At 50.9% G+C, this 55,118-nt stretch overlaps 5 protein-coding genes across 5 annotated transcripts; 3 read left to right on the forward strand and 2 right to left on the reverse strand.

The window, feature by feature from the left end:
• Positions 1 to 1,801: 1,801 nt before the first annotated feature.
• Positions 1,802 to 11,358, forward strand: SIAH2 (siah E3 ubiquitin protein ligase 2). The gene is made up of 2 exons (XM_074834450.1): positions 1,802 to 2,221; positions 10,142 to 11,358. Exons 1-2 carry the CDS (start codon positions 1,820 to 1,822, stop codon positions 10,697 to 10,699), a joined length of 960 nt encoding a protein of 319 aa, XP_074690551.1. The 5' UTR covers positions 1,802 to 1,819; the 3' UTR covers positions 10,700 to 11,358.
• A 2,839-nt stretch (positions 11,359 to 14,197) lies between these two features.
• Positions 14,198 to 22,645, forward strand: ERICH6 (glutamate rich 6). The gene is given in 11 exon segments (XM_074833280.1): positions 14,198 to 14,517; positions 14,663 to 14,778; positions 16,497 to 16,543; positions 16,649 to 16,765; positions 17,967 to 18,074; positions 18,077 to 18,294; positions 19,270 to 19,337; positions 20,121 to 20,278; positions 20,393 to 20,478; positions 21,197 to 21,349; positions 21,587 to 22,645. Coding segments are annotated over 11 exon segments (2,067 nt in total). The 3' UTR covers positions 22,263 to 22,645.
• On the reverse strand, positions 22,370 to 30,742 carry SELENOT (selenoprotein T). Its single transcript, XM_074834451.1, has 6 exons — positions 30,523 to 30,742; positions 29,128 to 29,238; positions 27,898 to 28,024; positions 26,343 to 26,430; positions 24,743 to 24,894; positions 22,370 to 23,102 (listed from the first exon to the last, which is right to left on the reverse strand). Exons 1-5 carry the CDS (start codon positions 30,678 to 30,680, stop codon positions 24,770 to 24,772), a joined length of 609 nt encoding a protein of 202 aa, XP_074690552.1. The 5' UTR covers positions 30,681 to 30,742; the 3' UTR covers positions 22,370 to 23,102; positions 24,743 to 24,769.
• Positions 30,743 to 31,947: 1,205 nt separating this feature from the next.
• EIF2A (eukaryotic translation initiation factor 2A) lies at positions 31,948 to 46,699 on the reverse strand. Its single transcript, XM_074834456.1, has 14 exons — positions 46,595 to 46,699; positions 43,824 to 43,893; positions 43,413 to 43,487; positions 41,832 to 41,950; positions 40,559 to 40,658; positions 40,073 to 40,155; positions 39,645 to 39,718; positions 39,358 to 39,502; positions 38,690 to 38,806; positions 35,903 to 36,474; positions 34,485 to 34,601; positions 33,480 to 33,608; positions 32,519 to 32,584; positions 31,948 to 32,432 (listed from the first exon to the last, which is right to left on the reverse strand). Exons 1-14 carry the CDS (start codon positions 46,620 to 46,622, stop codon positions 32,367 to 32,369), a joined length of 1,761 nt encoding a protein of 586 aa, XP_074690557.1. The 5' UTR covers positions 46,623 to 46,699; the 3' UTR covers positions 31,948 to 32,366.
• A 105-nt stretch (positions 46,700 to 46,804) lies between these two features.
• Positions 46,805 to 47,589, forward strand: SERP1 (stress associated endoplasmic reticulum protein 1). The gene is made up of 3 exons (XM_074834458.1): positions 46,805 to 46,983; positions 47,073 to 47,148; positions 47,309 to 47,589. The coding sequence occupies exons 1-3, from the start codon at positions 46,900 to 46,902 to the stop codon at positions 47,347 to 47,349; spliced, it is 201 nt and encodes a 66-aa protein (XP_074690559.1). The 5' UTR covers positions 46,805 to 46,899; the 3' UTR covers positions 47,350 to 47,589.
• Positions 47,590 to 55,118: the final 7,529 nt, after the last annotated feature.

Below are 55,118 nucleotides of genomic sequence, written 5' to 3' on the forward strand. Positions count from 1 at the left end.
GTCTGGTCCTCACATGTGAAACCAAAATTAAGAAAACATGTCATTCTAAATAATATTTTAAACCAGCCCGAAACATCTTTTATTGTTCTTTTTCACATTTTCACAACTACAGCCCCCCGTGAGCACCGCATCGGCCTGCGCCCAGCTCTCCTAACACTCACTTGCCTTTGCAGGAGTCACCTCGGGTACCCCGTCCAGTCCCAGCGGTGGTTCCATGCTCAGGATGGCGGGTGACAGCCCCCGCGGCCGTGACCCACGTGTGAAGAAGTCAAGTGCAGCCCACAAGGGGAGACGCTCCTCACACCTTCCCCACCACTCTCGCAGGGCGCGGACCGGTCACCATCACCAGCATCTTCCTTTTGCTAAAAGGGTTTGGGTATGGAATGATACGTGTTTAATTATTGCTGACAATGATACGTGCTTAATTACTGCCAACAATGACCTGTGCTTAATTACTGCCAACCACCATCACAGAATCATGGAATGGTTTGGGTGGGAAGAGACCTCAAAGCCCATCCAGTCCCACCCCCCCACCATGGGCACGGACACCTTCCACTAGCCCAGGTTGCCCAAAGCCCCGTCCAACCTGGCCTTGAACCCTTCCAGGGAGGGGGCAGCCACAGCTTCTCTGGGCAACCTGTGCCAGGGCCTCACCCCTCTCACAGGGGAGAATTTCTTCCTTAGATCTCATCTAAATCTCCCCTCTGTCAGTTTAAAACCGCTCCCCCTTATCCTATCCCCACACCCCCTAATCAAGAGTCCCTTCCCCCTTTCCTGTAGCCCCTTTCAGTCCTGGGAGGCCGCTCTAAGGTCTCCCCGGAGCCTTCTCTTCTCCAGCTGAACCCCCCCAACTCTCTCAGCCTGTCCTCACAGGGGGGTGCTCCAGCCCCCCGAGCATCTTTGTAGCCTCCTCTGGCCCCGCTCAAGCAGGTCCGTGTCCTTCTGCTGTTGGTGCCCCCAGAGCTGGACCCAGCACTGCAGGGGGGTTTCCTGAGAGCGGAGCAGAGGGGGAGAATCCCCCCCCTCGCCCTGCTGCCCACACTGCTCTGGGTGCAGCCCAGCACACGGGTGGCTTTCTGGGCTGCCAGTGCACGTTGCTGGCTCACAGTCAGTTTTCCATCCACTAACACCCCCACATCCTTCTCCTTGGGGCTGCTCTCAATCCACTCCTCACCCAGCCTGGATTTATGCTGGGGATTCCCCAACCCATGGGCAGGACCTTCCACTTGCCCTTGTTGAACTCCATGATGTTCAAGGCCAGGTTGGATGGGGCTTTGGCAATCTGGGCTAGTGGACTGCCTGTGGCACGGGGGGTGGGACTGGATGATCTTTAAGGTCCCTTCCAACCCAAACCATTCCATGATGATGATGATGATGGAGATGATGATGATGGGGGGTGTAGAACTGGATGAGCTTTAAGGTCCTTTCCAACCCAAATAATTCCATCATGATGTTGATGATGATGATGAAGATGGGGGGGGGGGGGGGCGGTAGAACTGGATGATCTTTAAGGTCCCTTCCAACCCAAACTATTCCATCATGATGATGATGACAATACGTCCATAATTACTACGGCCAGCGCCGGGTGTCGAATTACCGCGGACAGCTCCGTTTCCCAGGGTAACCCCCCCCCCCCTCGCTCCACCCCCCCGCCGCTCCCGCCGCCCGCCCGCCCGGAGCATGCCGGGACCGGGGCGGAGGCCGCGCGCAGCCGCCGCTGGCGTCAGCACCGCCCCCCCCCCCCTTCCTCCTCCTCCTCCTCCTCCTCCTCCTCTTCCCCGTCCCTCCGGCGGCCCGATGGTGGCGGCGGCGCGGCGCGATGAGCCGCCCGTCCTCCGCCGGCCCCGGCGCTAACAAGCCCTGCGGCAAACAGCCGCACGCCCCGGCCCCCGCCGTGCCCGCCGCCGTCCTCCCGGGGCCCGGCGGGGCGTCTCCGCCGCCGCCCCCCCCTCCTCCTCCTCCTCCACCTCCTCCTCCTCCTCCTCCTCCTCAGCAGCCGCCGCCGCAGCAGCAGCATCACGAACTGACCTCGCTCTTCGAGTGCCCCGTCTGCTTCGACTATGTGCTGCCGCCCATCCTCCAGTGCCAGGCCGGGCACCTGGTCTGCAACCAATGCCGGCAGAAGCTGAGCCTCTGCCCCACGTGTCGGGGCTCCCTCACCCCCAGCATCCGGAATCTGGCCATGGAGAAGGTGGCCTCGGCCGTGCTCTTCCCCTGCAAGGTAAGGGGTTGGCAGGGGGACGGGCATGGCGGGGAGGCCCCCCCCGCCATCCCTGTCCCCCTGCCCTCCGTCTTCATGCTTTCCCAAAGCCCCTCTCTGAGAAAAGCGGGGCACCTCTCTCAAAAAACAGAGAAAAACTTTCCCTCTCCCTAAAACACTCAGCCTCCTCGGGGACACTGTTGTCGTGTTTGCGCGCCGATGCGGAATTTCCCCGGTGGGTTTATGTCTCGCCTTCGTCAGTGGTTTGGTACAGAAATATTGGCGTTGATGGGAAGGCTTGAAGGAGCTGTCTAAGGTTGGTCCAATGTAGAGCAGGTTCACTTGGGAGTTTGCAGAAAGTGGCGATTTCTCGGCATTTACAGTCATGCCTGTGCCGAAGATACCCGAGGAGTCCCGTGGGACTCGTCCAGAGCCACTGCAGGCAGCAAAGCTGGAGCTCTGCAGCTTCGTTTCCTGCCGGCCCATGTTTTGGTCTTTTGGTCCCTTTACTTCTTCCTCATCACAAGCACAGGAGGCACTTGCCAGCCCCCAGTAGCCTCTCTCATGGTTCTGCAGGTTTCTAAAGCGAAATAGGGTGACAGGACTAATGATCCTTTCTGATTCACTGAAAATCCCGCTCTAAATTTTGTCCCGGTATTTGGCATAACCACTAGATACAAAGGCAGAACCTTTTTTTTTTCCCCTCCTAGTTATTTTAGCCTGTGCCGATGCTCAGTCTCAAAATAGTGTTTTATGGAGGTAACAGAAATTCTGTCCGTGTCTCTCGTCAGTTCTCCGCAGCCCACCTTCAGAAGGGCAGGGGCTGGTAAGCTGTCAGGTCAGTCGTGGCATCTGAACTACGCTTTTTTCAAGTCTGTTCTGTCTCAGCACTATTTCAGGTATTCAGATTAAACATTTAAGTCTTTTTTCAAGGGAGTTTTCTACCTAAAGGAACTAGGTGAACTGCTCCAAAGTGCACATCCTTCCTAACTGACGGTCACCAGGCGGGCAGTTACGTACGTGCAGGCGATGCTGAGTGGGTCTTTTTTACATCTTCCTGGAGCCCCTGGACGCTCGTACCTCCATGATATCGAAAGCACTTTAAAACCACAGGCTGAAGTGGTGGAGGGACAGATACAGGAACTGCTGGAGCTGTCGCTGATGTGAAATATGGGAAGAAAGTTTTAAAATACAGAGCTGTCCGTGTGAGGGGCAGAGCCATGGTCGGGCTGGCGGTGGGACCGTGGAGCCGGAGCGGGCGCTGCCGGGCTCCAGAGTGGACACGGTGAGCTTCCCGGAAAGAGCTGTGAGCAGGCGCTCGCTGCCTCTCCTGGAAAAGCCCGTCCTGAGCAGTGGCTTTCCCCGGCCAGCCCGCGGGAGCGTCGCTGAGGACATGCAGGGAGAAACGGCTCCTCCGGAGTGAGTCCTCCGTGGCGGTTCCCGCAGCACGGCGCGGTCGGTGGCCAGAGCCCCGGGGGCTGCGGGGTGACAGGGTGGGGCGGCTGTCGGTGTCTCGCGGAGCTTTTGGTAGCGTAGGGCCGTTTCACCGCTCACCCTCAAACGGGAGTTACCCTCGCGGGGGCAGTAACGGACACGGGTCCTCTCTGGTGAAGGCGGCAGGAAGCCGCCCGCCCAGCCGTGACCCAGCCCGAGCCCGGGGGAGTACAGCCAGCCAGGGCGCGTTTTTCACTGAAACGCTGGCCTACTTCTCCTTTTCTGAAGTGTCTCGTCAGGCTCGTTGTGACAGTTGGCATTCCCTGCTTGTCTGAAACAGAGCATCCAGGCTGGAGCGGCTCCCTGGAGCCCTTCACTGCACCGGGCGCAGCTCTGCTCCCCACTGCTCATCCCTACACCTTGCGGGTAAACAAAGCCTAGAGGGAAGGAAAATCCTACAGACCCTTCCCCATAAAGAGGAGATGGTAAGATGTTCCTAACTTTACAAAGTTAGGAACTTTACAGACAAAGTGTGGGAGAAGGAAGAAAAAGCCTACAGACCCTTTCCTGTAAGGAGGAGAAGACAAGAAGTTCCTGACTTTACCTGTCAGACGTTCCTTTACTCACTTGCTAACAGAAAGATTTCCTAAGCCCGTAATTGATGGGACTGGCTCCTTCACCCCTTGAGGTTTCCTTTCTCCGTGGGTGGACAAGTAAACACGAACAAAGAGAAGTATCTCGAAGAACACCCCCCACCCCGTGCACCCCCAGGAGAACCGAGATCCCTGCGTCGGTCGGGCCAGTTCTGGTTCAGGTGTAGCAGCTGTAAACGCTTCTCAGTTGGGTGTTCTCTAAATAATACGGCGGCTAGCACATGTCAACCAGTTAAGAAAATGGCATTTCCAAAACTTCCTCCAAGTATCACTCCCATGGTTGACATCATGCTCTCCAAAGCCGTGCCCTGGAGGAGGAGGGATGCTGGTGAGGTTTGCAGTGGCTGAAGCAAGCACTGGGCGTCGGGCAGCTCAACGTCTTGGCTGTGGGTCGGGGAGAGCTTCTCTGTGACTGGCGGCGTTCGGTGCTCTCTGCAGTAACCCAGTAGGTGTGGGGCTGTGCTGTCGCCGTGTCAGAGGCCATGGACTGGGCTCCTGCCACCTCAGGGCTGGGTCTGGCTTCTTGGTACGGTGCCTGCAAGCCAGTTCAGAGCTGGGGGAGCTGGCGGGTGCCTCCGAACCAGCTGCACCTCGCAGCTGCTCTGTCCAAAGCCGGCGCCGCCAGGAGCCCAGGGCTGCAGCGCGTGGGGGACGACAGCCCCTGGCCCCGGCTGCAGGCAGGGAGCCAGGCAGTGCTGACAGCGGGATGTCAAGTGCCCCCGCGCCACGCTGCCGCAGTCACACATCCCATGGACCCGAAAACACGGTGCTCATGGAGCCCCGTGTCCCAGAGTGTGCCACGGTGTGACCCATGTGTCCTCCCTGCGTCCTCCCTGCGCACCCACCTCCACTCGTCGGGCAGCCAGAGGCTCCTCACCGAGGTCTAAGTCAGTCCCTGTTCCTCTTCCCTCGCGCACCCTCTAAGTGGATTTTTCCTGCCGTGAGCAGTTCCTGCTCTGCTGCTTTCACCGTTCCCAAGAGCTACACAGTGAAATTAGCACCTTAACACTTCCCACTCATGCTCCTTGGACCCAGAAACAGCCACAGGCCATCAGGGCTGTAGTTCTCAGCCAGCGTTAGGACAGTCAGTGGCACGCAGCAGGGAGGTGACCCGCCGTGCCCCTCAGCGTCCCCCGGGTTCTGCGGCTGCTCACCCCATGCCAGGGCCTGGCCCTGGTCTGACTCGCCCGAGGTGTTCACCGCATTAAGGGAACCTGATGTCAGGGTCTGGGGCGGGAGAGAAAGTCAGAGCTCTAGAAAATGTGAAGGAACAAACGGAGACAGTGGTCAGTGCGGAGAAAGTCCCGCACGTCTAGAGAGAGCGGGGCACGGTACTTGAAATAAATAGGACTGAGACACAACGGAGCTGACAGAAAATGGATTTGGTGTTGCCCGTGGCTATGGCTGCTTTGAAGGTTCTTCTTCTTAAAATGCTTTAAAAATACAGTTATTGCATCTCTGCGCTTTATGGGGCTTCTGGAAAAAAATCTATGGGAGGATTTAGATCTTAAAGTTACTGAAAATATAAAATGCCTTTTCGTGCTCTAAGCAATCTGCAGAAGATAAAATGCACGTCATAAATGCACTCAAACTCCTAATTAATGAGTGCCAAAAGGAATTAGTTGTTTTCTTTCATCTTTTCAATAAGTGCAAGTGGAAAATAATATAAAGGTGCTCTCTAGTTGTGAAGCTGACTTAATTTGGGTATAAGTTCTTCCGTAACTTTGGGGTTTTGTATGTTTAGTATGAAAGAAAATGAATGTTAGGATTTATTTCCTTTATATAGCCAAAGGCTAGGAAAGAAAATAAATCTTAGGAACTGGGAGCTTCCCAAACAGACACCGGAATCCATTTTCACAGCCAGTTGCATGAGGCACGCTGTGGCCCTTAGCCGCTGAGCTCGGACCGGTGCCCTGGCTAACTGAGCGCGTAGGGTGGGAGGGGTGTTTCTCGATTTACCCGCTTCACCCCAAGTCTACGAGGAGTTGCAAGTGTTCTCTGTTGTCAGTGGCAGAACCGCAGTCCCCGTCGACCGCGAGCGTTAGCGGCGCCCTGTGCCCTGCCATGCTCCGCTGGCCTTTTGTGGTGGGACTTGACAAACAAAGATGTTTGTGCTTGAGCGATCTTGGCGTGGCCGTGGAAGGGCCGTGGGACCAGCACTCCCCATCTGCCCTCTGTAAAACTCTAGGCAGCTCCTGCTTGCGTTTCAGTTTGTAATAGAATTTACCTCCAACCTACACGGGCAAAAACAAACCCAGCACTGAGGGAAGAACATCCAATAGCAAAGCCAGTGTTTGTGTACACGCTGGGAGCAGCCCGGCTGGGCAGCTCTGGGGAGAGCCTTTAGCAGTGTATGGCAGGGAAAAGAAGGAAAAAACCAAACCCCAAAATAATCCCTCCCCAAAACTCCTTGCATAGGTATACCAGTGAATTAATCACTGCTGTGATTAATTTAACTGAGCAGTAAGTTCTACTTATAATAAAGGAAATTACTTTTCTAGTTATTACAGGCATTAAAAAAATCTAAGTACACAGGGCTTGATTTTTCAGGGGATTGAACCCCTTTCTTACCAGCCTTCCTAGGAGTGGTGGTGCTCTGCAGCTGGGAAGCCAGGACAGCCACCTCACGTGACAAGAGTCTCCCAAGATCCTTGAATGCAGCCATCCGTAGCTGGAGATGCTGCCATGTTTCTGAGCCTCCAGATGGTTCTGGTCCTTTTGAAGAAAAGTGAATCCCATAAATTCATTGTAGCGCACTCTTACGCTTTGCTTTGTGGAAAAATCTTTCTGCACCTCACAACCAACACTTTGTATTCAAAAAGTGGTAGGCAGAGTGAGACTGTATACAAACTACTAAACAATACCAGACTAGTCACTTTAGGTTTCTTCAGGCGGGTGGTAGGAGGTTGGCAGAACCACTGTGTCCTGAGACCACTGCTGCTACGCCATCAGCTCAAGGAAAGCCTGGCAGGTTTCCCACGTAAGCAAACAACTTAAAAACAAAAACTGCACATTCATGTTATTATTGTATACAAACTTACTGCTGTATATTGCCCAGTGCTGCCTCTACAGAGCTTTTCTTTAATTTAAAAAAAAAAAAAAAGTCATTTTAAAGATTTGAAGTAAATATACTAAACCTAAATAAGGTCATACTTGCTATTTGCAAGACACAGTAGACTAATAAAGCGGTGGGGTTTTCTTCTGATAAAACCGCAGTTTATTTTGTTTTTAACTGAACAGACATCCCTCGCACGCAGGGGTCTGCTTACATCACCCTGCCTGCACATGTGCCCAGCGCTCGCGTGCTCCATAGGCGCAGCGGCGTTGGCTGGTCCTCGCCCCAGTGAGCGGTGGCGGCAGAGGCAGAGCCGCTGGCAGAGCAGGGTCCGTACGCGCGCTCCAGGCTCCTCACCGCCGCGAGGCTCGGGGAAGCACAGGGGCTCGCTGTTTTCTGGGCTGGACCTCGCTGTGCGTCCCGGGAGAGCTGCCTAGGATCGCTGCTGGACTGGGCTGAAACATTCAGCCAATGCTTCGGAAGGCTGGGGGGACCTTAAAAGCAGGGACAGACGTTTCAGAAAGCAGTGAAGGAGGGAGAAGCACGAGAGGGCCTCAGGTCCCTGAGCACTGCTGACACAGGAGCAGGCAGGCCTCTTCTTCCCAGAAGCATTATTTGTATCTCAAGCTGGAGGGAGAGTCTGCCAGCTAGAGCGGGAGGGACTGGGACCTGGTGGTCTATTCCCAGCTCTGCCACTGATTTCCCATCCGGCTTCAGACAAGTTACTTTAATCCTGTGTCCCTGCCTGCCTTGGTTTACAGGGTCGGTAATACTGGCCTGTCTCTGCTGAGCACTTTCAAGCTTAACCGATGTTTTCCAAACGCTTTAGGACACTCGGAAAGCTTTCCCATCAAAGTGAGGTACAGGGCAGCAGACGCAGAGCGACCGATGTGGCAGAAATGTGGTGTGCAAAGTCATGTGTATGGGGATGAGCCCCACGCTGACCGTTTCCTCTTAGGAAGGAGAATACAGTGCTAAACAAACGACTGTGAAAACAAGTACATGATACTTTCCAGCGTGGAGTACTAGAAATGGCGGGAAGGGCAACGCAAAAGCAGAAAGAGTGAGGCCAGCCGAGGCGTTAGCGGCACGCCCACACTGTTAACGTGTGCGCAGCCCTGGCTGCCCATCTTGGGGACAAGGTGCACGGGCCGAGCAGCTCAAGGCTGCACCCCAACTGGTACACAGGGAGAGACGGGGCAGGTCCGAGGGCTGTGATCAATAGAGATCACTGACACATGCCAAGCAGCACGAGGACAGCAGGTCAGGTTTTGCTGTTGAGCGTCTCCCACCGTTGGGAGGGCTCCGCACCAAGCGAAACCCGCAGTGAGGGGTTCAGGAGCACACAAACCAGCACTTCTCACAGCGAAGGGCAGAGCCACCACCGTTTGCTCCTCTTGCTTTTACGCTCTCACTTCTGCAGCCACCACTGGTCATCGCCACGCAGACGGCTGGTTTCGCCCCCTCAGCAGCTTGTGTTATCGTATCTATTTTTGTTAATGAGGGTAGACCGGGAGTGGCTCTTCAACACCTTGCATGATTGAACGTTAACGGGGGTAGGAATGTGGGAAATGCCAGCGGGCTGGTGGGGCTGGAAGCCGACACATACCTGGGGCGCTGTGCTATGCGGCGGGGCAGCAGGCACGGCACGGCACACGGCGCGTTTGCCACGCTGGGGCTTCAGCCTTTGGCTGGAGGACGCCTCCTTCCACTGCAACGTCCGACAGAGTAAAGCCCTTAGCAGAGGATTAAGCAGCAGGGGCAGACACATAAAGGAAGGCTCATGTTAACTCCATATGGCTTATAAAACAAGCTGCTCCAGAAGCGCAAGGTCAAGTTTCTGTCCCAGGGTTCCTCACGCCATGTTCGCAGCGTGGGTGATTTGCATCTTGGGCATTTAACCCTCTGAGCTGAAACTTCTTGCGCACATATTAGCCCAGAAATAGTCATTTATACCTCGGTTATATCTGTCCTCAAGGAAGCATCATAGCATCCGTGAGCAGCCACACACGCACGTTGTGACAGCATCAGCGGTGTTGATGTGGCTACAGGTACCTACAGACTGGGAGCTGTGCTCTTGGCAGGGACAGGAGGGACTTGTTCTCTCTCTGGGGGTAGTGTGAAAGCAATAACCCAGTCAGTCGGGCAACTGAACTGACTGCAGGAAAAGCATCCCCACTTGTTTGAAGCAAATTAACCTCCGAGTTGCCCAATGACACTAAGAGAAGTTCGATGGCGCTTATTTGTGTGCTAGCGTTATGCTCAGTGAAAAACCACCCTCTCTCTTTCCACTTCTCACAACTGCAGTGCTGAAACTTTCCCCAAAAAAGCTGGGGGGAGCCTGCCTTTGAATTTAATGGGAGTGCTTTTGCTCTGTGACAGTACTAAGGTACATCTACTAAAAACACTTCACTCTAGTAGCTGTTTGCTGAAACTAGAATCCTTTGTTCTTTTTAAAGAAAAGAAAAGTCCAAACCAGGACCACTTCAGCTGATCTGGACTGATCAGATCTAACTACAACAGCAAATCTAACTACAACTCAGCCTTACAATCCATTTTCTCTAAGTGCTTGCGTTAGAAAAAAAACACCACAAAAGACAAGAAGAATCCATTTTTAAGTGGAAACAAACATAAGTAAAGCTCAGCTCTGAATCCAGGGCTGAATAGAAGTATCTAATGTAAAATTTGCAATGAGAGCAAGAGTTGTGGTTGGTCACCAGTGTTTCCAGTTGACAGGTGGGAGCAGCTAACGCTAGTGCTGGTGCCTTTCCTGACAGCTTGTATTTGGTCTTTTTCCAGTATGCCACAACAGGCTGCTCTCTGACACTGCACCACACAGAAAAGCCAGAGCATGAAGACATCTGCGAGTACCGGCCCTACTCCTGCCCGTGCCCCGGTGCCTCCTGCAAGTGGCAGGGATCCCTGGAAGCCGTGATGTCCCACCTCATGCACGCCCACAAAAGCATCACCACCCTTCAGGGAGAAGACATCGTTTTTCTTGCCACAGACATTAACCTTCCGGGGGCGGTGGACTGGGTGATGATGCAGTCGTGCTTCGGCCACCACTTCATGCTAGTGCTGGAGAAACAAGAGAAGTATGAAGGTCACCAGCAGTTTTTTGCCATCGTGCTGCTCATCGGCACCCGTAAGCAAGCAGAGAACTTTGCGTACAGACTGGAGCTGAACGGCAACCGCCGCCGGCTGACCTGGGAGGCGACGCCCCGCTCCATCCACGACGGGGTGTCCGCGGCCATTCTCAACAGCGACTGCCTCGTTTTTGACACGGCGATAGCACACCTCTTTGCTGACAACGGAAACCTCGGCATTAACGTGACTATTTCTACGTGTTGTCCGTGATGTGTTTGCGTAGCTAGCGAAACCTAGGCAGTCTGGACATAGTGCTTTACATCCACCAAGGGTTTTCTTTCTGTTCTGGTTTTTGTAATGATATTCAACTATGTCATCGTGTATGCTAAGGTTCCTAACTAGCCAACATTTTTAACTTTGGAGAGAAGAGGAACAAGAGTGTCCTGTAAGTCATACAAGTGGGAAAAGGTCTTTTTAAATTCTTGGGTGCCTTAGGAAGATTCCCCACACAGAGTCACCTTTTTTAATTTAATTATGTTTTATTTAAAGAGTGCTTCCATTAGACATGTGGCTTAGGAGACCTGAAGGACTGCATTCCTGTTTGGAACACAGCCCTTTCAGCAGGAACACAGACTAGCTCTCTCACTGGTGAGCTTTAATAACAGTTTTTAATAGGCAGGAAGAAATCCAAGCAACCTCTCTCAAGAGAAGTTGTGACTCAAAGGGGAACAATAGGTACTTCAGTGCTGATAATCCATTTCCTGCTACCTTGTTAAAAAGGAGTGGGCATTGGATCATTTGCTGTGTTTTTAAAAGAAAACAGGGGAGGAGGGGCTGGGGAAAGGCACGGCAGGTTTCAGGGAGCCCAGCACAGGGCGGGCAGAGGTGGGAGCAGGAGGCACAGCTCTCCCGCATCTCCAACAGCCAGAGCCAGTACTACAGAAACACACTCGAGCTGTCCACACACAGCTGCCCTTGGAGACATACTTGACTATTGTAAGAGACTAATAATATAGCAAGAGCTTTATGGCCAGTGTTGCGTCATTTGCTATTTAAGTTTTGTTGCCATATTTACTTTTATTTTGTAATAAATATTTTGCAAAAACTACACTGCATAGCCTGCTGTGCTGACGCGCGGCCACTTCCCAGTTACTTTTTGCGCGCTGCCTGGCTGGATGTCCTGGGCTTTCCCCGGGCAGGGGGCAGGGGCTCCTGAGGGGAGCTGCCCCCACCACCACCCAGCCCTGCTGCTCGTGGGTGCTGGGGGTGGGCGCTTCCCAGCACGGGCAGGGGAACCGGGTGGAGATTTGCATCCCAGGGCCCTCCGTGACAGCCCGACTCGTCTGTCACCGAAGCTGAATCTGCCTGCAGGTCCCCCTCTGTGACCAGAGCCTTCTGCCTGAATCCCTCAAGAAAACACCAGCTCGCAGATGGCTTTGCTGAATATTAAGCTGTTTGCCTTTTGGAAGAGGCAGTGAGTTGTGAGGTGATACAATCTGCTGAGTTACTCAGCAGTAGGAAGCCTCACAGTAGTGGAAAACTACATGTAAAGTGACAGGTGAAGCTTGGTGTGAATAAATGTAATACATAGGGAGGAAAACCCATCCTAACTGCACCCCTCCAGGGAAGAGCTCCTTGGAGTTACGCCAGAGTCCTATGCAAACCTCGCCCCGTGCCTGGTAGCACTCCCCAGAAAAGCACACGAGAATGACAAGGACAGCAGCAGTGAAGGGGAGCTTGTTCCGGCCGTGAGAATTTGGAAGTGGCCACGGAAAAAAACCTCCCAAGGAATTACTCAAGTCTTTTCGTATCCAGTTCCTATGAAGATCCCACATCTGATCTCCGTTCCACTGTGCTGGCAGAACGCCAGTGGCATTAGCCGAGTGAACTAATTTGCTCCTGCTTAAGCAGGATCAAAGTCAAGCTGGGGCTCTGGCAGGCGTTAACACCAGTGCTTTCAGCAGAACTTGTTAATCAAGAATTCCTAAGGATTTGATTAATTTTCCCATATTTCAGCAACATTAATAACAGAAGATAATTTTTCTTACTGACAGTTGGGGCATAAGAGCTTTTTGTGTAAAGCAAAACTCTGAAGCGTGTCTTTGATTATAGCAGGATTAATGAAATTAATTACTCCAATGTTGCCTATAACCCACATTAGATAAGTTAACACACATGATTTCATTAGGTCTTTCCACACCATTCAGCTCTGAAGGAATGGCAAACTTTGGCTATATCTCACAACAAAAAAACCCGCAACACCCAGTATCTTTTCTGGCTGAAACTGAATTCAGGATAAGGAATACCTCAGCTGGTACTGCCAAAAAGTGACGTGTTTCCTCTTCAGCTCAGGGAATGAACAGGTCACATTCGTTCCAGCACTCGATCGAAGTGTTTCAGGTTTTCTTCCCTACGCAGCTGGGTCGACTTCCCAAGGGTGATGGCTGAGGGCCAGAGGCAGCAGAGGCTTGTGGGGCACCAGCACCTTGCCAAGGGAAATAACAGCACATCAGTAAATACGTGAAAGCTCCCCAGAATATTCATAAAAAAGTTACTGAGGCCAGCTAGGTTTTCTTAACAAAACTCCCGACCACCCACAAAGCAACCTGACTTTGAAATGGAAACATACCCAGAGAAAACCCCAGCCAGGCTACGGCAAACAGCATGCACCCAGCAGCCCTGCTTGGGGGTACTCAGGGGTACCCCAACACCGCTGGGCCGTGAGCAGCACAAGGCCTCATGAGCAACCCGGAGTTGTGCCTGGGAAGCAGTTTTCCTGGTGAGTCGCTACAGTGTATTGCTGACAGTCCTCCCTAAAACCAATTTCCACTTTAAACACAAAGAAAACCGCAAAAACTCCCAGGGACTGATGAATGTATAAGCCAGAGCTCGGCACAAGGCGAGGGAGGGGTTCCTGGGGGGGCCGTGTGCTGCTGGCAATGTCAGGGTCTGCACCGACAGGCCACGGAAACCATCTCCCAGGACCCCTCGGTGCTGCGGGGAGGCAGCTGGGCAGCACGGCCCAACGCCACGCTAACCCCCTGCCTGCACCTCAACATATTCTTTGCGTTTTTTAAAATGAGTAGGACTTACTTATTTTGCTGTAGAACTCATGTGCTTGGAAGACAACTGCGAATTCTTATACAGAGTCCGGATAATGTAGCACATACGCTTTGTCCTAAGGTGACTGTCTGCAAAGGCCGCACCCGAAGAGAACCCTTTCTCTCGCTCTCCGAGCGGTACGTGCAGGTTCCTGGGGGGCCCGACAGCACCCAGCGCTGCGGGAGGCGGCGGCAGCAGGTGTAGAACACGCGTGTGGCACAAACGTACGGGATCTGTAGGGGCGGGTGCTCCGGGCGCGCCCAAGGGCTCCTGTCCGACCGGGCGAGCCACCCCGGGCTTTGCAACCGGCGTTTCGCCTTCCACCCACCTCCGTTACCGCGCAAGAGGCGGCGGCTCGGCTCCGGCGGCTCGCCAGGCCCACAGCCGGCACACAGCCGCGGCAGCCGCACCGGCTCCGCACCCGCGCACCCCTGCCCCGACTTTACGGGGGCGGCCCAGCGGAGGGAGCCGCGGCCCAACGCCCCGGCGGGCCCCAGCCCCAGAGCGGACCCGGCCGCGCCACCCCCACCGCCGGCGGAGCGGCCGCCGTCCCGGCAGCCCCCGCGCCCGCCCCCGCCGTCCCGGCAGCCCCCGCGCCCTTCGCGTCTCCTTGGAGACGGCGCGCGCCAGGGCCGCCCCGCGGGGCCGGGACCGGGCCGGGCCATCATGGACGGGGCGCGCCGGTGCGGGCCGGGAGCGGGGCCGAGAGTCCTTCGGCCTCGCAGGGGCGCGGGGCGGGAGGGGCCGGGCCGCACAGCACAGCGCGGCTTCTCCTCGCGCATCCCCTCCCGGTGTCGCGGGCGGGCCCCGCCGCCCTCGGCTTTCCGAAGAGAGAGCGGCAGGGTCGGTAGTGCCGGCTGCGGGCAGGCCCGAGGGAGGGGAAGTGCCTCGGCCGGCGGCAGCTGCCTGCGGCTGCGGCGCGCTCCGGGCACTGCACATACCGGAAGGCGGGCAGCTGCCCGAAAGGCGCCTTCAGCCCCCGTTAGGTACCGCCAAGCCGCGCTGACTGTGTCTGCCGGGGTTTTGATTAACCATGCTCGGAGAAGTCTCCTCCGTTAGTAGAACCGTGAGGGGCAGCCGCTTCGAAGTCATCGTGTGTGACTAATCGGTGGGTTTGTGTCTTGAATCAAGGGAAGCGGAAACGTCGGGCAGCATCGAAGCCATCGCGGCGCGGGAGCTGCCGGGGCTCTGGGTGTCGATGCAGACAGGCGCTAGCGGGCTCCACCGACACGCCTACGGAGAACCAAGTAAGAAACAGCTTTGTTCGAGAGAGACGTTGCTCACTTGTTTTGTCTTTCACTCCCGCTGCCTTCTACCCCAGTGTCTTTCATTGAAGACATGTAACTCTGCAATTTCCCAAAGATCCTTTTGCAAAGTGGCTGCAGACCCGGGGAGCAGCCCCCAGGAATCCCCCTCTGTGGTGCCCTCGTTAACCCTCTGCAGAGCTGCCTCTAAACGAACCTCTGGGTCCCCGTGAAGCGTGCAGCAATGCCGCAGCAGCCAGCAGGTGTAGGAGCGCTCAGCAGCTGGCAGAAACAGTGTATTGTGTTCCTGGGAGAGGTAGTGGCAGAGCCTCTACGGATCACTGAAAATACCTCAATCTTCTTTCTTCTCCTGCTTGACTGAGTCATGCCAGCACGTGACCGAGTAACCGGCTCCTTCGCTGAGGCACTGTACCTCAGCACGCGGCCCATCAGCAGCACTTGCTGTCTGATCCTGTCCCTTTCGGGCAGCACATCAAACAGCCTTTGTGCTTCCTTTTCAATGCCAGGCAGCTCTCCTCCATGGGAGAGCGTCTCCCACATCTCACCTGCCTCTGAGAGCAGGAGGAGTGATCTGGGCCACAAGAGGCAGCGTGCCAGCGGGAAGTACCGGGGAGAGCTGCGTGCAGCTCCGTCCGGACGGAAAGGGGACACGCGCAGCCCACGACAGAGGAACATCGATCGCTTCTCGCCACTGCTCACTTGGAGTTTATGATCGGTTACTCTGTGACACAGCCTCGGGCAGAGGGTGGTTACGACCCCATCTTTGAACTGCGATTTAAAAAAACAAAGTTCAAGCACACCAGCAGCCGCATCATTCAGCCTTCTGGAAGTATCAGTGAATCCCACAGCACCGCTTTCTGCTTTTCCTCCTGGAGCATTCGCTTCCAGGCACGTTCCCGAGCTGCAGCTCCCGCTGTGGCCCTGGGAGCTGAGTGCTGACCTGGGGCCGTCATGATTTTTACCCCTTCCTTTTTAAATACACATTCTGATTTTTTCATACTCCCCAAAGAGAAGGATTTAGGAGGGATTTGGTATTTCAGCCTGCCCAGAGTTTCATCTGGTTGAGCATTTTCTGGAAAGCAGGACAATCTTAGAAGGGCAAGACAAATCGTGTGGTGACAAGGGGAACTGAAATTCAAGATTGAAAGAGCTAGGAATGTGTTTAGTTTGCCCGAAGGGGAGCTACGGCAGCTGGCACAGCTGGCACGCTGGGCTGTGATGTCCCCACAGAAGGGATGTACGAGGGACAGCGTGCAGGTGTGCACCTGGGGCACTGCCCACGGGAGGGAACCGGGCACCGCTGATGGTCACAGACACCCGCTCAGCGGAGAGGTTTCCTGTCGCCCCAAAGACCAAAAAACCCTTCACTGCGCTCATGCAGCACAGAGTGCACTCAGAAATGAGAAAAAACCTAAACTGTCTCTACAGTTCTTAGGACAAGAGAGGCTGGAAAGGTTTCAGAGGATAATGCAGGATTAGATTAGTGCTCGAGTCACTGACCCGAAGCACTCAGCCCTCTCCATGCCTTCGGCGGGAGGGTTTTGTACAGCTCGGGTGGGGTGTCAAGGTCCGGGGCAGCCGATGGGGCTGCCGAGGCAAGGCTGGTGTGCTGAACGAGGAACAGAACAAACATCTCTAGAAGAGAAGCTTTCCGAGAACACAGCCCTGCTGCTCAGTAATTCTCATTATCACCATTGCAGCCCTGTCGGAAGAGTTCAGCAGCTTAGATGTGCTGTGTGACATGGAGGTAAGGACTCACCCGGGTCGCATTTATACATTTTATGCTTAATGGTTTTACCCCTGAACAAAGAGATGATGACTCCACATTGCTTTTGGTGTTTTTCACTTTGAGTTTGAAGAAGATTTTGTGAAGCTGTTCAAGAAGTCGCTGTACACGCTGCCGTCTGTTGGCCTGCCCACCCTCCTGGCCCACAGACCCGAATCCTCTCGAGAAAACCTACAGATTGAGGTGAGCCAGTGGCGGGTGCTCCCTACTCTGTCGCTTTTTCTGTTTATTTTAAATTCCTACGATTCCCATGCAGGAAAAATATAATACCCTTTGCTAAGCCAGCACAGGAGTTCCTTTATGAAGGGGATTTTCTTTTGTGAGGCTGTTGAAACGCTGCTTGTTGCGCATACCTCCACAGCAAGAGGCTGCGCAGCTCCTCCCCCACCACCACATCCTGTGTTGAGAATTTCCTAGCAGAAGATTTTGCTCTTTGGCTAAAACAGAGATACAAAATTTATATAAATACTAGGTGTACGGTCAAAGAATGCATGCAGGGCACAGCCTTCCCCATAATCCTTAGCAGAGTAAAGTCATCAAAGAGAGTTAAGCCTAGGCGTGAGGTGGGGAGCAAGGGAATTTCCAGGAACTCTGTGCTCCAGAGAAGCCAGGTATTTCAAACTGGTGCATTCAGGAAAGGATTTGAATGGAAGTGTTGAACAGGTAGTGGAGTAAATGAGGTGCAAGTGCAGCGCAGCAGCCGAGCAGCCTGGAGCAGGTGCCCCTCACCCCCCGCTGCTGCGCCAGCCGCTGTCACCCCAAGCAGCACCGCGCTGGGGACTGGAGGCCTCAGACACGAAGCTCAGCAGCGTGCTCCGGGCAGCTGCACCTTCTATAACTCCATTTCAAAATGTGTTTTCAAAATACAGATTATTTCTTTCAGAATATCTAGTACCCGTCCTCAGAATGTATCCTGCAGCAGCCCTGATTTGCATCTGGCCAAATATACTCAGTCTTTTGACAGCAAATCTGCTGGTGGTTCCTTGTGAAATTCCCCACAGATTTTCCCACGATCCACAGTGCATCAATCTGGGAGCTGCTTCTCTCTGAAGCCGTGAACAATGTATTTGAGAGGGTTAATGCGTCAGAGTACTCTGCTATAGCATTCCGCACGCTCTGAACCTTCTCTTGGAAGGAACGGGTCTCGTAAATACTACAGTCATCCCATTTCTTGGAGGGATTTTATTTAATTACTATGCATTGGCTTTTCTTTTTGGTAGTTTCCTGAACCTGATGTTTTGAATTGAATCGTTCCAAGATATCACAAGAGGCAGATCTGTTTTAACTGCTCTTACACCTTGCACTTTGAGCAGATCCCTCTTCCCCCAAGATAAAATGAGGATTTGCATGCTGATACCATTTTTCCTCCCCACCTCCGCCGCAGGCAGAGGAGGGCTGTGTCCCGAGGTGCGAGTACTGTGGCAGCCTGCTGAGGCCGTTCCCTCCCCTCGAAGACCCTCGCCCGCCGCCACAGGATTACGCCTCGGTGAGCTGGTGGGAGAGGTCAGCAGGGGTGTGCTGTGGAAGGGCCCGCTCCTGTGGCACCGCTCCTCTGCCTTTCAGAAATTCTGCTGCGAGCACAACCGAGACCTCTACGAGTTCATCGTAAGTGAGAGGAAGGGCCGCGAAGGCATCGGGAGCGTTCCGGTTGCTGTCAGCCCCCAGGAACCCCATGGCACGGACAGGCTGTCAAAGGGGACAGTGTACCAGAGGTACCATGGGAGAACTGGGATCAGGTCTCTAGGGGGCAACTCCGGAGGGAAAAGAGGCGTTACAAAAATGAAACTGCAGTGAGAGGGAATGAAAGAAGAAAAAAATTTCCTTTAGGCAACCCAAGTACATATTCTGTCTGGACCCTCTTGGCTTTTCTCTTCCCAGGCTGCGTTAGAAGGCGGTGAGGTATGTGCCAAGTAAAGCATTAATTCTGCTGCTGACAGCCATTGTATCTAGAGACAGGTAGAGCCTGAACCGTAAAACTGCAGCTGTGGGAGGGACAGTATTTGGGTCTAGCTTTTACCATGGGTGCTGAAACAAAGCTTGCATTTGTATTTCTCTTTTTTGCTGCATAAACATGCATTTGGATTCCAATTTCCAGAGTCAGGAGAACTCCACAAGTGTGACTTCTGCCGGGCTGTTTAGGAGGCCCAAAGCTTATACAAATGCCTAAGCCTGTGGCACAGGCTCAAAGAAAAGTAAATCAGCACACCTGGAAGTAAACTGTGTGTTTCCTTGATGATCCTCTGCGGTCTGGTGGTGCAAGTGCCTCCTGTTATGTACAGAGCATAAACCAGAGCCATTGTCAGGCGCTGTCTAATTTACAGGAAGTTAGAGAAGGAGAATAGTGAAAACACTGGAGATGAGCTGGTTTCTTCTGGGCAGCTCTCCTTCTCTTTTACAGAAGATCTTGATGTGAAATCCATTACAAGGTTGAGCTCTGCTGTCAGCAGAGCTGGTGCCATGTCAATCACGGAGTCAGTTCACGGAAGCCTCTGTACGGGAGAAATCCCTTTTTGCTGAGATATTAGTATTTTGGTGGTACTCCGTTGCCTCTAACTGTTATTTGCAATTATGCGAGTGGAGAGAAAAACAGGTTCGGAAACTTGTGTTCCTCTGGCAAGGCCATCCTGTGCTTCAGCTTTCAAAACCAGATACAGGAACTGTGCATCAGGAACGTTTTCATTTTGCAGACAGCGGGAGAGGCGAGTGGCCAGGCAGTTGGCTTTCCTGGCTGCAGAGCCAACAGCAGCAGCTGAATGTGAGTTCCCATTTCTTTATCTATTTCTTTGTCTACTTATTACAATGAATTCAGCGGAGCTGCTTGTCTCTAATGCTCTAATTGAACAGGAGGATTCATGCAGAGACATGTTAGTTCACTGTCAAGTGTGCAATCCCATTGAATGAGATACTGCCATGTTAAATAATCCCTCACATGACAAAACAAAAGCAGTTACCTGCCCACTGCAAAGAGTTTCTCCTTGCTGTGACTTTCAGTATTTATGCACAGAACTGACCTTAGAGGACAGGGGGTTGGCACGGCCAAGCCCTTGGAAGGCAGGAACTGCCAGAACGAGGGGAAGCAAAGCTTTGCCTGCTCAGGTGAATGCTCTGCTAATCCTCGCCCAGGCTGTGGGTCGGGCTGTGAAATCAGAGGCATTTTGACTAAGAACAGATGAACTAGATTTACAATACGGGTGTATTTCCACAGAGAGTGGCAGGGCACTGAGGCTTCTGCAGCACCAGGGATTTCAGATTGTCAGGCCTCCAGAGCACGGAGCCGTGAATGCTACCCAAAAAAAGTCATTCCTGGCTCACACAGATGTGTATATACACACAACTGAAAAAACTGCATCTTTTTTTCATAATCCTGCTCTCTGAAATAGCTGAACACTTTGGGCTGTCCTTGTTAGATAGAAAATACCCCAGGACAGACTCCCAGGACGGAGCATGCCAGGCAGACATTCCCCCTGCCCCAGGTTACAGCCTCCCCGCAGCGCTGCCAGCCTGGCTCGACGTACACAACCCCCGCTTTGCTCTCCAGACTCGCACCAAGCCGGCACCATTTCCTACCTGCTTTCTCAGGAGCCCCCGTCGCCAGCGGGCCGGACGCTGGTGCCTGCCCAGAGCGTGGCAGAGCCCGAGGAGGAGCCCGAGGAGGAGCCCGTCACCTGCTGCGACTTCAGCCCGGCGGGCGGGAAGGTGAGCAGCTGCTGCCCCACGCCGTGGGCTGCACCGTGCCCCGGAGTCCTGCCTCGCAGGGCAGCGGGTGCAGGGCCACGGTCATCCGTGGTACCGTTTCTTTTCCGATCTTAGGTAGTGAAGAATGGATTGCTAGAAAAATATTACAAACACGGAGGGAAATTCCTCACCATGCTTCCGGATGGAACAGCGCAGTTGTTGTATCCTTTACGGGGTTCATTTGCCTGCATTAGTCCAGTTGGTCCAGACATTTTTTAAGTCACTCACACTATTTTTCCCTACTGTGGCTGACTTCCTTCTGAGCCGGGGGGGTATGAAAATGTACCCGAGCTCTGCTCTGTGCTCCGGGCTGCCCCTGCCCCGGGGATGCCACGTGCGAGTGCTCCCAGCAGCCTCTGGCTGGAGGGAAGCCCCAGGGAGACACAAAATACCTGCTCCTTGGGCACGTTCAAGTCAGGTTTCTGGAGCAAGGGCCTTTTTCCCCTGCCCCAAACTGTTTGTTTTTTCCTCTGGGAGAATAATATCTGCCCCTGTTTTCTCTGCTGTCACACAAGCTGAGTACTTTGATCACCTCTCTTTGCTAGGCTCATACTTTCAATCATAAGCATTGTCCAAGAACATGTCTTTAAAATAAACTCCCTAAGCAGTTCTGCCTGCGTTATTGGTTAGAAAACAAGAAAAATGTATTCTGTGTCTAACCACTCTTTTGTCAGCGTATACAGAACACTCCAGGGTAGGAGAGGAGTGCTGGCAGCGTCCCAGGGAAGGCTGGCGGCACGCCGCCATTCTGCCGTGCACGCAGCGACCCGGGTGATGTGTCAGTTCTTATCCTCCAGAGCAGCGCTCTGAAATATTCCGTATGTAATAACACAGCAACCAGACACAGCACAGGGTTATGAACCCCTTACCTGAGGACAGCTATCCATCTGGAAACCTGGCCATCATTGTCGTGCGAGAGAAAGCCCGGGTTACCTGCGTAGTGCAGGAAGATGAGCTGAGGAACGCGGCGGTACGGGCAGTGTTTACGTCCACTGGCAGAAGTACATGCTACTACCCCGACGGAGCTGTGTGGTACGTTCACGCTGGTCAGAGCAGTTCTGTTTTCCACTGCGCATTTTCAATTTCAAAAGCTCATAAAGGGTATTTTTAATAGCATTCAAAAATTAAATGACAGCAGCTCGTGGGCCCTGCTTGGGGTGTCCCCAGGGGAGCAAGGCCAGCCCAGCCATGTCCTGAGAGGCAGGGTGAGACCCCGACCCGGCTGCGCCTCACTGCAGGGTTCAGCGCTTCGGTTTTCCTCTCTTTTAGGATAAACCTGAATGTCGAGGGAGGGCAGTATCTGGACCGAGCAGGCAGCAGGGTGAGACACTGGACATGGCCAAACCGTGTTGTGGCGTCGGGACCCCCCGTCCCGCTGCGCCCCGTCTTCATCGCCCTGAACCGGCACGTGGGGGTGAGGATCCTGGGCCAGGACAAGGTCACTGTTTCCTTCCTCGCCATGGGGCAACAAGCAAAACTCAACGTGGGAACCAAAGTGCAGGTACTTCCCAAGTGCACGGGTGGCTCCGCGCGGAGCCGCTCCCCGCAGCGGGCGCGGGGCAGCCAGGGAAGTTCCCGGCTGTGGAGAAGCACCGCTCATCCTGCTGTGGGTGCTCCTTGCGTCGCCCCACGCTCCTGCCCCATCCAACCGCAGCCCCCGAGCCCCGTCAGTAGGCAGTTCCTACAGGTCGCCGTGGCTCTGCACAGCCCCTCCTTGTCCCAGAAGGATGGGGGAAGCAGCGGGCGGGGCTCCCAGGGACGGGGCTCCCCGCGCAGGGAGCACAGCGCGGCCCACACCCGCACCCACCCGAGGAACCCCCGGCTCCAACCCAGCGAGCCGCGCCCCCTACAACGGCACCTCAGCTCCCGTCCAGCCGAGCTCTGGCGGGTGCCCGCAGGAGAAGACGAAGCTCCACGTACTCCTCCACAACACGGAGGTCATTAGCGCTGAGACAAGACAAACTCAGGATTAATGACTTTGGAAAGGAGGCTTTTTATGCATTTTTTCAATTGCCATTCTAAGAATATCCACCAGTGACTCAAACAAGGTACTTCACACAGTAAATGAGAACTCTTTATTCAAAATTAACTTTCTCATTTCTATTTGGGACAGTAGAAAGGCCCAGCTTTTCACCTCCTCAGAACGGTCAAGGAAAACCCCCCTGAGCTGGCCAACACAATTCAAAGAGCAGTCTGTCTCAATTTTTATTGAAGTCACAAAATGATGTAACTACTCTGCATATAATTTTGTTTATATAATTTAGTATATAACGCACTGTTCAACTCTGCCATATATTTTGAAAAATATACAAACCTGGTTTGACCACATTAGAGATATTTGATAGACAGCTGTCAATTACTCAACCGTTAAGGACAATATCAGACACTCCTATAGCTTCATTTTAAACTACAAAAAGAACATAAATTCATATAAAATACAACAGATTAAACAAAACTTTTTTTCCGAGGAAAAATTAGGTATCAACTCAATCTGCCGTTGTGTGAAACATGAATATAAAATAAGTTACAATTAGTAATGCCTGCATTGTTGAGCTATGAACTGGTCGAATGAAATCTTAAAAAAACTATACAGTATTATTGCACTCCGTGACTGTGCAGTATCTGGAAACATGCCAGCACTGAAAGAGCTCTTTCATTAAGTTTTTTGTCAGGAGGCAGAACGCGGCGGCGAGAGAAGCATCCAGTCTGCACTAACAGCGTGCTGTCTTCAGTACAGGCCTTCATGGGTCTGCGCCACGCTGCCCGTGGAACCGCCACTTAATGCCTGAGGACAGAGACACCGGTGTTACGGTGGCACCCGCCCCTCCAAGCAGCACGTCGCCCCCCCTGCACCACGCCAACCATGACCCAGGGAGGGCAGCAGCCGCCACCGCCGCCAGCTGTGAACCCCCACGACCGGCACTGCCCTGGGGATCCCAACTCCTGCCAGAGAGCGCCAGTGCCCCGGGCAGCTGCCTACGAGGACACCCCGGCACGGCCCTCGGAGTGACATCCCCTCAGCGGGAATGGAGACAAGGAGACACGGAAGTTTTCTGAACTTCCATCCCGTTAGATAGAATTCTACACCAGAACAGTCTCAGAGTGCTTTGTAAGCTACAGTGACATCAGCCTGCTCCCAGCAAAGGACACTGCCCGAGACCCTCCAAACCCTGCACAGGGGATGCTGGGCTTCACAACACCCACCTGAGAAGTGCAGGAAACACCAGACCTTTTAATACTAAGTATTATTTTAAAAATAAAAACCAGCTTATTTCATGATTAAGGTGACTTCTGCTAAGTTACTAGGACAAACCAGACTTAACTGAACAAAGAGGAGGTGCCTGCAGGAATGGAAAGTCTATTCCCTGCAGGACTTCGGGGCAGCAGTCTCTCCCAATTCTCTCCCTGCTGCAGGAAGCCGCAGGAATGCGAGTGGAGGGAGTGATCGATGGGGCAAAAAAGCAGAGTTTGGAGTCCGAGCTCTGAAGCAGCGAGAAGGAGCCAAGCAAGCCCAGGCTGGAGCGCGGTTTCCTAGGAGGAGCAAGACTGCCCACAGGGCTCAGGGCTCTCTGAATGTGCCCCGCCGCGTGCTGCGTCCTGGCCTACATACAGAGGAACTTGTGGAAGCCGAAGGGCATCAAAGAGAGCCCCGAAGGAACCACACAGGCGGCTGGGACCAGCTCGTCAGCTCAAGGCGATCAGAGGAGCCGCACGACCACGGCAGCAGCGCAGGGTCTGTCACGAGAGCGGGGGTAACGCCAAGAACCAGTCTCAAACCAGAGCGTTCTTGTGTCAAAAACTGCACCGCAGCAACCCAGAACTTCACTGAACTGGTCTCCTAAGTGCCAACTATTTTTGCACCAAGATAAGTCTTTTTGTAGCACATCAGCGTTGCTATGAAGAATCATAAGCTAAAGGTTTTGAAAGCCACAGGGGACACAGAACTGGTCTGTCATCCAGTATCTAAGGATGGATGTGAACCCTCTGCTCCCAACAGCCAAGGAGTATTTGCAAAGGGTTAAAGCAGCACAGATGGGGCAGGAAAACGTTCTACTTTCTGGGGTCATGCAACTCAAGTAGGTTACACGCTGTAGAGAAATCCTTTGCAGCCCCGCTGTTTTAAGGCTGGGAATGCAGCGTGTTTTCTGATCTCTGCCCAACACTGCTCACTAACCCAAGGCCTTCTGCACGCAGAAACACATCTTTCCTGCCTGAAGGAAGGCCAGCTCCCCCTTCTGACACAGGCAGAAGAACCCCCAAACTAGAACCTCCCACCAAAACAGTAAAATCATACGTGTCAATTTACTTGAAGCCACTAGAGCTGGCTCTCCAGTAAAACACTTTTAAAAGCACAAATATACGACCACACCATGCGATCCTTCACAGCCGAGCCAGCAGAGAGCTGGCAGCTGGAAGCAGACTTACAAGAAGTTTCAGTGCTGATAGATGGGGCTATGATCGATGATGAGGCATTGACTCCATGTGCACATTGAGCTTCATTTCATTATCAAGGATTTGTACAAGCTGCTGCATGGAAGGAAGGTGGCCAGACTCAAGCTTAGACCACACTGGAACATCTACCACAAAACACACAGAGGGGAGAAAAGCACCGTTACATCGACAAAGTCAGAAAACACATTTAAACATAAAATATAAAAGATCTAGGAAGCTACACGAGTCGGTACGATTTTATAATGAGGAAAATATCTGGATCAACAATGCCTCACCCCCCTGGCTGTACTAAACCCTGTCCAACTAGGAGAACAGAGTCTAATGCTTCCATTTAGAAGTACATCGCACGGATTTAGAGGTTCAAAATACCCACTGACAGTAGGTCTAAAAGTAGATTACTGAGCAGCAGAGTAGCATAGCAAGTTTTTAAACCATCACTAAATCTTTGAAACTTGTGGGTCTCATTAGTCTTCATCTCACTCTAACACCTAAGCCTGGCGCTCACAAGTTCTGCTTACCAAGATCTGGCTTGGAAGGTTCCACTCAAAGTAGCTGCAACCCCCCCAGAAACATAAAAGGCAGCACAGTCCGTAAATACTTCAGGGTAAACACAACATTCATTTCTGATGTTGGCAAATAATCCCTCAAATATCCCCCACTGCTGTAGCACCTCACGAACCCACCCTGGAAAATACAATTGCTGGCGTCTACGTAAAACAGAAGCCAGACTGGAACCATGTTGTCCCAAAACACAAACCAGAAACTTTTATAAGTCCAGATGTGACTGTTCACCCCTAAGAAGGTTCTGCTGCTGATTATGAGCCAGGATTTAGGGCGAGAGGTGCACTGAATTCAACTAGTCTGATGCAATACAGTCAGCCTTTGAAAGGTTCTGCAGTGTGCAGTGACTCAGATACTGAAATGCGCCCTGCACCATCATAAACTGAGATTATAAAGCACAGATCTGGATTACAGACTTGTGCCTAGAGCATGAAAGATTACATAATCCATCAAGCTTACATAATCTTTAAAACTGTAAAACTGTTTGAAGTCAGAAGGTCCACAGACTCTTAACCTGAAGAAAAATCAGTATTACTGTCCACTGGTACCAAAAATCTAGGAATAGCAGCAGATCCGACAGGCTTCCAAGGGTAAACCACATGACAAACAGGACAGGGAAAAGCACCTAATTAACTGGAGAGTTCATCATCGCTTCCCTAGTTGATCATTTCTTACTCAGTGTGCACCACGTGCAAAGAAAGAACATAGCACAATTACTGCAAATGACCAAGCATTCCTCTAAATAAGTCTTCCCATAGCTATTTTAAAATATACATGACTGACATCTGTATAAGCTGCTTTATAAGACTTCTATGATTTTCAACATTTATTGTGATACAGAACGTCTGAAGTTTCAAAATGGCCGGCAATTACCACAAACCATCCCACTTTTGAAGGCACCACATTTCACAACGTCATCCCTCGTTCTCCCACCACAGCAGCTCTCAAAAATCTCTGTGCACACACCCAACATCTCTCTGCAATTCCCCTGAACGGAAAGTTCTTGGCTCACCATTCAAAGTTATTTCAAAGGCGCCTGTTGACATACACTGGTTCTCAATCATGTTGCTCAGGAAGAAGACCATCATGCAAGCATAAACCTAGAAGAGAACAGAGAGAGTCCCCAGTACTTCAGCCACGGGAGCCACAGCTTGCTTTAGTCACTCTTAGTAAGTGCTGGAAGCTCACGAGTGTCTCTGAACTCCCCTCTGCAATTTATCAAGTGATCCTCCAATCACACAGCCATCTTTCCTCCCCTTCCTAAAACGATTATGCACGCTGCCTTCCCCAGATGGATCAAAACAGCCCTGAAACCACCCAGCTGGCAATCCTGACTCACACCGTTACACCTCCTTGCTCCGTCCCCCCACAGAGCGATGGGTGGTAACAGCCCAACTGCCGGCAGTGGCTGTGATGGCACTTGCAGGGTGACGAGGGAACGCAACTGTGCCACCCCGCTGCCTGTCCCTGCCAGAGCAGCACTCCTGGCCAAGAGGCACAGGGCCAAGAGCCACAAGCCCCAGCACAAACAGCGGAGCAAGTCACACTGCGCTTCTTCACCAGAAGTGTCACCCGCCAGCGCTGCCGCGAGCTCATCATCTGGGATCTCCTGGGGGTGCTGGTGCCTCAGGACGAGCCGATGCAATCGTCACCTCCCTCTGCTGCCAGCACCCTCCTCACTCCCTTCTGGTGCCCAAGGGCACCGTCACCCATTCCCACAGCACCAGAGGGGTGGGGCGGGACGGGGCCCACTGCTCCCTCCGCCCCGAGCATGACGCACCGCACCAGCCCCGCTCGGCACTGCACTCGCCCATGTCGTGACACGGGATAGATGACAGCTTCTGCACCTGCAAACCTACCAGTGAGACACCCACCGCCCTGGGTGGCTCAGTTTGAGGAGCTGTGCACCAGCAAAATATATAAAGGTTAATAAACTTACACACTGCTTTTTTTTAGTAGGATGAACCTGGAATAAGGTTACTAGAAATCAGCGTACCACAACGTTAACCCGTGAGCATCACCAGTACTGGTGCATAGGGACATCATCCCACAAGGCACAGTCTGTCATGCCTGGGTTTGCTCTGCAAAAACACCCACAAAATTTCAGCTTGATTTTTCTAATCACTATCTAATTGCATGCCTTATCTATGAAGAGTCTGTCGAAAGCAACAACTGCAGAATAGTTATGAGACAAGAGAAAAGGGAAGCTGTAATTTTAACACCACCAATACCAGCTTGGAACTCTACTTGAGTCCTAAAAAATGGAAAAAATCTATGATCATCTTTGTCAGTGACATTAACCTCAGCTGTCCCTCCACAGCACCATCAGCTCAGAGATGCTGAGAATCAGATCTGGGTCTGTCAAAAACATGAAGCACCTCTATTAAAAATAATTACACTACTGTAAAATTGTCAAGTATATTTAGTTACAGAAGCCTAAAGGTTCTGTTAAGGCTGCAGTGTACAAAAGTTAAATCGGTCAGGATTGTGAAGTACTCCCAAAGCACTCTCATGAAGTCATTCTAAAACTGCTTTTTCAAAATAAAAGAAGAAAGTATGCTGTTTACCTTGTTTTCTTGGCCCCACTGCCAGATGCTCGGAGCTTGCATGCCAAAGAAAGCAAACGGATCCTTGCCAACGATTATTAAGCCTATTAATACTAGTTTGAAGACAGACAGGAAAGATGCTATGTGCCTATCAAAAGACAACACATAAAAGTGACTTAGAAGGTTCAGTTACTACCTCACCACTATACAGCTATAATTCACCTAATCACAAGGATTTTGACAGTGTACAATCAAGGGTTTCAGAGGAAATACAAAACTTTTCAAGTAAGTTTCTCTCGATGGACAAAAGCAACATACATTAACAAAAGCACGCATCCTCAAAGGGAGACCATTCTTGTGCACCATGCATAGACATTTGTTTTTTTTCTCCTAGCAGACCTCCAATAGAAATTTGCTTTCAACCTGTAAGTGTCTAAACTGGATAATACATTCACCTTCTTAAAGAAGCTGTTCCACGTTAGACACGTTTAACTGACAGGCACTACCTCCCCATAAAGCATTTTCCCAGCTGATGCAGAAAACCCTGCAGTTTTTTGTAAGAATTAAACCTACAGCCAGAGAGCAAATTAACAGGGAGGTATTTGATCTCACAGCACTCTTACCACTGCAGTTATTACAGTAATTAGGTCAAGAAGTGGTTCAGAAGCTGCCACAGTAACTATGGCATCACTCTCTAGCATCTACACAATGGTTTAAATAACAGCAGTAACACTATTTTTGTTTTGTCTTTTTCCAACTATCTCTGGGCTTCCCCGTGCCCCCAGCTGTAGTTAAGGACACCCTGGTAGTCTCTCCAATGAGGTCAGCTCTCCCCTGACTTAGATACTAAAACCAAGCTCTTCTCCCAACCTTACCCTGCTACAGGAATTTGTCACTAAGCGCATAAGCCTGAGCAACAAATGTGAAGTTACATCATGAAATGTCCAGATACATCATGAAAGAAAGCAGGAAAAATTCACTGTAAAAAAGAAAATGAATGATATAATTTAGTTTAGATTGGAACATGACAGGCCTCATCACACAGACATCCAGATGGTAACGCTCATGTCGAGAGCCACGGTGGCTACCTGGAAGGGAGAAGGTAACCGAGCTTGTGTGTAATCACAGTGGGAAAAAAACCTTAAGTTTCCATTTTCAGTATTATTTAAGTGTAAATGCACATGGTCACCACTCATATTGGAGCCTACGTACTGGAAAAAAGATAATCAGTAGTGCCAGCCATCTGCTTACCTATATATAGGTTGAGGAAGGTAGTTCTCCCCTTCGATTCGGATGTCTGGGTACCGCTGGCTAATAACCCGCATGTACTCCTCAAACACCCGCCTGTAGCCTCAGGAGACACTGAAAGCAGACAGGGATTGTCACCAGAAGTGGGGTGCTGCATGTTAAAGTCGCTGCTAAACTGGCCACACCCGTACTCGCACTGTTCATAAGCCGTTCCGTTGAAAATAAAACTAAAATTCTTCATGATGAAGAAAAAAACTGATTTGCAGCCAAGTTACACATCAAAAGTCCTGACGGTTGGCTAGGCACTTGGTTTTACACAAATTTGTTTCCATGTACTAGCACAGAAGTGATGTTTTGGTGAAGTCCACTAGGCAGGGAGTTACTTGTTTCCCCAGCAAAAAAGCTGTTAAGTTAGCAAGGCAGCTCTGTGTCCAAAAATACAAGAGATTCACACAATGTCATTTTAATTCATGGCTGGTTAAATGTTAAGTCTTTCTGGGGCTGCCCACAGGCAAGTAACATTGCTCCAGTCATTCCTGGGTAAGGATGACCAGATTAACGACAGAAGAGTTAAAACATTACAGAGCTGTACTTTGGCCCGCGTTTCTACCTGCTGCCTCTGTAATAACTGAAATAAAAATTATTCGGCCTCAGCTCACCACAAAAGAAATCGAACAAAGTACTTTCTCCTGAGCGCACCTTTTGGGTGCTCCCCGGACCCGCACGACACAACCTGGACCAGACTCTGCTCCGGGAGCCGCAGCGAATATTCTCGTTGCTGCCCGCCCCGTCGGCGGGTCCCGCTCCCCCCATCCCGCCGCAGCAGGCGCTGAAGGCGTCTTTTATCTTTTTTCTGCAAACAAGCTACACGCGTTAAAAAGGCCTCACCCCTTCCTACTCCTGCTCCGCTTCGCTCTGAGCAGCAGATACCTTCAAGAATATTCTTAGAATGATATAAAGATGCCTGATTTCCTTGACTGCTAGCCAGACAGTCATTTAAAAAAAAAACAAAAAACAAAAAAGCACAACAACGAAAACCCTTCGTTACAGTCTTTGCCAAAATATAAATTTCTCCCAAACGCAATCCTAAATCGGTAAAATACCGCATCTTATATTAAAAGGGCCTGAGAAGGGCGTTTTCATGGCGGATTCTTTTCAGAGCCCTTTTCTCAGGCGCTGCCCGGCGGGCCCCGGCGCCCATAGCCCGCCCGCGGCCCGGCGCGGAGGGCAGCCCCGGGCCCCGCGAACCGCCCGCTGCCGCCTCCCCCACCGCCACGACCACCGGCCCCGCGAGGCCTCCCCCAGCCCAGCCGGGCCCGTCCCGCCGGCGCAGCGCTGAGGGGAGGCCGGGGAAGGCGTAGGCCCGGCCGGCGCCGCCATCTTGCCGGGCGCCCTCACCAGATCTGGAACTTGAGCAGCGGCCCGGTGGCGTAGGCCATGCGCAGCTTCTTGCCCGGCAGCCCGCCCTGCTCCGCCGAGCCGCCGCCCGGCCCCGCCGCCAGCGCCAGCAGCAGCAGCAGCAGCGGCAGCACTGGCCGCCGCCCCGCCGCCCGCATCTTGCTGCCGCCCCCCGCCCGCCGCCGCACCAAGGTCACGCGAGCGCCGCCCCGCGCCGCGCAGGCGCCGCAGGACACGTGACGCCCGCGGCCACGTGACTCCCGCCACGCCCCGCGACGCCCGCCAGGCCCCGCCCCCGACGCCTCTGCCCTGGAAAGGGCGGGGGGGGAACAGCGGAGCCGCGTTACACTGACCCCTGGTGGGTCGGACTGACGCTTTGAAAAGCCCCGTTTTTTCATTACCTACAGACGGAGGCAGCGTGTTGGCTTTAAATAACCGCCGAGGGAGGGGTGCGGGCAGCTGCACGCTCCCCAGGCACGGGCCAGGGGACACGCCAGCCCAAAAGTCCCACTGTTGAAGGTTAAACTTGTAGCAATATCATGCTTAGGTCAAGAAAGACGGTCTGTGTCTGTGTGAAAGCCAAAGGCTCCTTCATCAGCAGAGCAAGTCGACAGCCACCTTTGCGCAAGGACAGCCTGGAGCCGTTAGACCTTGCCAAGGGTACAGCACCAACCGGGCAAGCAAACTCAAGGTCTGTGTGTCCTTTGCTGAACTGTCCACGTTCTAACACTAAAAATCACACCCAGAGATCAAGAGCCTTGCCCTGGTGAAGACCCTTCCCCTGAGCACACACAGTAGTATAACTATTGTGTCAGCAGTATTATAATTGTACATAAATTACTAACCAACCATCATAGAGAGAATGGACTTGGAAAATTACTAACTCTGCAAGTTTTGTCTATAAATATAGTGCAAAAAGTCCCAGTGGTGAGCTTGGTTTGTGGGAAACCACCACGCACCCAGGCTTGCGCAACGCTAAAATGAATAAGCAGTGTCTGTCCCGAGCACGTGATTATTGACCTATGGCACAGCAGGCGATGAAGCTGCTTTTCGGACACCACCACCGAGGCCAGATTTAAGTGCATAAAACTCCAGAGCAAGGGAACAGCTCTGATGGCCCAGCTTGTCGTTGAGCAGAGCTGGGCTGAGCCCCCCCTTTAGAACCCATTACCACCCTTCCCCTGCGTACTTGGCTCTTTGTTTTTAGTGGTCACACATAAAGGGACCAGAAAAAGCGAAAGGGAAAATGAGAACTGAAAGAATGGAAAATTAAAATCACAGAGTAAAAAAAAACCTGCAAGAGTCACCACAGCAGCTGCAGTATCTGAAGCTTCACTTATCCTCTACAGTCAGATATTTCTGATCACAGTGGCATGGTCTCCTTGCTTTAAAGACTCTGCCCTTGTAACAGAAGAACAGAAGTACTTATTATTAAATGCTCTTTATTTTTATCTACATCCCATTATTGCATAAAGATCACATCTTTTTAAATATAATAAAGCTATCAAATGGGTAAGCCTCATCACCTTCCCTCCTCACACCCAAACAAGGAAAAGATAAACCAACAGGCTGCTTCTGTTTATTTAGGCAATATACTTTAAGAACATCAGCACATTTCTGGTTTGAGCAGCAGCAGAACTGGCTGATGTGGTATTCATTACTTGCTTACTGTTTCACAGATGCACAAATCTTTAGGAAAGCTTTTTAAAAAGCAAGTATGCAGCAGATCTGTGGACTTTTGTGTCCTCAGTCATTTGCTGAAACATTTTATTGTGTTCAAGTTAATACAAATTATATTTTGCGTGAACGTTGTGTTAAACACTGCATCAGACTTCCATGAAGTTTTAAAGACCCAGTTCTAGGTCTTCCAGTTCCTGAAGGAGAGCGGTTTCTTTCTGAATCTTCTCCAACTAGAATAAAAAAAAAGCACAAGATGTCACAGATGTAGCTGCTTATTAAATGAAACTTGAATAAAACACACACATCTTAACAGTACCTGATTTTTCTCTAGCTGTTTGCCAGCAGCTGCTTGTTCTTTCAGCTGCTCAATTGCCTTTAGTTTCTGTAAAAAAAAAAAAAAAAAAAAAACCAAAAAACACCACAACAAAAAAACACACTAACACAAAGACACTGGTGAACCAAGAATAGAAAACAGCCTTAGAAGTTCCTGCACATGCAAGTGCCTGGTTTACCAGGAGGCAGGTCTCAATATGGAAGGCGTGTTTCATTTAAGCATCTCCAGATGCTCAATCCAGAATTTCCCACCAATAAAAGACATTTATTTCAAGAACAAAACCCAGAGAACAGAAGCGCTGCTTAGTCTCTGAAACATAAACACTGTGTGTTATCTCACTGAAGGGCTAGACCCAAATTCAGAAATCACTCCTCCGCTATCACTATCCCTCCCCACCACACATTTTCCTCAGAAAGCCTGGAATATTAATCCAAACAGAGACCATGAAAAGCAGGAGGCAGCCAAGAGAAAGAAGCCCTGATGGATTGTGCAGAAACGGGAAAGATTCTCTAGCCTGAACCAAACAACTTCCATTCTGAACTTATCTAATGCAAGAATTTCCAAGATTGGCAGTAAACTTCACATTCATGCCACTTAGAAGCTAGGGAAGAAACCGAAACCACATCGCACAGTTCCCTTCTCAGATCCCAGACCCAACAAACAAGCAGCCCACAGAGCTGCTTTTCTAAGCACGAACACCCATACGCCGCGAGGCCCGGGCGCGCCAGCAGCAGGGACTGGAACACTCTTCCTGCGCCGCTGCCTCCAAGCCCTGCAGCAGTCCCGGCACGCAATGGCCTCTGCTCGTTCACAAGATGGAAAAGCAAAGGAACTTGGTTTACAAATTTAGGAAATTACCATCTATCTATTTAGGAAATTACCATCTACAGACCATCTCTTAGAGGAACCTGCTGTCTGTTAGGAAAAAAAAAAATCCCCCCACCTTTTTTAAATTCTTTATCTTCTTGTCAACTTCAGGATCTCCTGATGTAACAGCAGGCACAGCACTCCGTGGTGCGTTCTGTGATGCCAGGGACTGCGTAGATTCCTGGTTTGCATCAGCTTTGGCCTCCTGTAGGTAAATAAAATAAACACATTACTAGAAAACACGTTTGATTACAAAGTGACTGAAAAATGTCTTTTATCATTTTAAGGGATCCATTTAATATTTCTCCTTTCACTAGTTTGCTGGTGTGCTCCACAATCTGTGACTTGCTTAGATGTATTGCATTACCTATATATACACATATCTGCTTTCCACGAAAAAAGGGTTACCTCTAACAACTCACACGATGTTTCTTGTTTAATTTCTACTTCCTCTAGACACCAACCATACAGCACACAGGGAAACACCAGTAGGGATGACATGACAAACACATACACAAATATAAAAGTAGACTGGTGGGTCATTCTCTCTGAAGTAAAAGAAAGGGCTCAAACCCAGTGTAAGAAATTAAAAGACATTATTTAAAGAAATTATTGCTTCAGAAGTTTGTAGAAATTGGAAGGTTAATACCAAAAGCTGGCTTTTATCTCCCTGGCTGAAGAACAGCACGCAAAGAGGTGACACCGAGCAGGCTGTCTCTGGTCTGCCCTGGTACCGTGCCTCAGCCCTGACCTGCTGGGGACATGCACCAAAGCAGCAAGTCTGCTCTTACCTCTCGCCTAACACCGAAAAAAACTCTGCAGACTGACTGAAGGTGAAGAGTCAGAATTACTTAGTCTTAACATTGATTTCAGCCAACATTCACAGCAACTAACCAAAGCTGTTATTTGTAAGCCATCCTTCTGTACCCGCTCTAGTCCGATGAGAATCTCTCCCACCCTGCGCACAACTCAGCATGTGCAGATGCATGGAGGGTGCTCAGTGCAGCTAACGGTCACTGCCGAGACTGCCAGTGCCCTTTGTGAGAGCTAATTATCCTTGAAATAACGACTTCTGCAGTACCTGTTTAGCAGCTTTCTTTGCTTCATGTTTCCTTTGATTTTTGAGCGCTGTTTTAGAGAGTGGCTTATCACTGCCTCCCGACTGCGGTTTCATATTCTGAGGTGGCTCGTCCTCATGCTGCAGGATATGCAAAATTATGTTACGAAATCCATATTCCGTGTTGGTACAAAAAACCCAGCAGTTGAACCTACTTAAGGCAACACCATATGCAAAGACAAACCATAAAGGAAAAGAAAGGGAAAAAAAACCCAAGCACGTGCCCTTTCTCTTTCAAGTAGAAGACAGTGTGAAAAGGGTTTCAAACCCATCCATTCTCAAGTTTGGATTGGACTATCCTGTATGTCCTAAAGATTTCATGGATTTCTGATAAAATAACAAAATCTTTATGTTTTCTATTTCAGGCAGGAAATAAATCAAAGAGGAATAAACCAGCTGGTTTATTGGCTGAAGCTTGGCATTTTGCTTTTGTTGACAACTTTTTAACTCGAACTCCCAGTGACGAGAAGGAAAAAATGGGTTGCTGGGAGGGGAAAGATGGGGTGGGACTTCTTGAGGGAGAGATGAAAAAGGGGGATTGTTTAGTCTTCTGGTTTTTTTAAGATAAGCCTTAATTGAGGAGCTGGATTGTTTTAACGCATATGACAAGACTTCTCGCCCATACAAGTAAACAGAATTATTTTAACGTATCTTTTCTCTACTACCTCTGCTTCCTGATCATTTACAAAATCAGACATTAGCATGATTAATAGATTCCTCACAAGCCAAGCAGCAGTCTTTCCTTCCAAAGCACAAGGCTCAAAATCAAAGTGCTCTAAGACTCAAACATCAAGGGTGCAACTATTAAATGTAATTAGTTGCTACTCAGCCTACTTTGAAAACCTGCAGAAAAGAAACTAATTAGACAAGTAGGTCACTGTACTGAGACCTGTTTAAACTGCAGCTGACTTGCTAACAATCAAATCTCTTTCCAGCAAGTAAACTTACCTAAAAAAAAAAAAGCTATTGGGAGGACAGGCAACAACCTGTCTAGCTGGGTTTAGACTGGTAAGTCGGGTCACCCAAATCAGAGGCTTCTATCTTAACTAGAGTATCCAATTTCACCGTAAACCAAATTTGCAGTTTATTGTTCCAGTTCATGTTGTAGAGGGCGTTTTTAAAGTTTGCAAAATGACTTTGTAAAAGAAGAGTATTTGGACCAAAGAAATGTCGGTTTTCTAACATACATTATCACAAACAGCCAGCAAAGCATCAAAGAGGATTATCAAGAAAACCTCTCAAAAACCCCACAACACTACTGCCAGTCTGACTACTCTTCTAGTGTTCCTCATTAAAAATATACACATACTTGAGGCCAAGCTTCAAAGATGGGACAAGCAATGAAACAGAACAATTTAGTTCATGAATGAAACTCTACTTACAAGCTTGGAACTTGTTACAGGTTTGTTTCTCAGGGCTGGAGGTCTGTACGCCTGCGCAGGCTTCGGCTCAGCGCCGGGCAGCTCGCTCGGAACCGCCTGGTATCTCACCGCTTTCGCTGGGAACACTCCATCCAAGCAGGGCTGCCAGGAAACCTGCCACATCTCCTCGGTCAATGGCACTTCATAGCTGTGTAGCAGAGAGCCCGTGTAGTGCCAGATCTTGTAACCGTTACTGACGCGGAGCCGGGGCGCGCACGTGGCGGTTACGATATGCTCCCCGTCAGGACACCAAGCAAAGTATGTGGAATCCGAGGCTACCGGTTTGGAAATGAGTTTGTAGTTTTTAACGTCCCACACTTCCATCTGTCCCCTGAGATTTCCAAATCCTGCCAGCACTAGGATGTGTCCATGCGGGCTGTAGTAGGCAGCATTGCGAGGACCGGTTCCAAAATCAAACACGGGGTCACATTTCAGGTTAAAAACTGTTGCTTTGGCAGGCATAAAACCATATACAGCACAAAACTCAACAGAATTGGGGTTCCAAACGACATCATAAATAGGACCGTTTTTTGCTAAAAGGAAAAGGAAAATATGCAGCTGTTGTTCGGAAACTGTATCTTTTCAGCGCAAGCAAAAATAAAATCAATAGCAATTCTTAACTTCATGCTTTGCTAAAATGCTGTGATCTAATTATTGACAGTGAAAATGAATTCTGCTAACAATAGAGGTAGGAACAACATTTTATCTTCTGATAATTTTAGTTAAGGTTTGCAACAATAACTGCAGCCATTCCAAATTACCTCTGTAGGGTCAGCATCAGCACTTTAACAGTAAGCATGTTTTTTCCTGTTAAAAAATTCCTTTTTTTTTTTCCCCTCGTTATTTAAGTATGATCTCTCAGGACCTTCTGTCCCACTGGAAACCTGCAAAAACAGGAGTTTTATACCAGCTGGATACGAGTTCCTCTTTTATAAAATCCAAGAAATACTGCATAGCTCAGCTTTGTAGAGCTAAGAAATACTGATCTAAGTTATCTTTGGACCGGTATTTTATAAGACAGATTTTAGAGTCAGAGAGCACACAAAAATGGTTTTACTCATAATGGTTAAAGCTTGAGATTGTTAAAAGCTATTCTGGGGGTTAGAGCATTAGGAGATATTGAAGAATGATGAAACTCATGTAAAATACACAGGGGTAAAAAAAAAACATAGGCCATTGTAATTTTTCATAATCTGGATATCTTTACCTGTATCTCAGATAAACGTCAAGTGCATTACTGACAATTCTTAAATCCAGACACTGACCCAAAGTATCAAAGTGATTTAAATTGTTCATTCCTGTTGTTACTCTAAAGCCTCATTATCTTTAGAAACTAGGCCGTGCAGTCACACTGTCAGTGTTTTTTCCCCTTTAGAACTTTTTAGGTGACCTTAACCAAACGCAACTGCAGAGACAGAGCTCTGAGGAGACATTTCCGCACGTTTCATGACAGCGGGCAGCCGGAGGATGAGGGCAGATCTACAGGGGCTTCACAGCTGAGGCAAAGGCTGCGGCATGAGCGTGTATTAGTCAAACCCAAAACACCCTCTACAAATACTAGCATGAAAAAAGCTCCAAAACTGGACCTCAAAAGTAACCAGAAGACACAAATCCACAGGAAATGAGGCACCACTCACTCCAAGTGCCCACCATTTGCTTTTGTTGGAAAAAACAGTTTTACAAAACAGACATCAGGTTTTTTTCTATGCTAAGTTAAATGAAGATTAATGATAAACTTCCTGCTAAAGACAGATGCATTGGAAATTAAGTTCAAGGGAAAGAAAGTTTTACTAAGCATGCAATTCAACAACTCATGTTCTCAATTCAGGAAACTACTCCCAGAGAGATGCTAGATACCAAGTTATAATCCTGACTGGTTTTCCCCAGGGGAAGTGGGCCTCAGTACTCGCTGCAGCAGACAAACGGGAGATGCTCTCCTGGTCAGCACTGGCACTGAAGAGAATATATTCACCATCTCTCTACAGTCACTTAAGCATGAGGAGTCTGCACCACCCCACCCTCAGTGCTTTGAAATATTCACAACAAACTAGCCTCTCTATGATCCCAAACATAAACAGCAACAACTCAAGATAATGAAAAAATACCACCCTGGGGAAATTAATGAATGGACTTCCAGCTCAAACGAGACACTGAAATTAAGAGCATCCACTTGCTTCTCCCCAACACGTCATTTTTATATCTTAGAACACTTTCCATTTTACAATACAAAATAAAGGACTTCTATTTTCCAATATACTTCAAAAAACTGCTCTCATTCTGTGTCGGCTCCTCGAGTAACAGTATCAACTGCACGCCTAAAAGCGCAGGTAGGGTAGTGCTGTTTGGTAACACACCTTCCTGCCCACCCGGGCTTCTCAGGCACTAACTGTCCAGGTGTTTCCTTAGTAAACATGCACCATTCCCTTCCTGTGCACATGAACGCCCTCCCAAGCACATTATTTGTATATTTTAACTGAAAGCGTGGGCTTTTCTGCCACTGACATTAAGACAAGTATACCAAAGATGACCAGATAATTCGGCTATCAAAAAAAAAATTTTAAAATCACCTTACTCCAGATTAAAAATTTCCAGTGAAGAATTTTTTGTTAAGATTACATTGTTTTTTCTTTTAAAGATTACTTCATTACACTAACCAAACCCCCCATACATTAAACAAAAGTTGGTAAAACAGCAATTCCCACTATCAAGACCTGTAATACAAGCACAAAACGCCTGAGAGCTACTTACGTAATTGTACGACCGCGCTTTCTCCATTTGTGGCGATGTAGTGCAGCGTTTGCTCTCCATAGTACGAAGCACCCGTTTTATCAACTTCTGTACTAGCTATTACTAGCACAGCAGTGGCTAATAGAATAGACATACAGTTATTTCTACACAGTTATTGCAAATTATATAAACTATTTCACAAACTACAAAGAGAAATTAGTTTGATTAAGCAAGCAACTAACTAGAATTCATAACAGTGCTGTTTTCATTCTCTTCTGAATTTAATTTTTCCTAAATGTTAACCCAAATGGAATTATCTTCCTTTCTCAGATTAAAAGTGTAAGCTAAATCTATGTATGTACAATTTTACAGATTAAGAACAGTTTATGCTCTGGTATAATCTTATTTTTACAGTCTAAATATGTTTTCATCACAGAATGCAAAATCAAATTTGAATTTGCTATTCAACTGCAAAATTTACCAACATGGAGTATTCTCAATTACAATATACAAAATCATAGAAGTCAACACAGAAAAGTTATGAGCACTTCAGGGTATCCCAGACTGTGACCATAACGCTGCATTGGCACTAACGGCCATCTTCAGCATCAGCAAAGCTCACGTGATAAACAAAGTAATCAAATCCAAAACAGGAGGAACATAAAGGTTTAAACAGACAGCTGTTATACCTTTTTTGTTCCATAGCATTGTCACCTTGTCAGCTTTAAAGAAACTTTTATTGGCTAGTGCAGACTGAGGGCCACCAAAGTTGGGATACTGATAGAGCCTGATGAACGACGGTGCACCTTTGCTGCCTGGAACATACACGGCCACCTGAAACAAAGCCACGAGATTTCATTGCAGGTGATATTCTTGGTAGCACAGGGTCTATTCACTGCTAGTACGTTGTACTAAAATTACAGTGATTTTTTTGAAGGAAACCAAGAAGAAAAACTGGAAACAACATCAGAAGTACCTTGGTTGGCTGTGCTCCTGGAGATAACACAAAATCATTAACCTTTTGCAAATGCAGTTTATTTGCAATAGTATCTGCAAAAAAAAAAAAGTCACAGATGAGATGACATCAATGAGAAACCACGTTAGCCTGGATTACTTCACTATACCTTTTTATGTGTCTGTATCACCAATAGTAAAGAACAGTATATATAACGATACAGGATTTCTTTTACTAGGCAAACCACCATTACTTTCCCATTTCATCACACGTTTTTATTTACAAAACCCACTTGAACTAAGCCAAGGTATGAAATGCAGCATTTAGTATTTGGAAGGTCAAACAGCAAGGAAGTTTCTGAACCCCCCAAAAATTTGAAAACAAAAAAAACCACCCAAAAGAAGATGCCTATGTAGAACACAATGAAACATATAGAAAAACTTGCGTACTGAAGTTGTTGTTTTCAAAGAAGTGCACTTCATTGTTCACATTCCTGGCACAAATGCTCTCATCATCTGCCCAGCAAGGACACCTGTATTTAAAGAAAAAAAAAAAAACAGAAACACTGAATGATGCCCATCTTTAGCAGTTTTTTAGCAGGAGGATTTTTTTTCCTCCATTTTTAAAGCCAAGCAAGTTCAAACATGATACATGTTTCAAACAGCCAAGTGACATCTGCATAGTAAAAAATACACAACTAGACTTAGTTACTGTCTCCCCAGCTTTCTCTGTGGTTCAAAATGCTCGTGAATTTACACTAAGAAACAAACAATTGTAACTATGCACAAAGATACTTACAGCCACAGACACTTGCTTTCAGCTAGCAGCAGGCAGTATTTTGAAGCCAACACCACACTAAAAGCTCTATTTACCTGGACTAGATTTTGGAAACCACATTTCTTTGCAAACAATTAGCATCTGGAAATGTTATTTACCAGTTCTGCATCTTTTTCTGGATGAAAGATTTTAAGCATTTTCCAGTTTTCACCTCATGAAGCTGTAGGTTGGGCACCCCCGCTGTGCCATCTTTAGCAGCTGCAACGAAACCACAGGTTAGAGTAGTGGGATTAAATCTGCTTCACTGTGATGACATTCTATCTCACCATTCTACAAGCAACCAAACATGCATAAACTTCGTACAAGAAGCATCCTACCCGCTGAGGGACTAAACCCTCAACTGCTCATTGCTCTACCTATTAACCTAAGTCTTTCTACAGTCTTTCAGTCCACCGAAAGAACTAACATTTGGAAGCATCAGGTTTTTACTCCCCCTTACAAGGCTAGGGCTACCACCGCTAGCTCAGCTTTCTTAACTCATGCTTTTTAACCAAAACCAAAAGCCATCCTCTTGGCACGCTATGAAGGTACATTCCCCAGTCCTATGTTTTGTTCTCACAAGAACGCAGCACGTTTTGTCCGTCCCATTGCAGTCACAGCTCTATCTGCAGGCCGTACAAAATGGTTCTGCTGGTTTTAAGCTCTCTGTACCCTTCTGCTCACTCCGGATACCACAGCCTGCCTGTTTCTACCAACGATTCAGAGCAGACCTCCTTACAGTTCTCTAACAGCCACAGCTGGCATCAGTCCCGTCCCTCGGGCTGCCTCGGCTTACCCTACAACCTGTCCCAGACCACTTACCACCCGCCCAGCCTACAGCCAGCCCTTTCTGTCTAGAGAAGCATTTACACTGTCTCCTTCAGACACACAACTCATCTGAGGCTGAGAATATCTAAATCAGGAAGATAAACTCCACAGAGAGGCAGAGGAGAGAATAAAGCCCCCTGGACAGTGGAGAACACTCAAGTCAGCTATGCCCAGCGGAGGACACGACTGCTCTGAGACAGCTTTACAATTCTCCTTGTCTACGTATGAACACAAACTGCCTGAACAGCACATTATCCAAACACACTCCCTGCACTAAGATCAGTTAGCAATTTTTAGAAACATGTGGTTTACTTAATAGAGTAATTGTTAGTACGTGCACTCTGATTTAGCGTTTGTAAGAACTGTCGACACCAGATGCTTTCGGAAGATGGCACCCCTCCCTCCTCCGCTATATACTTGATTACCCATATAATTTTCTGTACACTTTCTATACTGCTCATTTAGCCGATAAGCTACAATGACAAATGAAGTAATGGAAAGCCTGCAAACCAAATTAAAACATGCGGTTATCCCGTGTATTTTTATGGCTGGTAAAATACTCACTTGTATAGGCCTGCCATGTTGCCAGAACATTATTCTTTGGTGAGAATTCAAGGCAAACTGCCTTTGGAAGATCAAAGGAACGCAGTAACTCAGCACTGGTGACATTAACAATATTTACTCTGGAACAGAAAGATGCTATTTCAATAAAACATGCTTAGAATAGTTAATTAATAGCCAAGGTAACTTTTCACATATTTGACCCTTCTAGATCTGTCCCAAATTTGGCCAATGTAACAAAATTAGAAGAGCTTTTTTCTCCTCCTGCTCTTACTAAATTTTTGCAAGAACACATTTTAAAATGAGATACCCAAGCACAACAGAAACTAAGTGAAAGCACTGGTCAAAACATATCACCTATTTCTACCTGCGACATCTAAACTCTGAACCAGAAACAAGATATGCTCTACCCACAGGGAGTCCATCCACACTGCCACGGTGCTAAAGTTGAGCAACAGCCAACAGAAAGGTTCTAACTGAATTAAACCACATATTTATTCCACGTATTTTTGAAGGTCTTCTATGTATAAGGATACAACATTTAAGATTGGGGCTTGTTGAGGTTGGGGGATGCAGGGAGACATGGACAATGAAAAGCAGAGGTCAGACGGCTGAACAAACCAGGTCAAGCGGCACCTCTGAACACCATCGATTAAAGATCTGCCACACACAGAATCCAAAGAAACAGGAAAGATCACATCAGGATGTGTCCAAGCCACTGCTGTTCTCCCAAGCTGCATCAGGAGCCTGTTCCTCACCGTCTCACTGACTGCCCCCCTCAGAAGTGAAGAGACACGGACAGCCCCCAAAACAAAGAGGACAGCAGGACTGGACAGTTTTGCCATTTGGAATATTCTCATGTAAAGTACGGATACCTGGATATACAACCTGCTGGTTGGAAAAACACTTTTCCCCACGAACATTTTCTGGAAATGGACCTTTCCAATTGACAAAAAATGAAGTTTTTAATGAAAAATGAAGAGTCTGAATATTTTTGGGAACCAGAAACGACAATGAAAGTAACAAATCCTACATCTAAATTACCTATTTTAAAAGAAATGGTTAAATGGTATTACTAAATACTTTTGCAGATTTTTTTTTAACCTGTTAGCAAGATTACCAATGCTTCAGGGGAAGCCTTACCACCTCCTTACAGCAGCAACCCTGTGATGCACCCTCATGTAAAGGATAATCTCTAGTGGACTCTGAAATGCACCTGGTCTAGAAAAACCAGAAACCTTGTGATGTTTGTACAGAAGGTGCATAGACCCTTCATCTTCTGTGAACTTTACTAATACATTAATCCCAGAAAACCAGGTACTGTCATACTGGGAACTATGAACAAGAAAACAAATAAAGCATATCCAGATTCCAGGGGAATGGGTGAGAAAAACACTAAATATTTAATCTGATATTCAGAAAACAAAGCTACTACTGTGAATAATGTAAAAATAAACTGCATTTAAAGCATGTATGGAAACACCTGTGTTCACAGCAACAGCCTTTACATAGATAACAGTAAATGGGGCAGAGCTGATCCAGTTTAATACAAATTAAGTGATTAATATCATAAAATACACCAACTTTTCTCCATTGCACCAGGCAAAGAGGGAACCATCCTTGCTGAAAGCAACAGCTCTGCAGTTCTTTCCAGAGTCCCTAAAGAAGTAAGAAATACACATTAGTATTCAAACACACTGCATAAATTAAGGCATTTTTAACAAAAATAAAAAGCAACACATCAATTTTCCTGCTGTGCTCCCGAGCAGCACTTTGTAACAGTGCGATCTACTCTGCAGTTGTTCAGTGATTATTACCCGGGCAATGGGAAGTCAGGCAAGTGTAAAGCCTTCAAAACCATCAACTTTCTGAACTACTGGTAGTAAGAAAAAATTGACTTGTATTTATACATTTTTCAACTCTAGAGTCTACCTTTCCTTTTTAGAAAATTATTTCTTTTGTGCAAAATATCGGAAACAGCAATAACAGCAGTACCTTTGAAAGGCTGTGCTCTCTGTGAAACTCGGTGGCCCATTGACCATATAAAGCCCTTCAGATCCTCTCACTGGAAGAGGAAACAAACAGATACTTATTTCAAATTCAGAAAATCGTCCAACGCAAAAGCTTTATCCCATTTCTGAGCCTTGAGACCTGCATGCGCTTTTTCCCTGCTTGCATTTTAAATGCGAGAGAGGGTTGTAAAGGAAATTCAGAACGTAACACGTGCCGAGACACTCGGCTTCATCGCAGATGGCCGCAGGATTATCACAGAGGACAGAGACAGCGGAGGGGCAGAGCTGAGCCAAGCCATCGGCCCCAGAAGTCCCGACACATGATGCACCGGCAGCCGAGGCACCAGTTTGCCAAAGAGATGCCACAGGAACCAGCCAGCTCTTTTCTGGAGCCAAGGACTGAAGCCTTCCCGCGCCCACAGCTGTGTGACCCACTCCCCGCCGGAGCAGCCGCACGGCCAAGGGCAGCGGGGCAGGGTGGGACAGAGCCACGCCAGGCAGAGGGGCCGAGGTGGGGCAGCCCCGGAGCCCCCACCCCTCCCCTGAGACCCCAGGCTGCGGGGCCATGCCCGGCTGGGGGGTGAGCACCGCGAGGATGGGGATCCACAGCCTCTCTGGACAGCCTCCGCCCGCCTCCAGCCTCCCAGGGAAACAGTTCTTATGTTCAAGTGCAATTTCCTGGATTTCAGTCGGAGCCCGCTGCCCCTCATCCCCTCAGCGGATACCACGAAACAAGTGCCTGGCTTCACCTCGCAGGATGACCTCGAACTGCAAGAGAGCTGCACCTGCCTGAGGAGGGGGGGTGGGACAAGCCCTTGGCCTAAAGCGGCCCATGGCCCTCGCTCTCAGCCCCGCTGCCGGAGGCATGGCTATGAAGCCTGACTGGCAGAAGCTGGAAATTCTCCATCACCACAAGAGCCACAGAAGAGTCGGGCACAATGGAGCTGAAAAGGGCTGCTGAGACACTCCCCAAAGTGAGGATTAGCTGCCTAAACACAGGAAGAGCGCTGCCAAAGAAAGATTATGTTGGACTGATTTTTTGCTGATGTGAGGCAGGATCTGCCCTATTGTTAGTTTCAACATTGAAGTTCAACTTGGAAACATACAGCATGAAAGAAATACCAATATACAACGTGTTTTAAATTTCATTCTTCTCAGAGACATTGCCACGCTTACAGCAGTAGAAAACAAACAAGAAATAAAGACAGACTCATGCAAAATCATGCAGCTAGAACTGTTAAATAGTGAACGTAGCAAAAATTTTAAGGTACTTCTATTACAAGCATATTAGAATTCAAAGTTAAACCACAAAATGGGCAACCATTATGCAGGTATTAGCTTTGGTTTATGCATTTTCTTGGGATACCAAAGATGTCTACTGAGGTGACAATTTTTTACTGACAAGCAGGAGTCAAGAAAGCAACATCTGTACTAGCTTAAGCTACGGGTTCTTGTCAAGGAGGTGTTAGGGCCAGCAGGGCTCTAACAGGGGATCTGACAGTGGAACAGCAGCACCCACGTGGCCGGGTCAGTCCGTACAGGAACGACGTAACAGAATCTGCCACCAAACACCCTTACGCTGCTCTTCAGAGCTGCTCTGTTAGCTGCCAAGTATCCTTACTTCACTTCCCTCATAGCACTTTAGAAATTAACAAATAGAAAACATTTCAAGCAATAGTTTCTCAGTTTGGAGAAAACACTATTTTGATAAGATTTCGAATCTCCACCTGCTCTGTAGCCCTGCGCTTCACTGGGGACACACCATGACCCTAACGCACCTCAGGGGTACGTTTTAACAACATCTTAAATATGATCCAGTAGCTTTGCACCCCTCCCTTGAGTCTGTTCTCCAGGTCCTCTGTCAGGGTCCCAAGAAAAATTGGGATCTAAATTTACAATAGATTATAAACAGCAACGAACAGTCCAAAATGCACCCTGAACAACTGCAGCCCCTTGATACACCCAAACAAGGATAAATATACTGGCGTTTAAAGCTTAGAAACACAGGAAAGGAAAAATACATATCCCTTATGTTATGGGCAACTTAAAAGGTAGAAGAGAGGGAAGAATGATGAACTGTTAAAAGAAAAACGCAGCGATGAGCCCCCAAAACACAGTGAAGCTGCTTCAGACAGGTCCGACGAGCTCCTGCGAGCAGTCACGCGCGTTGCAGAGGCCCCGCCAGGCCGGACCCGCGTCCTGCAGGTCCTGGGGCTGCCGCCGCCCGCTATGAGCCGCGGGGGAGAAGGGCCGGGGGAACGGGCCTGCCCGGGTCTCACCCAGGCGCCCCGTCTCTTCTCGCACAGCGCCTCCGGGAGCGTTTCGCCAGTTTCCAGTCAGCCGCACGAGGGAATTAACGCAAGAAATTAAACAAGCTTTAACAAACGTGCTTCTACGTCCCCGAGCATCGCCCCGCGGCGGAGCGGAGGGGAGGCCCGCCGGCTTCCCAAACGGGGAAGGGATGGGGACAAGCAGCCGGCACCCCCGCCCGTGCCGCGGGCCAAGGGCCGAGCGTGTCCACAAGGCCAGGACACGGGCCGGCGAGACCCCTGGGAGCGCAGCGCGGCCCGGCCTGGTGGGCAGAGTAGGGCCGTTGGGCCCCGGAGCCGGGCGCGCCCTGGGGAAGGGGGCGGCGGAAAGCACTGGGCCGCCCCAGCTCGGCCCGGCCCAGCGCCTTCCCCACCACCCCCAGCCCCCTCCAGGCCGCTCCCCGCCGCGCCGCGCTCGCCCCGCCGCCGCCCGGGCCCGACGCACCTGCCAGCAGAGGCGCGGGTGGCGCCATCTTGGCGCGGCCCGTCCAACTTCCGCTTCCAGGGGAGCGGCGGCGCGGCCGCCCCAGAGACGTCCACGTCGCGCGGGGCGGGAGGGGGCGGGCGCTGCCCCGGAAGCGGCCGCCGCCGAGCGCGCGGATTGGCGGGGCGGGCCGTCGGCTCCGCCCCCGAGTCGGCGCGTGTTTCCGGCGGGCGGCGCCGCGCGGTGCTGACGCTGGCAGCGGGCGGCGCGCGGGGCCGAGCGGAGCGGAGCGGCGGCGGCGGCCCGGGGCGGCCGGCGGTCGCACCATGGTGGCCAAGCAGCGCATCCGCATGGCCAACGAGAAGCACAGCAAGAACATCACGCAGCGCGGGAACGTCGCCAAGACCTCGGTGCGCGGCGGCGGCGGGGGGGCGGCCGGGGCGGGGGCGGGGCGGGCGCCGGGGCGGGCGCCGGGGTGACGGCGGTGCTGTGCCCGCAGAGGACGGCCCCGGAGGAGAAGGCGTCGGTCGGGCCCTGGCTGTTGGCGCTGTTCATCTTCGTGGTCTGCGGATCAGGTAAGCGGGCGGAGCGGGCGCGGGCGGGCGGGCCCCGGTGACGGCGGCGGGCCCCGGTAATGCCGCGGCCCCGCGCCCCCCCCCCCTTCCCCGGCCGCGGCCTGCCCGGCCCCCTGCGGGCGCTGCCCGGCGAGCGCTCCCCTCCTGTGCTCTCTTGCAGCCATCTTCCAGATCATCCAGAGCATCCGGATGGGCATGTGAGGGGCCGATCGCCGGGCCAGGCCCGTCCGCGCCCCCCCAGCGCTGCCATGAACTGTCCCCCCCGGCCGGCGCCCCGTCAGCCCCGGTTCGTCGCAGCAGCTGCCGAGGAGCGGTGCTCGGCATCGGCCGTGTCGCATTCCAGGTCCCTTCACGAGTCATTCCGAGTTTTCTAGCCCGTGCCACAGTGCCTTGAACAGCAGCACATGTATAAAGCAATAAAGTTATATTGTTGATCTACAATCGTGGACCTACTTATTCGGTGAAGCACGCAGTCATGTTCTCTGTAGATATGTCAAACTGTACGCCGTGTCGCTACGTCGGAATTGACGTCTGTTGTAAACGCCGGTCTCAAGATCTGTTTAAGTCTCTGTATAACTGGAAGTGGTTTTATTTAAAGTCGGAAGCCCGGATTTTCACAGTGGCTGGAGTACGAATGTGAAGCATGTTCATAGTGAAGCAGTCGGGCCGTGCCGTGTTCTGTAGCTTACCTAAGTGCTTCGTCCTCTCTGTACGCGTAGAGTAGTCTCACTGCAGCATGCGGCAGTGCGTTAGCCTCAAACGCTTATCGCGGCGGAAAACTTTACCCTATACCTCTTGTCCTAATAAATGCGGAATGCTTGTTTGTATAGAGTTAGTGGGTGTTAACTAGGAACCGGCACGACTGAGCAGCAGCTGTTTCCGACAACCAGTGCTGAAGTCTCACAGACTGCCGAGTGGCTCGGGCCGGAGCCGCTGCTGTGCCGAGCCTCTCCTGGCCGCGGGCCGTGACTCTGCTGTAAATACTTCTTGGACAACTTTCCACGAGCGGTGATAGTTTTAAATTTTACGATGTTGTACGGGAATGTTGCGTGCAGGTGCAGGGACCCTGCCCCTCCTGCCCCCGGTTCTGCTTTTATGTGCAGCCATCTGCCAAGTGTGGTTTGTCTTGCAATATCTATTTAATCCTATTTAAGGTAAATCCTGCTTTCAACTCGATTTCATCTGACAATGGACCCAGTACTTAACTGCTACCCTATGGATGATCACAGTTCCTTCTTAGTGATACTGAAGAAAAAAAGAAAAAAAGCCCTCCTTGCATCTGTAGAAGGCTGTATCTTGAGATCACAGAGGAAAATGCTGCTATTGATCATATTTTATTGCTGGTGGCCCAGGCCTTGCGCTGGTCTCTTGCTGTCTGTTGGGGTAACAAAGGCAGTCTGAAACCAGTCTGCTGTTGTACGCCGTTGCTAAAGGAAGATTTTCTCTTTTCAGGTTTCTTAACCGAAGACAAATTTAAAATCTGGTTACGCTAGAAGTAATAGCAAAAAGTTTCTGTAGAGATTAATTAAATGCCTGTTAGCCGTGAAGGAGCAGATCTTTTGTATGAGTTGTCATATTTCCATATGAAATCACTGGGACTGGTGTAAACCAGTGCGGCCAAGCGCATGCCCCAGAACCGAGCCGTGCAAGGTAACACACGTTCCTTGTTCGTGGACGCTCATGTTTTGTACGTGGTGGTGGCGGGGGGAAGTGTGTATAATCTCTGATTTTAAATAAAGTTCTTTTCAAACGCGAGCTGTGTTCATTTTGAGGTTGGCAAAATGGCGCCTTACTGGGTGTTGAAGCTAGGCCGCTTCACCTTGAGCGCAGCTTAATTAGCTGCTTCCCCGGGGGGAGCCCCTCTGGCACAGGAAACCCCTGCGTTCGGCTGGTGGGGGGTCTGGGCCCTGTCGGTGCCGCGGTGCCTCTGAGCCTCTGGCCGCGGCAGTGACCTGGTGCTGCTCCGCGTCCCCCCGGGGACCGGCCCGTCCCCCCGCGGGGGTTCAGCAGGTGGCTGCTCCCCTGCGTGTCTGTTCTCTGGTCCCTGGGGATGCAGCAGAGGCCCGACCAGTTCCTGCTCCTCCAGGGGCCATTCACTTGCACAGCACAACGACGCCGGCACTTACGCAGCCTTGCGAGCAGCTGTGGTGACCCAAGCGTTCAAGGTGTCATTTTACTGAGCTTTGAAGAACAGATTTGTAGAAGACTTGCTTTGGTGCAAATACAGGATGCGCTGACGTTTGCAGTGCTTTGCCTGTGCAGCAGCCCTGTGTGCTTTTCCACCGCGAGCACCGCTGCATTCAGAAGAACAGAAGCACGTTGTTAGTCACATGTAAATAAAGGGACGCACAGCGGCTGCTTTTGCTGTAATTGCAGCATGAACAGCAATCCGTGTCTGGCAGACCAGGGGCCAGCGATGGCCCCGTCAGGTAACTGCCCTTTGGCATATCGTGCCACTTGGAAAGCGCTATTGGGTTGAAACCAAAGTGTTCTGGGGGTGCTCTACATTGAAAAGCGGTGACAGAGGGGTTACAGCCAAGACCAGGCAGTTGCAGAAGGGATGGGAAGGATCTGGAGCTCACAGCTGCTTTTGTGATGAGCTGACACAGCAAGAGCGAGGTGGTTCTGCAGGTGATGTGGTACTGAACTATTAAATTATCCGCAAAAGGCAGTTAGCAGAGGGGTATGGCAAAGCACTGTAGGAGCTGCGCCATGACGAGCGGCCAAAGCCCTGGGGGGGGGTCTCTGCTTCCAGGCCTGTTCCCGAAGTCCTTGCCACAGGGGACTCTGCCCCAGCAGCCAGGGCAGTGAAGGGCAGCTCAGTCGTTTACCGGTGGGCCGTTGGGGCAGGCAGTTTGTCTTTGGAAACTGCCTCGAGCTGTGCGTGTTCTAAGGTGGCAGCTGAGGGATGCTGACAGTCCAGGTTATTCCTTCCGGGCAATGGGTCTTTATTTTACAACCTTGCATCACACTGGAAAAGCAAATTGATTTGAGCATGTGAAACTACTACAGAATTTCCTTTGACCAGTAGACTACATGCTTAAAAAGATCCAACTGGGTGTGACACGGCACAACTTGAAAAGACAAAAAAAAAGAGAATAACCCCCTGCTTTGTTTCTAGGCTCCCATGAGTGGCAGATGCTCTGTGGTGGCTGCGTAGCGAGGAAGATGAGCCATCGGTGGAGGAGGCTCAGGTTAGGAAACATCTGAACAAACTGGGCGTACACAAGTCATGGGATTCCAGATTCCAGAGGACTGGAAGAAGGCAAATGCCATGGCTGTCTGCCCAAAGGTCGAGGAGGAGGATCTGGGGAACTGCAGGCTGGTCTGCCTCACCTCATCACCCCGAGGTGATGGATAAAGCCTCCTGGAAACCCCTACCAGGTACATGGAGGACAAGAAGATGATCAGGAGCAGCCATGGATTTATGAACGGGAAAAAGGGCTCAATTAAGCCGCCAGCCTCCTGCAAGGAGAGGACTAGCTCGGTGGAGGACAGGGCAGCAGGGGAGCCTGCTTCTCTCCCTTTGGCAGGGCTTCTGGCACGGCCTCCCGCCAGCCCTTGAGACCAGCTGGTGAAGTAGGGGCTGGGTAAGGGGGCGGTGAGGGCCGAGCCCCGGCTGACCCGCCGGGCATGGAATCCCACCACAGGCCAGTCCCTGGTGGAAGCAGCTCTGCAGGGAAGGGCCTGGGCTTGGAAGGAGCATCGCACGGGAGCCCAGCACAGGGCTGCAAAGTCGATCTGATGTACTGGGGGGGCTGAGAGAGCCTGGAGGAGAGGAGGCGCAGGGGGATCTGACAAGTGACAGGACAAGCAGCAATGGGCACACACTGAAATACGAGAAATTCCATTTAAACATAGGGAAAAAACTTCCTTTACTGTGAGGGTGATCAGGCCCTGGAAGAGGTTGCTGAGGGGAATGGTGGAGTCTCCATCCTCGGAGACAGTCACCACGCAACTGGGCAGAGGGCCCGGGGCAGCCCGCGGGCACCCAGACTCTGCGGCTCTGAAGTACAAATGCTGCAAAGCAGCAGTTTCGTTTCTTTTCAAAAACCTCAGAGAGCACTACCCAGGTTTATTTCCCCTCCCAGGAGGCCACAGCTTCTCATCTGCAGGAACTGACGGAGCCTCTGTTCCGACACAGGGCCTGCAGCAGTGCGCTGTCCCGGCAGCACCCCGCCTCACGGAAACGGTCCGGTCCCTCAGAGCACTGAACCCACTGTCTCCTTGAGGTGATCTATTAACCACGTGCAACTCACTTTCACCTCAAATCTTTTTTTTCTTGCTGTGAAGCCTTCTCAAGACCGGCTGCAAGGCTGCCCTTTGGTAACACACCCTGGGCTCAGTGCATGTTTTGCCTCACAAGGCAAACGGCCCCTCTCCTGCCAGGCCTCGCCCAGCTCACTGGTGCTGCAGGACTCGACCTGCGGCTGCAGCCGGTGCAGTGACCGCAGCCGCGTCTCTGGCGTTTGACAGCCCCCCAGTACCACATCGCGGCACTGCTGGGACCGTGCGGCGAGCTTCCCTTTGCCTCAGTGCGGTACAAACCCAGAAACGATCGACCCATTGCCAACGTGAAAAACGTCCAGTGGTCAAACTGGTCGTGTGAGCCGCAGCGACCACGTGTATCCCCTCAGCTCCGAGCATGTGGGCCACAGCACGGCTGATGTCCCACGGCGCCCTAAAACAGCCGTGAGGGTATTGGGTCACTTACACGAAGGGAATAATTCCCCCTTTCACAACAATTATTACTCGGAAGCCTAAAGGCTGTTCCTTGGGCAGCCTAAACCGACCGCTAACACCGGCTGCAGGGAGGAGGTCCGGATCCGGGGTGGGCACCCCCTGCAGCGCAGCGGAGGCTCTGCCGGGCCGGAGGGGCCAGGCCGGGCTCAGTGCGGGGCCCGGGGAGCCGGCGGTGGGGACAGGGGAGGCCGCGGGACACGCAGCTCCGCAGAGAAGCGCCCGGGGCAGCCGGCCCGGCCTCCCGCAGGGCCTCGCCTCCGGCCGGCGGCGGCCCCGCGGGGCCCAGGCCGAGGGAGGCGGCGGGGCGCAGGCCCAGGCCCAGGCCCAGCCCGAGGGAGGCCGCGGGCCCGTCCTCCCCCCGCCTCCGCCTTCCCCGCCGTCCCGCTGCGCCGACCCGTGGCCGGCGGCCGCCATGGCCGGGCGGCTCCGCGCCACAGCAGCGCCTGCGGGCCCGGGGCCCTGCGCGGAGCTGCCCGATCTGGGCCCCTCGCAGGCCGCGGCTGCTGCCGGGAGCGGGCCCCGGCACCGGCGCCTCGTCCCTTCACGGGCAGCGGCCGCTCCGGCTCCGCCCGCCCGCGCAGAGCCGGGAGTTCACCCGCCGGGCCGGGCGCCGCCGGCCCCGGGAGCAGCCGCTGGGCCCCGACCCCTTGGTCGAGCCTCCAGGGAGGACCTTTTTCCTATTTAAGACGCAATGCCGAGAAAGCAGCAGGTTCGCTTCACGTTTTGTCCCGTTCGCTTCCACCCCCGGCCGAGCAGAGCCCTGCGCACACCCCCCATCACTCTGGGGGGTTTGGGGGTGAGCAACCCCGTGGCAGCCCCGGTGAAACCGAGATGTTAACTCATCCCTGCCGCTGGCACAGGATCGGTACAAAGAAAGGGCTCTTGGGCCGGGCCGGCTGCCCCACAGCAGTACCCGTGGAAGACATGCACAGCCCGTCCGCAGGGAGGGTCGGGGTCCCTGCTCCAGGCTGGCCCCAGCAGGGGAACGAGAGGAGACGTGGCGTCACCACCACCCCCCGCACAGCCCCGCAGTGGGTACCTGGGGAAGGAAGAGCTGGCCTGCGTGCTGTGGAAGGACAGAGGACCTGGGACTTCTCCAGCGCTCTTCAGAAAGGAAAGGGAAAACCCACAGTCCTTTAACATGAGCACAGACTGTCCACAAAGAGAAAACACTTGTTAATCACAAAAGCAGCATATCACATGGCATGAGCAGAAGTAAGTGCCCTTGCATGCTCATGGGAGGAAAAAAATACCACAGGAACTGCCTACTGGGACTCGGAATTGTCACCTCCCACACCTCAGTGACTTGCCCTTCTGGGGGATGTTAATAGACACACAATGAAACTTGCTCAAATGAAAATTGGAGGGGGCTGATTTGCTAGACTGTTGCTTGACTCAAATCTTACCTCAGACCACAAAACGTTGTGAATTTGTTGTTGAAGAGCAAAGTTCACTTTCAGAGAAGACAGGTCCCAACTAGCCCAGCGCTTTGTCTCGAGCAGCAGCAGGAGATGCTACGAAGGAGGACAGGCAAGTTTAGCCACCCTTTACAGTTTATTCCCCTCCTCCTCACATCCAGAAGTGGTGTAGGGGTGGTGAGAAGGTACATCTCTTCTCGTCAACCTGAAGCCCAAGAACTTGCCTAACCCCTTACAGAACATCCCACCTGCCTCCACACCAGCTCCAAAGTTCACTTTCTGCTACATGAAGAAACACAAACAACTGGCGAACAACAGTTCTGTGCTCACCTCACCCCTCACCTTCTCTAGACACTGAGCTGCTTGTGTCAGCCTTCCCCCCTTCAAGCCAGTCACAGCCTTCTCAGCTCTCATCAAGCATTTCCTCCATGGTTTTTGTAGCCTTTCCCCGCATGTTCTGTCACATCCTCTCTGAGGTGCAGGGGCTGGTTCAGAGCCACCACAAAGCCAAGCACCATCTCTGTGAGACCTTCCTGCTCCAGCACGCCTTCCACCGCAGGCACGAGGGTTGCGGCCTCCCTCCCACCTGTGCCACGCGTGCTCTCAGCCAAAGGGTCAGCCCCGCCGCAAAGCACAGCCAGTCCGGGAGCTCAATTACGTCTCTATTTGTTATGCTAATGCTATGAAATAATTTCAAAGACACATATTACAGGAATATGCAACAGCACCGCTCCCCACAGAGGACAGCATCACATCTGGAGAGGCTGCTTCCACGCACAGCTCCTTCGGTGCAGTCATTTCCCCAGGAGAGCACCTGGGAGCCCTCAGCCACAGCGGAGCAGCGGGGAGCAGCGGGCAGGGCTGCCCGTGCCGCCGCAGACCCCCGGGCGTGGGGTGAGCCGGTCTCTCCGTCGCCCAGCCTCACGCACTGAGAGCACTGACGGCGGCTGACTGCCATCGCCGGTGCCGTCACACGGGAGGACAACAAAGAAAGGCTTTGCAGCAGCGGGGAGCTGACGGGCACTGCGTGCACAAAGCAGCGCAGCAGCCAACGCAGCCCAACAGTAACGCCATCGTTTGTCAACAAGCTTTTCTTCCCCCTCTCCAAAACCAAACATTTAATAACATCAAGATGATCTTTACACGTGGAGGAACTGCTATTCCCTCCTCTTCCCAGGCAGCAGCCTCAGGCTGCCTCTCAGGAAGAGACAGCAGCAATTCAAAGACCCTTTCCTGCCATTTTATAGTGTTCTCGCACAGCAAGCTGAGCTGGCATTTACAGCTGAATACAACTTGCTGCTAGGAGAAAACTAAAACCAAGAACCAGACCCAACAGGAGTGGAGCAAAGCAAACAAAGCATCTCTAACAGGATCAGTTTAGTCTCCGTTTCCTCCCATTTTCAGCAGATTTACTAAATGCTTTTTTCTTTCGGAGAAAACACCTTTCCAGAACACCTGTGTGCAAGCGGGTCTGTCGCAGCGTGGCTGAGCTCACACAGGCAGCCCCAGACAAAGAGGTCACAAGCGTTACGCGGGAGGGAGCGGAACGCACAGACACAGCTCCATGTACCAGCTTCTCAGCCTCCACCCTCGGCAGGACATTAACTTGGCCACGTTTCAAATGCCTCCTTTCTATTTCACTCCTTAAGAACAAGTTGACAGTTACAGAGTTCCCCCCATAAAAGTTTTAATCAACTATTTATCTGAAGGACTTCTGTCCCAGAAATCCCCCAATTGGTCCTTTTGACTTACTTCACCAGCTCCACCCTTACCGTACAGATGGCATGAGCTACTGAGCACACTGGAGGG

This window comes from Strix aluco, chromosome 9, assembly GCF_031877795.1.
Source record: "Strix aluco isolate bStrAlu1 chromosome 9, bStrAlu1.hap1, whole genome shotgun sequence".
Lineage (NCBI taxonomy): Eukaryota > Metazoa > Chordata > Aves > Strigiformes > Strigidae > Strix > Strix aluco.

Bases quoted from the DNA above. Each gene is read 5' to 3' on its own strand.
- SIAH2 (XM_074834450.1), top strand. From the start codon at position 1,820: ATGAGCCGCCCGTCCTCCGCCGGCCCCGGCGCTAACAAGCCCTGCGGC. The intron at 2,222-10,141 runs GTAAGGGGTTGG...GTCTTTTTCCAG, and splicing joins CCGTGCTCTTCCCCTGCAAG to TATGCCACAACAGGCTGCTC.
- EIF2A (XM_074834456.1), bottom strand. From the start codon at position 46,622: ATGGCGCCACCCGCGCCTCTGCTGGCAG. The intron at 41,951-43,412 runs GTTGGTGTATTT...TTTCTGTTCCAG, and splicing joins GCCTGGTGCAATGGAGAAAA to AGTAAATATTGTTAATGTCA. The intron at 34,602-35,902 runs GTAAGTAGAGTT...CATATCCTGCAG, and splicing joins CTGTAACAAGTTCCAAGCTT to CATGAGGACGAGCCACCTCA.
- SERP1 (XM_074834458.1), top strand. From the start codon at position 46,900: ATGGTGGCCAAGCAGCGCATCCGCATGGCCAACGAGAAGCACAGCAAG. The intron at 46,984-47,072 runs GTGCGCGGCGGC...CTGTGCCCGCAG, and splicing joins GGAACGTCGCCAAGACCTCG to AGGACGGCCCCGGAGGAGAA. The intron at 47,149-47,308 runs GTAAGCGGGCGG...GCTCTCTTGCAG, and splicing joins CTTCGTGGTCTGCGGATCAG to CCATCTTCCAGATCATCCAG.